The sequence below is a fragment of the Lygodium microphyllum genome, chromosome 15 (genome assembly GCF_053477565.2).
Source record: "Lygodium microphyllum isolate KBCC chromosome 15, Lygodium_microphyllum_v1.1.10, whole genome shotgun sequence".
Taxonomy (NCBI): domain Eukaryota; kingdom Viridiplantae; phylum Streptophyta; class Polypodiopsida; order Schizaeales; family Lygodiaceae; genus Lygodium; species Lygodium microphyllum.
In genome coordinates, this window is record NC_141149.1 from 133248362 (window position 1) to 133320450 (window position 72089).

General features: G+C 42.0%; 1 protein-coding gene across 1 annotated transcript; it reads right to left on the minus strand.

Annotated features, from left to right (window-relative positions):
• Window positions 1-3396: 3396 nt before the first annotated feature.
• On the minus strand, window positions 3397-56312 carry TIC110 (translocon at the inner envelope membrane of chloroplasts 110). The gene is made up of 15 exons (XM_087694796.1): window positions 55605-56312; window positions 55450-55509; window positions 49009-49132; window positions 48764-48832; window positions 48542-48637; window positions 48292-48358; window positions 48147-48211; window positions 14532-14626; window positions 6301-6425; window positions 6098-6198; window positions 5755-5974; window positions 5366-5520; window positions 5154-5279; window positions 4059-5036; window positions 3397-3970 (listed from the first exon to the last, which is right to left on the minus strand). Exons 1-15 carry the CDS (start codon window positions 56141-56143, stop codon window positions 3722-3724), a joined length of 3069 nt encoding a protein of 1022 aa, XP_087550922.1. The 5' UTR covers window positions 56144-56312; the 3' UTR covers window positions 3397-3721.
• Window positions 56313-72089: the final 15777 nt, after the last annotated feature.

Genomic DNA, 72089 nt, shown 5'->3' on the forward strand with positions numbered 1-72089 from the left:
GGCACAATACATTGGTGACCGTGAATATATTCTTGGTTATTTCAAGATTGTACAAAATTGACATTGCAATGTGAACTACTTTTTTCTTCTTCTTTTTTGCTCCACCTTGAGTTTGACACCTAAAAGTTGAATTGTAACTCTATAGTTGTCTACATGGTTTGTGAATGAATCTCTAACATCTATTGAGATCATAAATTATGATTTAGTCCATTCCTCTTCAAAGCCATTTTCTTATTTCCCATTTACCACTTCTAAATACATGCTTGTTCATTAGCATTGAAATTATCTTTAATCCCACTTTGATGTTTTTACTCGATAAATTTGTGTATAACAATTACTTATTTGTATAGCTATTATCCATAATATAAAGAATATACCAATCTTGAGATGACTCTCTCCACATCCCCACTCTCTCCACATCCCCTCTCCACAACATTCCATATCATCATCATTGCATACCAAAAGTACATAATACACCAACGTATTGATACATCTTCCATGCCCCTAGTACTCTAAGTTCAAAGTAGTCATAACCCTTATCGTATCATTAGCATTGCATACCAAAGAGGATGCTTGAAAAGAAAGGTATAACTACATGATCTTGTGATGTTGAAACCACAGTCTCTCTAAAACATCTCTATTGCATCCAACCTCTCTATTGAATCCACTATACTTGTAGAGCACCAGGCTCTCAACCCAACCTCTCTATCGAATCCACTAGTGATGTTGAAACCACACTCTCTCTCCAACCTCTCTATTGAATCCACTACACTTGTAGAACACCAAGCTCTCAAACCAAGATGAGTAAGATGTGTGTCTAGTGTTTTTCTTGCTTTGAATTTTTTTTGCACTTGGGTTTTGTTGCTATGCACAAACTCTTGCTTGTTGAAATTTGCGCTTTTGATCTTCTAAAATTTTGTTTCAACCCTAAGTATCTAAGCTTTGATCATGGTTGTGTTTCGTGCTTTAGCACCCTCGTCCTTGGAAGATCTTGAGCCAAAACAAAAGTTATTGGGATATAAATCCATGCCCATCGCACCCACAAGCTACAAAATTTGGTAAGCTTGGGAAGGTTATGCCCACATAGTTGGCAAGAGCTTGTTGCCAACTCAAGGGCTTAAACTCACCACCCATTTGCATGCCACCACACAAGGAAGGCTTGTTTCTTTGATTGTGGATTGATATTATATCAATATCATAAATCTCACATCATCTGACAACCAACCCAAAATTAGTGTCCGTACAACATGCTTACACAAGTGACCAAAGAGGAGAAACTTTCTAATCAAAACTTAAGTTCACACATCATCCATGATTCCTATTTAGAATGGGCCTACATTAGACTCTCTATGTTACTCAAGCTCGCAAATCCTTACTAGTTTGAAACTTCCTAAAAGGCCAAGAAAAATCTGTGCGCAAATATTTAGAGTTGAATTTTGAAAAAAAAAACAATATAAGCTTCAAAGATTCACTCTATTATGCACGTAAGTTATTGGCATTCCAACCATGTATGGCAGCCTAAATTCCAAATTCTTGAAAACTTACTTTCTTGAAAGAGGTCGATTTCATTAGGACTGAGTAGTCTTTTTTATTGTTGGTATGCATTTGCAATGACAGGCAACTTGAGTTAGCACTACAAATTTAAGAAAAGTCATAGATTAGTTGCAATGTTGGAAGTACATATGCTTACATGATGAAAGTCCTATCGAGAGAACCCTAGGGATGATATGCTTAGCAAGAACCACTTGTCAATGAACAACCTCAACATGTCCAATGGAGATTTCATCCATCTTTGTGAAAAACCTTGTGGCTAAGGAGCCAAATTGGATTTCTTTTCTTATTAAGTAAAAAATATGAGCTTTGAAAGATGCTTCAAGAGATGTGTCCCAAATTTGGACTCACACTCCTATAGAAACCCACACATTGAACCACTTGGGCTACAACGCGTTCTTTTCATCGTATCTTGGCAGTATCTTTCATGTCTATCCAAGCACGAGGGAGAGCTCAAAAGGGGACAATCAATGTCCTCAAAAGTATCAAACAATCACTTTGAGGAAAGCTTTGAGAAATTATACCTCTTAGGTTGAGTTTAACATTGATTCATTAGGCCAATCATTGTGATGCTAAGGGATGACTATATTATTCTACTGTTATGAACACTACATATGACTTTCTTGGAGCTTTATCACGTGCCAACTCCACACAAGCTTGGCCTCAGATTGTATACGATCATAGCCACATATACAATTATGATTATGCATATATATGAAATCATGGCAACTAATTGGCCAGATAAGTTAGGAACCGACTAAGAACGTAAGCCCAATTCCACTGCACTAGCCCGATTATAGATAACATCAACTATATTTTACATTTCATGCTGACAACGTAAAGTGATTGATCTTTGTATCTCTGATTAATGAGGTCAACTTTAAAGCGTACTCATGCCACTTTCTATACTACGACATTATGGATGCCTTGAGTAAAGGAAAAAGATTAGAGAACTTATGAAAGGTTACTGGAAGGGTCAGGCAATAAAAAAATTGACCAATAGTGACAAGAGGTCCGCTGGAAGGAATGCGTCAAAGCGTATCACGGTTTTTTATTGGAGAGGTGGATTGAGGTGATTGTAGTGAAGAATTGATTGGAAACAGAGCACTTTATCTTTGGGCTTGCAAAAAGGATCGAATATGACTCTTGCATGTACTTGCACCAGTTATGCTCCTAGTTGTGAGAGATGGCTTTTCATCACATGCTTCATCCTTGTTGAGTTGTGCTATTATATCCACAAATTTGAGAGTCAATGCTTTAGCACTTCGATGATTCTTTGCGTCATTGTACCTTGTAAGTCACATTTTGTTTATCAAGGGGGTACATGCTAGCTCTAATGCATGCCAACTCCCTTGAATATTGTACATTTGTAGCCCAAGGAATCCTGCTTGGCACTCCCCAAAATCGATTCACCCCTTGCCACACTCTATGCTGAAGGCCCCCCTATTGTGAATGCACTTTGGGGTAACTCTTAGATGATCTTTGTTGAGTTGCTTTACTAACTTGGTGGATGGCGTTCTAGTATACACAAATATGAGAATTACTAAACAGTAGGTCAATCCCACCAAGTTAAGAATCTAGGTGAAAAACAGTAAAAACTAAGGAAAAGCAATTGCCTTCCGAAGCAAAAGAGTTTGCCTACATCATTTATCTTGCAGAGCTGTTAAAGTCCAAGAACTTCAGGCAGAAAGAAGGATAAGTTACAAGGACTTCTGGTAGAAAGAAATATCTTGCTCAGTAGCATTGATGTCCATGGCACGTGGGCATGTACAATTTACATTACAGTACATCGCATTATAAAACTTGATCATACCAGTCTAGCATAAAATTCCTTACAAAATTAAGTAAGCTGAACAAAAGAGAGATCTCAGTTACTAAGCAAAATCATCTTTAGTCCTGTTTGAGATTCAAGAATATAATTTATGAAGACCTAAAGAATCTTGAAGGTACAACCCTCTGCTCTTATATTCTTAACTCCCGCATCCCTAACTACAACTATTGCAGCATTACTCATAATGCCACAGTCAAAAATTAGATTACAACAATGTTAGCCATCCCCATGAAAGCATCTCCCTTGAATAACATGAGATTAGAGAGTTGGGCTCATGTGCCTTAGAGATGGCATTCTCCCTGTAAAAATCAAACAATTTCAGGAGCACTTTGTCAATACTCAGAACTCAAATTCATCCTTCTCCTCTTCAAATGAGAACCTTCCTGCTTCTACCAAATTCTTCAATGTTGAGACTGTATTGTCATCCAGCCCAAGGAGAAATTGCATGCGTGACACCTTGTCTTCAGTCGGAGAACTTTTGTAGAATAGGCAGAAAAGATCTGAAAGTTCCTCTGGCATTGACCAAGACAAGGGTTTTGATGATGGAGAAGCTTTATCACATGCTAGCATGTCATAAAGTGAGGATATCTGCAGAAAAACAGTAAGGTCAAACCCAAACAATCTAAACATTGAGAAGCCCAATCATCAAAATTATAGCTCAAAAAAAAAAACATACCACACCATCTCGATCCTTTTGTCTCAGCAATGATACTGCCTGTATTAATGTGTTACCCAACCTCTCTTTAGCCAAGTCCTGCACCAGTGACTTTGCTTTGCCAACATCTAAACCAAGATCTGAAGGGAACTTCTCATAAACATCCTCTTCATTAAAATCACCAGTGCCAGAGGAAAAGACGCCATCGAGAATCTTTTTGAACAATCTTTGCCGAACATCAGCAGATATCATAGTATCAATTTCCACTCCTGCTTCATGCAATTCTCTAACCTCCTCAATTGTCAGTTTTCCCGATTGTATTGCTGTTTCGATAGCACCCCGCATCTTTGTGTTCACAATACTACTTATGACCTTCTGAGCAGACTCAGATGGTAGTCCAAGCCGCTTTTGGAGCTCATTCAACTGCTGGACCCTTGCTTTTGAAAGTTGACCATCAGCCAGAACCACCTGAGCTTGCTGGCGGAAAGCTTGTTCAGCCAACCCTCTGTGGACCTCTGCCTGCTCCTTTGAGCTGAGACCCAGAAGACTTCCTAACTGTCCAAGCCTCAAGAACTCATTATCATCCTTCTTCACAATAATTTGTGTTCCCATCGGCATGCCAGTGCTCTCACCAGAAATACAGTACAGTAAATAAAGGCGATATAGGTCCAACCTCTCCCGAAGCTCCAAATCATCCTTCAGTGTGATATCAGATTGAGGTTGTCTTCCAAGATCAAGGTCACTTTTTGGCTTGGTCTTTCTTAGTGTTTGAAGCTCTTCCCATTCATCATCATCCTTTTCCTCTGGTTTCTCTACCTGTGTATCGTCCTTTCTCTCTTCACTGGCAGTTTCACCCAAACTTTCACCCTTGATGTCAGCTACTAGCTCCGTAACAACAAGATTATTGAAAATAAGCATTTTCTTCAACTCCCGGGCCGTTTCCACACGACTACCAGCACCTCTAGCACGTTTGACATATGTCACAAGCACAGCTCGTACCTGTATAGAATGAGTCAAAAGAAGCTTGTAAAGAAGATATTTGTTGTGCCTAAACTCTAACTAGTAATGGTATTAAAGCCTATCGTAATAAAATGAGTTTCACATGGAGCAACATACCGCTTTGCTAGCTATACCCATAGCAGCTTCTTTTGTCAATCTCAAGCCCTTCACACCTTTTTGTACAGCAGCTTTCATATCAGCATCATACCCATCAACACCAGCTGCAATAGCATCATCGACAATCTGCCAAGAGAGGATGAGCAGAAAAACCTAAGTCTCAAAAACCTTGCAGACCAACATAGTGCTGGTGGCAAAAGTCCCATGCATACCTTCTCAAAAATTCTGCCACAGATGGTTGCATGAGCAGCATCCACTTTGTCTTGAGGAAGGCAAAACATCACATGTAAGCGGCGAAGGGCCTTGACATCCTCATCATCAAGAACTCCATCTGCAAGGCACTGTTGAAGCTTTTGCCGATAGATATCTGTACCACAAAACATCAGCAGAAACTTTACTCCAAATATCCATTACATGAAACACTTACCAACTGCATATAATTTCGAGATATAAGTAGCTTTTGGCTTATCACTTACTCAAGCTAACTACGAAATTTTCAAGCTCACTCACATAGAGAAAGACTAATAAATGCAGAGAATTAAAGTACTAGTTTATTGAAGTTCAAGCATTATAGTTATAATATGAAATCAGACGGTAAAACCTTCATGAACTTCCATGGCTTTTCCAGGATCAAAATGAAGGCTATCACAAAGACTTTGAAGAAATGCTGCCTTGCTAGGTGCTTTGTCCAGCTCTCCACCAACAGCTGCAGCTTGTGCAAGTCTTTTCCTGTAAACTTTAGTAGTAATCTCTTGCATGATCTCTTCTGCCTCACGATTGCCCAAAGCAAATATGTTTTTCAACTTGCCTAGAGCAGAAACCTGATTACCAAATCAGAAAAAGAATTAGCCTATGGATGGCAATACTTTTTAAACCAGCGGGCTTGACTATTTCTAAAACTACATCCAATAACTGCTCCGTCATGCTAGTCTATAGAGCAGAACCTTATCTTCCTCCAGCTGACCACCAGCAAATGCTTCAGTCAAATATGCACGATAAAGTTGCTTCAAATCGTCCATCTTTCTCTCATCATCAAACTGCCCACCTGAGCATGTGTAAATTGGTCAGGTATAACAATTAAGAAAGCAAAGGGAAACTCAGTAGAACTATAAACACCTGCATACAACATCATGAGTACTAAACTCGCCTAGAATAGATACAGGTCCAACTCCAGCAGGGAGACTTGCTGGATCAGCTTTAGAAGCCACTGTGATAAGAGAATCATTGTAGTCAATAACTCTGTCAAGTTCCTCCACCACTTTCTTTGTATCCCTGCATTTGATTCATGTGCCAACTCAAAAATTGGAGAAAGTACTCATAAAAGTTCACTTTCATCCATAAATATGAGTATGTTTGCATACACCTTACAAGTCACATGAACATTCATATTAAAAAGAGACTTGGCAATCATGTGAGCAACGTAAATGCCACTGTTGGCAACCAAAAACGAACTAGAAAAGGCAATGACAGATAGCCAGAAGGTCTATAGTCTATCACACCAAGAAAAGTCGTGCAAGCATCAAGGATTCCGCCATGCTAGTGTTAAGCGATTACTGAAGTTCCAACTACCAACATAATGTGCAGGCCACATTCCCATGTTTATCTCAGAATGCAGAGCAGGGATAGCAAACATTTTTTTTTTTTTTTTAAATTAAAAACCCCAGCTCTCATCCTCAGCATGTAGGCTTAAGTGCAACCATGTTGCATGTGTGGAATTACACCACAACACCACTCTCTCTAAAATACTTTGAAACATAAGCCATCAAAAGAATATATTCATGTAAATCTATAAAATTCTCTACAGAAAGTTCAAGTTTTGTGTGTGGTGATCTCCTGGCTCTGACCTTTGTACACTTCAGGGCTTAGGACATCTTTTAGATTGGCCATTTTGGGCCTCCATATGATATAGTGAGATTTCATACATGTCTATGCCTACATACAGAAAGCCATGAGCTCGCTACTCTTTGGCCAATTTTGGCATTCATTTGCAGGGTTCCAAACTGAAATGCAAATGCAATGATGGCTGTCAGAGCTCCTCTCTCTCCATCAGACTCTGACCGAACTCACAGGCAGTAGATGACCAGCATGAAGACAAGAAACACTAACAGGTCACAGCCATGGGCCATAAAGTGACCTAGAGCAAATGTACTAGGGACACTTTAGGGTTAGGGCAACTACGTCCTATTTAATGGCTACATCTCTCTACCTCCCTTGTTGGTTCTCACCATCCTAGCAGTCTACCTATCAAGAGAATGAACACTATCCCAGCAGTCTTGTTACCAAGAGAATAAACACACATACTTTCAAAATTCACATTTCACATTTCAAAAACATCAACATGAAGGAAAGCAAAAATGCCCAAGTGTGCGCAGCGAGAATGGAGTGTGTTCAGCAGTAGAGAGTGCAGAGAGAGTAGAGACTTGAGTTGGGTGTGTACCAGTGTGGCACACACAAAGAATGAAAGAATGTATTTATGTTTTAGGGTACGGTACATTTACACCTGCAAGAGTGCGGTCACATGTACAAGTAAAATATATACACGGGAAGTGTAGCGAAGGGCCTTTACACCCAACAACCTCCCACTTAAAGGTCATGAGCAAACATTTAACCAACTCCCACTAGTCGAATGCAATGCTCATGCTGAGCCTTTGCAAGATCTTTTGTGAGAGCATCTGCAGGGTTATCTTGTGTTTTGATCTTAGTCAATGTGACTAAACCATCATCCAGAACTTGTCTGATAAAGTGGTACCGTACATCAATATGTTTAGTACGTGCATGAAACATGGCATTCTTAGCCAGACATATAGCACTCTGGCTATCACATCCAAGTACAGGTGTTTTGGTAGGCAGCCCAAAATCCTTGACCAAGCGACCAAGCCAAACAGTTTCTTTCGAAGCTTCAGTGGTGGCTGAAATATATTCAGCCTCAGTGGTAGAAAGTGCTACTATCTTTTGCAATCTAGAGCACCAAGAAACTGCCCCACCAGTCAAGGTAAATATATACCCACTAGTAGACTTGCGAGTATCCAAGTCACCTGCCATGTCTGCATCACAATAGCCCTGCAGATCTAATGTACCCTTTCCATAGCAAATACATTTTCTTTGTGTGCCCTTAAGGTATCGAAAGATGCATTTCACTGCCTCCCAATGTGCTTTGCCAGGGTTCGACATAAACCTGCTCACAATTCCCACTGCATGAGCAATGTCAGGTCTAGTGGCAACCATAGCATACATGAGTGATCCACAAGCTAAAGCATAAGGAACACCCTTCATAGAGTTGGCTGCCACGTCATCTTTTGGGCAATCAGCTTTGCTAAGCTTAAGGTATGGTGGTAATGGAACACCAAGTGACTTAGCATCTGTCATAGAGAAACGATCAAGCACTTTGTTGATGTACTTTTCTTGTGAGAGAAATAAGAGCTTCTGCTCTCTATCTCTTGTCACACGCATGCCCAAAATATGTTCAGCTGCACCTAAGTCCTTCATGGAAAAGGCTAAATTCAGCTGTCTTTTCAATGCATTAACCTGGCTCTTATGCTTACCAACAATAAGCATATCATCCACATAAAGCACAAGGATAATAAGGCTTCCATCGTTAGCCTTCTTTGTGTATAAGCAGTGATCAACATTGCTTCTTTTAAACCCATGTGAAAGCATGAAGGCATCAAACTTCTTATACCACTGTCTAAGAGCCTGTTTTAAACCATACAAGCTTCTCTTAAGTTTGCACACCAAATGCTCCTTTCCTAGCATAACAAAGCCCTCTGGCTGTTTCATATACAGCTCTTCTTCTAAATCACCATGCAGGAATGCAGTTCTAACATCCATCTGATCAACTTCAAGATCCATAGATGCAACAATAGCAAACAATACCCGAAGAGTGGTCATTTTGACAACAGGTGAAAAAACTTCCTGAAAGTCAATCCCCTCTTTCTGAGTATAACCCTTAGCCACAAGCCTGGCTTTGTATTTGGGTTTGCCATCCACACATTTGATTTTGTAGACCCACTTGTTAGGAATAGCTTTCCTATCTTTGGGCAATGAAACCAAATCCCAAGTATCATTCTGATACAATGACTTCATTTCTTCCTGCATAGCTTGCTCCCACTTTTTCTTTAACTCACATGACAATGCCTCTTTATATGTAAGAGACTCACCCTCATCTGTGAGTAAAATGCAGTCCAAAGAGGGATCAAACCTCTGTATGGGTCTCCTGACACATGTAGACCTTCTCACCCAATGATCTGTGTTATCAGGCAATGGATCTACATCCAAAGGAATGTCAATGACCTCATTATTTGGCTGCTGAACTGCATTTTCAGATTGCTGTAATAAATTTTCAGGCTGCTGTAATTGATTTTCAGCATGCTGATTTGTTGCCCAAACTGATTTTCAGCATCCCTTTGCTGCCCATTTGCATCTGGCTCAATAATGACACGCTGATTATCATAACCAGCATCAAATGGAGCTAAATTTTCAGTGGCTGATGGCTGTTTAAGTGGCTAATCATGCTGAAATTTCACTTTCCTTTTGTCTACATCACTAGATGTGGCATTTTTCAGCAGCTTTGATTCATTAAATACCACATCTCGGCTGCGTAGCACCTTTTTCATGCTTGGAACCCAAACTCTATAACCCATTTCACCATCATCTCCATAACCCATGAAAATGCCTCTGAGGGATTTCATGTCAAGTTTGGTTCTGCTATCAACAAGCACATGTACATAGCATTCGCAGCCAAAGACCCTTAAGTGGTCATATGCAGCAGGTTTGCCAGACCAAACCTCTTCAAGGATGCCACTATCAAGTGCACGATGTGGAGATCGGTTGCAAATATGCACCGCCGTTTTAAGTGCCTCTCCCCAAAACAATTGCGGGAGATTAGTTGTGGACAGCATGCACCGAATCTTCTCACATAAAGTGCGATTCATTCCCTCAGCCACACCATTAGATGACGGATTATAAGGGACTGTAAGCTCTCGTTTAATCCCATTTTCATCACAAAAACTATTAAATTGTTAAGATACGTACTCTCCCCCATTATCTGTTCTTATGTATTTCAGTTTTAAGCCCTTTTGAGTACTAACAAATGCATAAAACCTTTTAAAAGTATCCAATGCCTCACTTTTCTGCTTAAGCAAATAAACACATAGCTTTCTAGAGTGGTCATCAATAAAAGACACAAAATAACGGAAACCACTATGGGTTTTTATTGCATGGTTCATACATTGAAATGGACTAAATCCAAGATACATCCCTTTCTAGAGGCTCCATGAGAGTATGAACTCTTTACATGTTTTCCAAAGACACAGTCATCACAAAAGTCAAGCTTTGAGTTTTTCACATCAACTCTACCAAGTGAAGAAAGTGCATCCAAACCCTTTTGGCTCATGTGTCCAAAACGCTTATGCCATAGCTCCATGTGTGACTGTACTTCTGCAACTGCAACAAACTTTCCAGGAAGTGCCTTGCAATGAAGATAATACAAAGTTTCCTTTTTACCACCTCTAGTGACCAGCATAGATCCTTTTTGTATTTTCCACATTTCACCACCAAAGGTAGTGTAGTAACCCTTGCTATCTAATTGCCCAACAGAAAGCAAGCTCTTCTTAATGCCAGGTACATACCTAACATCATGAAGAATCAATTCCTAGCCATTTTCAAGAGCCAGGTGTATGGTACCCACTCCTTCAATATCACATGCATGATTATTCCCTAGGTAAACTTTCCCAAGATTATCTGCTGCATAAGTAGAAAAACACTCCAGAGATGGAGTTACATGAAATGAGGCACCACTGTTAACAATCCACGATTGTGACAAACCATCATGAGCAGATAACAAGGCATCTATCACATCCCTTTTAGTGATATACATGTCTTCCACTGTCATAGCATGTGGATCTGAAGATGCAACCAGCAACAGCATCTTTATCTTCTTCTATCTCCTCAATGACAACACTAGATACCATATTTGCCTTTTTTGTTTCTTTAGGGGCAGAGCTGCTATCCTTCTCATTCTTTTTGCCTTTTCCATTAGCCTACTTCTTGCGTTCTTGCTCCTTCTTATAGTACCTGCAATCAGGCTTTTTATGTCCTTTGCGTCCACACTGATAGCAAGTGACATGTTGCTGTTTTTCTTTGCTTTTGCTGCGATTTTTATGCTTATTTGCAACATTTGACTTCTTTTCAGTCTGTCCTCTAACATTATAGGCTGATCCACTGTTTTCCCCACTAGACTTGCGTCTAATCTCCTCATTGAGGATAGAACCACGTACACCATCAAATGTCAAGTTGGGGTTGTTGCTCAATAACACAACCAATGCTTCCCATCAATCTGGCAAAGTCATGAGCAAGAAGATAGCCTTTAGCTTCAAAAGCCGGCAAGCCTACATCCTGTAACTAACTCAAAATACCTGTAAATGCAGCCAAATGCTCTGAGGTGGGCTTAGACTCATCAAGCTTTAAGTTGACTAACTTTCGCATGAGATGGACCTGATTAACAGGAGTAGTATTCTCATACGTAGCCTTGAGTTTCTCCCAAACTGCATATGCACTATTGAGTCCCTTGATATCAACCAAGATATCATCAGTAACTGCCATTTTGATGTAAGTAATGGCCTTTTTATTCATTTTAGCCCAATCTTCATCTGACAAAGCAACAGGTTTTTGTTCTGCCAAAGCATCTTCACAATCCTTCAGAAAAAGGATACCCTGCATACGATCTTTCCAAAGATCAAAGCCATTGCCATCAAATTTGTGAATCTCAAAAAGATTCTTTGTGTCAGCAGTGGATGCACTTCCAGCCATTTTTCAGCAATAAATTTCTGCAATAGAATGCTGAATGCAATCAGCCAATAGCAAGGTTGCTGTATATAACAGCAAATACACAAACTTGCACTTCAAAGTGTGCCCAAGAAGCAGATATTTTGCTGTAATTTCAGTCCAAAGGGCTGATTACAGCATATACACAAAGCAAATCGGATACATATGAATACAAGACAGCTCCCACTTCAATAATGCATCACCGTAATGCCCAAATGCAATAACCCGAGTGCTGTATGTGCCACTGTTTCACTGCACAATGAGCATTCAGCAATACATGTACCAAGAGAAGCTGCCTTTTCATAACATTTGATACATCCCAAGTCCAAATTTCTCCCACTTAGCAGTGAATTTGCTGTAATTCCACTGTCAAAGCACAAATCGGCTCAAAATATATCACTAATGTGAAAAGCCCCAAATTTTCTGCAATAAATTTGCCCCAATTGCATTAATACATGTTCCCGAGAGCATAAAACGGGCAAATTCAGCAAAATTTCATAAAATTTTGCAAAAGCCCCAAATTTTCCGGGTCCAAGTGTGCACGAATGTCAACCAATCTGACTTAGCTGGGCAAAATTTCACAAATACAGCAAAAGGCCCAAATTTTATGGGTCCAATGTTGAGAAATTTTAACCAAATTTGGCGAAATCCCCAATTTATACGCGCACAATGTCCGCAATTTTGACGCAGATGTCTGTATTATGCATGAACAGCACTAAATCTGGAAAAGCCCCAAATTTTCTGGCTCAAATCTGTACAAATCTGAGAACTATGCTTGCGCGCGCGAACCGGGGCCTGTTTTAATGTGACAAGTCACAAAAAATTGCAAAAATGATTGTCGTGACCTGTCAACTGATCACGCTGATCAGAAACGAACTGCAGCCTGTCCACGCTGACCACGTCAGCTGTCGCCTGACTGTCGCTGAGCAGATTTGGCTCTCGCCTGTCCACGCTGACCTGTTTCTGACCTGGCGACTGTCTGTCCAGCTGTCGCCTGTGTAAAACGTGACCTGAACACTGTCGCCTGACTGTCCTGAACAGAAACGTGACCTGGAAAGATGACGACCTGACCTGTGCTGACCTGGAATGGCTGCGCCTAACGTCTGGTTACAGACTGAGCAAAAACGAGCCTGCAGCTCTGTCACCTGTTTCGCGCGTGCTCTCGCCTGACCAGCAGAGATGACGACTTGCTGATTTCTCACGAGCGAAGCGTTGGCGATGTCTCGCACAAGCTCCGGGAAGCACGCACACCTTAGCCGAAGCTCTGATACCAGTTTGAAGGAAAGCGAAAATGCCCAAGTGGTGTGCGCAGCGAGAATGGAGTGTGTTCACCAGTAGAGAGTGCAAAGAGAGTAGAGACTTGAGTTGGGTGTGTACCAGTGTGGCACACACACGAAGAATGAAAGAATGTATTTATGTTTTAGGGTACGGTACATTTACACCCGCAAGAGTGCAGTCACATGTACAAGTAAAATATATACACGGAAAGTGTAGCGAAGGGCCTTTACACCCAACACAGCACTGCGCAGTTTTCCCTTTGTGCAAGTAGTAGGATTAACTCAGTTTACATCTCATCAAGGCATGCATCTAACAATTGATGTTTACTTGTGGCGGTTACCCTAAAGGTAAATGACCTAAGATGCAACCTTGTAAGTAAAAGTTGTGATAATCCCGGTGTCATAACATCCAAGAATTTAGAGGACATAGGTTCTTGTAAAGGGGTAGTTTTATTGGCCTAACACATTTCAGGACATCCAAGAGTATGCAACACTGCCCAAAATGCCAGGTCAATTATGGGGAGGGCCTAAACCAACTTGTATGTAAAGGTTGTGATAGTCGCGGTGCTGTAACATCCAAGAATCTAGAGGACATAGGTGCTTCTAAAGGGCTAGTTTTATTGGCCTAACACGTTTAAGGACATCCGCTTAAAATGTCAGGCCAATAATGGGGAGGGCCTAAAGATGGGCAGTTTACTATGACCTTTAGAGATCCGATCAAGCAAGTAGGAGAGCATATTTATGATTTGGTAGTCTACCCAAGACCAAGAAGGATCATGATCTCAATGATTATTGACCAACTAATGAAGAGGGATAATTTTATCCCTACTACAACGGATGGTTAGCAATCATGATTCGAACTTCAAATACAACACTAGGGAAAGCAATTACAGTCCAAATAAGAGTAAAACGTTTCAGAAAGAACAAACGTGAGCATGTAAATATAAAAGATAACTTCATGATTCTATGCAAGCTTCTAGTTCCTTTCTCTAGGATTCACACACAGTGACAAAAGAAGAAAATTGGAGATGCACAGAATGAATGAAGAAACGTGCTACAGAAATGATAGCAAGCTGCCTGACAGAGAAGACAATACACAAGGGAAAAGGTGAAACCATAAATTCAATAAACATGTCAATTATAAAGGTCCAGATGGCATAAGATGCTTCAGAAAAGAGAGGAAACATGGGAACAATCAGACATTTACCCAATGCAGACTATTAACTAGCTACAGGCTAACACCAAACAATTTAACTCAAAAGCTGTAGCAACCAAGTACCTTAGCCTTGTACGAGATTTCAGCATCTCCACAGCAGATAGCAGATGCTCTTCTAATTGCTTTCTCAAATAATCCCTAAGCATGTCTGCTGCAAGCTGCTTCAACAAACAAAAACCACTCATAACAATCCCAGATTACACTTGCAGCCTGTCCAATACCTCAGGCAGAAATCAGAGCCTACAACTTACAATGAAATGATCATGTACATACATTAAGATACACACTCACTCTTATAGACACAAAAACAACACCCCCCAATAGATGCATATACATGTATAAGCATAAGTCTTTGTTTACTTGGTGATTATTTTCTGTATAGGAAACTTTTTAATTGATTCTTTTTCAAAACAGTATTTTCCAGTCATATTGACTCAAGATGGCACAGCTACTACCACCCAAGTGTGAAACCTCTATGTGCTATTTCAGGAAAGATCTCCAAGATCATGCATCAATCACCCACAGATTGCTAAAAGGACATTATTAAAATATGCAGTAGAGATTTCTTCACTTGTAAAAGTCAACCCAGCATAGACAGTTTGGATAGTCCAGAATGCTAATGGCTTGTCCAAGATTCTCTCTCTCTCTCTCTCTCTCTCTCTCTCGCGTCAACTGTCCATGTGGCCATCAAGATTCCTGATTGATCACTTGCCACACATGTCATTATTTGACGTCAATCAGTCCAACCACATTAAATACTCTCACCATATTATTATCTCTACCCTCAGCCTTAGCTGTTGTTCAACTCTTTCTTTAATAAATGGCCCACCAGACGTGTCGCTATCACTAATCCTGACCTGCAGCAGTGAGCCATCTCTCTCTCTCTCTCTCTCTCTCTCTCTCTCTCTCTCTCTCTCTCTCTCAGTCCAGACCCGCCATCCCCCAGCCCTGCAACAGACACACATTGTCCACCCCTGCCTGACCATGGTACTCCAGTTACTGCCTGTGGGGACAGAAAACAGGCAGCAACTAGACTTCAAAGATATGATGGGGTCCCCCTTAAAAAGTAGGGTATCCCCATCATCCAGCAGCCACACAAGAGGGGAGTGAGAAATACTCAGTTATTTGGAGTAGCATCGACAAAGTGGTGGACTTTCATACAAAGAAGGGCATGGAGGCCCTCCGAGATGTATGCAAAATGTATGACCAGGATGTGGGAAATGTCAAAGAGATGATGGCAGCAATGTGCAATGAAGCCATGCAACAAATCAGGGAGGAGATGGCTAGGAAAGTACAAGAATGGAAAAACGAAATTTATGAGGAGATTACACCACACTTCATGAAACGAGCCTTCCTTCTCGGATAGGGTAGTAAAACCTGATCAAGCACTTATATTCAGCGATTAAAAACTCAGCATGAACTGAAATGCACACATTACCTTAACAATCTTGGACAATAGAAACATTTCTTTGACTTTGATTGTTAGTGGACAACGTACAAATTAAGATTCCACAATCTCCTTTGCTGATCCAAAAACCTCTTGCTGTACATACAATCAGCAAGTAATTTGGGCCAATTGCCCCTTCATTTTCACCCAAGACTTGTACAAATAGAACCACCAACTGGCCAAATGTTGCCCCACTTTACAATGGATGGGATGGTATCTAACATCCCTATCAATTCCACGAATTTCAAGTGCTGATTTCAGTGTGTAATGCCTTTTCCTGTTGGCCCGGGTCCCAAGGTGGCTGTCAAACCTGATTTTTGCAAAAATTTAAGATTTACAACAGAAATCCTCCTGATGTCCACTAAATCTAGTTGAGATCTGGTGAGAATGGCTGAGAAATGCTGAGATCTTTTGAGAAATTGCTGCGGAAGCTGAGAGAAAGCCAAGATGAGATAGAAATCTGATTTTCTTCGCAAGAAAACCCTAAAATCTGCATGCTCCCTACTCCAATGTGCATTTAATGCAATCATCTACTGCCAAGCACCTCCAAAATGCTGTCACCTAATCAACAATGCTATTGCTAGCCCCTAGAAGGTGTCTCCTTGCTGTCCCTTGCCTACTAAGGCCCCCAAATGATTGTCTTCTACAACAAATTGTTGTTCTCTAATCAAAAAATGGACTAGCAGATCCTTCTCTCTCTCTTTTTTCGTGAAGGTAATTGAATTGAGTAAATATTTTACATCAGACCATCAGGTCGGCTTAGAACTCTCTCTCTGGAAAATATATACATCAGACCATCCGGTCAGGACTCTCACTAAATCTCTTACATTCTATTTCATCAGACCATCAGGTCCTCCAAGAAGGTGACGAAAGACTATCAAGACTTTAACACAAGAAGAAAATCACATTGCTGGTGTAGAGCAAACAGTAGCCAGCCAGGGGGCAGCAATCTCAGGAAGAATGAGGTCAGCTGATATCATAGAAGAAATCTGCCATAACACCAAACCTCGAATACGGGCCACATGACCATGGATGCCCGAGACCCAATCAAAAATAAAGGCATTTCGAGTATGCCAGATATGCCACAAGGCAGTCCATCTCAGGAACTAGAACAGGCAGGAATAATCAGAATGCAAAGAAGGCATGGAGGGAAGCTTTCCCATAATCCAAGAATGGGCTGATATGCGTAGCTAAGTAGCCGAGAGCCACACGGGAAATAAAACACCAGATCTGTCACGCAACTGGACAAGAGGCAAAAAGATGAAGCAATGTTTCATCACATGTAGTGCAGAATACACGACATCCACCAAAAATCTTCCGAGTACGCAGCACCTCTCCAATTGAAAGACCACCAATCAGCAATCTCCACAAGAAGACTTTTCCCTGATAGGGAACCTTGGACTTCCATAGCTCAAGGACTCTTTCCTGCCACTTCTTTTTGCCATCCCTGATATGCCATAATTTATTCACCTTTGTAGCGATGGCCTCCACCATCTAATGGTAAATCTGGTTAGCAGACCTCTTCTCAAAATCATCCGGTATCACAAACTTCCAGTCACTCCATGGATACAAAGGCTGTAGCACTAGTAACGGAGAGAACCTCTGAAGTTTGACTTGTATGGATGACCAAATATCACCATATCCTCGGGATACCCGAAAATGTTGATGAATACGCCAAAAGAGTAAAGCCGAGACTGCCAAGAATAACACCGTCCAAAACTGTTTGCAACCCCAAACGAGCCATCCGATAAAACTTGAGTCTGTGCAAATCTTTGTCCGGCCAATCTAACGTAAGATCTCCTGCCAAGATGTAATCAAATGAGAAAGGAGAAAAGACTGGGTGATTTTAAGAGGCCTCGAGGAATTAAGCACATGCCACCAGGAGGCACGAATGACCGTGTTACCATGGGAGATGCCAATCTTTTCAATGAAAATTTTTGCAATGTCTGACCAAGGATGACTCTGTACACATAACGCCTACAAAAGGGCCAACCTCAAGGCTTTCATATGCAAATTAACATCCAACAAAGCTGCTCCCCCCATTCGTCTAGGCGTAGTCAAATGCTACCACGAAATCCAAACCTATCCCAAACGGTTCCCCTTCTTTTTCCACAACATGAACCTGATAGGCTGAACAAGTTTCAAAAGGGACTTCTTAGTGCAAGGAAGCAGAGGCAAAAAGAATGATATCATACTGATTATAATACTTTGAGCAACTTTCAATCTGACATGTAAAGGCCAACCTTGAGATTTCCAGTACATGAACATGTCATGAACCCAGGAGCCTATTCAATCCAATAAGGCCTGGGGTGCTACCTCCACACCAATAGGGTATCCCAAGTGTCTAGTGATATTTCCCTTTGAGATCACAATTCCATGCCAGCCCAAGGCCTGAAGATAAGTCTCTATACACGATAGAAGTGTAGATTTCTGAGTATTAACATGAAGGCCAGATGCCAAAGCAAAACGATTCCACGCCACCATTGCCTGATTAACATTAGTGCGATCAGCCTTAAGGAACATGAAAGAATCGTCTGCCAAAGATTGACCCACAAGTTGAGTGCCACTGGGAAGAGACAAGCCAACTATCTCACCTTGATCAATCAGCTTATCCAGCAAGGAGAGCATCGGGTGAGTGACCAAGGCAAACAACAAAGAGCTGAGAGGGCAGCCTTGCCTAAGGGACCGAGATAAGGCAATTTCTTCCGTGATCCCTCCATTAAGAGCAATACAAGCCATAGCTCCCTGACCAATAGTGTCAATAAGAGAAACCATGTGAGGGCCAAATCCCATTGTAGACAATAATTGCCGCAAAAAAGACCAGCTAACATGATCAAATGCCTTCTCAATGTCGAGCTGCAACATAATTACTTGTTGTCCTGAAGCTTTAGCATAGTCAATACGTAGTTGAACATTCAAGATGTTATGCATTATATTGCGGCCTTTAATGAAACCATATTGGTGTGGATGAACCAAGTGCGGAAAAACTTTCTGCAATTTGTTGGCAATGATTTTGGAGAAAATTTTGTATAACAAACCCATAACGGAAATAGGTCTCCATTGTTTCAAAGAGGTTGGGGAGGGAACCTTGGGCAACAACCGAATGATAGTAATCTTCCAATCTAATGGTATAATACCAGAATTCCACACTTGCTGACACAGGTGAGTCAATGGGTCTTTAAGCTGCTGCACATTAGTTGAAAAGAGCTCATTAGGAAGCCCATCCCAACCAGGGCTTTTCCTTCGCGGAAGGTGAGACAGCACTTCTTCCACTTCATCTTCAAAAATATCCGCCTCCATTAAGTCCACCCATTCTGGTTTGACCTGGTTGCTTACCAACTCACAAATATATCGGCGAGCGGCGAGTACAGCATCAGAAAAATTCTCTTGCAGACCCAGCAAGGACTTAAAAAAGTCAACACACATACTAATGATGGAGGCCGGGTCAGTCAGCATAACACCTTGTTCATCCATTAAGCGCACAATATTCTCCTCGGCATATTTCTAGTGCAGGCGAGCAAAGAATTGATGGGATTGACAATTATTATTGTATAAAGCTTCAACTCTGGCCAACAGTTTGTATTTTGCATATTCATGTTCTTCAAGAGAATGAACCCTGCCTTTCAACCATTCAATGCATGTGAGCAGGTCATCATTAGAATCCCCTGATTGACTTAGAGACAAGGAGTGGGGCCAAAAAAGCTTGTCCTTCTCTCTCTCTCTCTTTTTTCTTCGTAAAAGGTAATTGTATTAATTACGAAAAACGTACAAGTTTCTCTCTCTCTCTCTCTCTCTCTCTCTCTCTCTCTCTCTCTCTCTCTCTCTCTCGTAAAAGTTAATTGTATTAATTACACAAAAAAAGGTACAAGTTTACATGATTACAAGATACACGAGGGCCCTAAGCCAACGTGTGTAAAATCCCAGTACTAGGCCACGAAAAAGTTACACAAGTCATGGCAAAGACGCAGAGGAAATTGCTATATACCAGGGAAGCAAGTCCTCCCGAGGGAGCAAGTCTGAGTGCCAAATGAGATCTATCTACCAATGCAAGAGACCTTTAAGCCGAGCAATGTGTCTCGGTACATTAGAGGCCAAATCAAAAAGAAAGGCATTCCGAGTGGTCCAAATGTGCCAGTATCCCCAGTATTTGAAAAAGTGGAATAAGATCTTCATATGCAACTGTGGCGGCGTGGGGTATTTTGGGCGCACAAAAACCCAATCGAAAGGGGTTAGTGAGGACCCCGCCACTGCGCGCCAAACCTGTGACAAGAGCGACTAGATATTCTTGGCGAGCAGGCAAGAAATAAATCGATGTCAGGCCGATTCCACAGTAGTGGTACAGAAGAAACAATTGCCGTTCGAGATTCGACGCTTGGAAAGAGCAGAGGCAAGAGGAAGACCACCAATCATTACCCGCCAAAGAAAGACCTTACATTTGAAAGGTGTCTTATTCAACCAGCCCTCCATCACAGTTGCCTTCCACCAGGACTGAGATTTCTGCAATCCCCATATAGTATTGGCCTTCACACCCAGCCATTGATGATCTTTAATCAGAAGATGATACACCTGATTAGCAAAGGCCTTTTCCAGACTCGACCGGCCTACAAGGTCGCAGTCCTGCCAAGGACGAACCAGGGTAGGAAAGGGTTGCCTGGCCCGAAGCACTGACACAAGCTGTTCCCATAAATCACGGTATCCACGCGAGATTTTGAAAAGTCTCCTGGCAGTACGAAACAACGAGAAGACATTACGACTGGCAAGGGTGGCATCCGCAACTGAAGTCACACCCAACGGGCCATGCAGTTAAATCTTGGTCTGAGCTCATGTTTGTCTACCCATGAAAGTAATCTCCAGACTGCCAACAATTCCAGTTAAAAGGAGTTAGTATGCAAGCAGTCCCCCACTGGATGCCAACGCACCTTTTGGAGCACCACTTGCCAGGAGCTGACCAAATGCAATAACAAAGAGGAGGAGGGACTGGAAAACCGAGAGTCTCCATTAAGGACATGCCACCAGGAGCACCAAAGTCGAGTATTACCATGGCGAAGCCCGCTGTCCTCAAGAAAATAATGGGCTATAATGGTCCACGGGTGATGATCGACACACAGCACGAAAAAGAGACCAACGAAGAGCCAGCATATGAGTTTCAGCATCCAAAATAGCTCCACCACCCAGGCGTTTGGGGGTACATGTATGTGACCATGAAATCCACGAAATACCTACGTGCAATGAATCCTTCTTCCATAACATGAAACAAATGGGGCGAGCGAGAGCCTTCAAAGTAGTAGGAGTCCATGGCAGCAATGGCAAGAAATATATGAGCATTGGCAACATAATTGTCTGAGCCACTTTGAGGCGGACATGGAATGGCCACGCTTGCGACTTCCAATACATAAACTTAGCTGCCAGTTTCTGTGAAATCCACTCCAGTAGTTCCTTTGGTCGAACATCAACCCCCAATGGGTATCCAAGAAGCTTGACAATGGAGCCACGGGAAACAACCTGACCCTGCCAGCCCAACGACTGTAAATCAGACTCCGTGCAACTGAGAATGGTTGATTTGAAGGCATTGATGCGAAGACCAGAAGCATGACCAAAGAGCGTCCAAACATCTAGTGCCTTGCGAATATTTTCCTTGTCCGCACGCAAAATCATAAAGCTACCATCACCCAGAGATTGGCTAATGAAGTGCTGTCCCAAAGAAAGAGACAATCCGGCCAGCTGAGCAGAAGCTGCCATTGAAGCTAACATTGCAAAAACCGGGTGGGTCGCCAGGGCAAAGAAGAGAGGACTCAAAGGGCAACCCTGTCTCACCGAGCGTGCGAGGACAAATGGCTCTCTAACCCCACCATTGAGCATAACGCGCGAAGAAGCCACAGCACTAATGGTATAGATCAATCGGGACATCGGAGTACCAAAACCCATAGCAGACATAAGTTTCTGCAATGAAAGACCAATCTAAATAGTCAAAAGTCTTTTCCAGATCCAATTGAATCAATACCACTTCCTGACTGGAGTGCCTCACATAGTCAATAGCCATTTGCACATTTAAGATATTATGCAGAATGTTGCGGCCCTTAATGAAACCATACTGAAGAGGATGCACAATAGCTGGAAGGTGCTTGTGAAGCCGATTCGCCAGCACTATGGAAAAGATTTTTACATCGAACCCATCAAAGAAATTGGTCTTCAGTGTTGCAACATTGACGGTGAAGGAACCTTTGGAAGCAGTTTGATAAGGCCTTCTTTCCATGAGGAAGGCATGACTCCTGTTTCCCAAACCTGCTGAAACATAGCCGTCAATGGCTCCACCAGTTGGGTGGCCGAGCTCTCAAAGAATTCATTGGTGAGACCATCCCAACCAGGGCTTTTATCCTTAGGCAGGTGTAACAAAACATCCATAACCTCCTCCTCACAAATATCTGCCTCCAAAGTAGCTTGCATATCAAGTGGAATCTACTGGCGGACCAGATCATAGAAGACTGAGCGTGCATGCCTAACCTGGTTAGAAGGCGACGGAGAAAAACCAAAAAGATCCAGAAAATAATTCCTGCACATATTGACAATGGTCTGCGGATCCGTGACCATGTGACCTTTTGAATCCTGGAGTCTAGTCATATTTTCTCGAGCAGGAGAAGCATGCAAGGCGCGAAAGAACTTATGAGTCTGACAAGCACTATCTTGCAATGTGTCAGTCAAGTTGTGCAGCTTGGCCTGCTGATAAGATTTCAACTGAAATACTTGAATAAGATCCGCCAAACGCATCGCCAGTGACAACAGAAATTCATCATCTGGGGTGTCCACCAGCAACGAACAAACCAAAGCCAGTAAGTCCTCCGATGCGTGTCAACGCCGCCAACAAATAGAGGTGTAACCGGCCTGTTCACTGGGAAGGGCGGTAGTGTACAACCAAAATAAATAAATAAATGCTTTCACCCAATTAACAGTCGCCCACTTTACCTGAACTTAAAGACACAGAATCAAGAAGACATACACGAAGCTAGAATGCTCCTGTTGCAACACATACACCCTATTGGCCCCTAAGTCAGGAGCCCCTTGCGGTATTTCTTTATTTTTAAAGAGAGAAAGTACAATGGGCTGTCTTTCACCTATTCTGGATGAAATTTGACAGCATAACAGTACAATTGCTGACCCAAATCAAGTTGACCAAGAGGGAAAACTCTGCCCAAGTCTGAAACTTTTGGTTGGAGTGCAGAATTGACCGTTTCAGTCTGCTGTAATTACTGGTTCAGACCTGTTCTGAGACCTGTTTACAACACATATTGTTCCCTGCACTGTTCTGCCCACTGTAATTACTGGTTCAGACCTGTTCTGATCTGAGACCTGTTTTCAGCTCATATTGTTCCTTGCACTGTCTTGCATCATCTGGGCCAAGTGCCCCTTGATTCTGACATCAATTGGGCTCTGAAATAACCTCTGAACAGTCCAAAAACAGTACTGATTCAGTGCTGTTTCAGACACTTACTTGGTGAGATTACCACCCTCACCTGTCCCTGCTGGGACAACATACAACTGCTCCTGTTCCTGGAGAAAGGAGACTCTTGCCTCATGCAAAAACAGCATATTCCACACAGCTGTACCTGAATCAGAAGAAAGGCCCTTGATTCCGCAGCATAACCATACTGTCAGGGAGAGAGAGAGAGATTAGAGAGCAGGCTCAAGCCTCTGTGCATCATTGACAAGGAAGACCAGCTCTCAAGAGCTCTCCATCTGCAGCAATCCATCTCCCTTTCACAAAATAAGCCCCCCCATGCATTGAAACTCGTTTCTGTGCTGCCCTCTCTCTCTCTTTTGGGAATTTATGCCCAAATTGTGACACATGGCATACATGTAACAATTTTCCTGTTTAAACCTTTCGGTCTAAAATTCTCCATCCTCGGTTCAAAATTTGACCTCCGCACAGACCAAAGGATTAATCCTCGTACAAAAACAAAGATAATGACGCGAACAGATTCTGGGGTCCAAAAATAGCAACTCCCTAAATTTTAGGAGTTGCTTCCATTGCATCCCCACTAGTCTTCTGACCATCTTTGCAGACTATGGCTACATCCAAATCTGTAATGTAGCTCAACTGAAAGTGAATTTCCACTGATGACCCCACATGGACTAATCTCTTGAAGATTTGCCCATCTTCACTTTGGACTAGTCTCTTCTAGGCTAGTTCTTCAACACACTTGTCCATATACACTTTCACAAGTCTCTTCCAGGCTTGTCAATCTACAGTGCCATCAGTCTCTTCCAGACTTGTACTGGACCTTAACTGTCTAGTCTTGACTCACTAGATATTCTTGTCTGTTTCACATACTGGCCATGCAACTCAGGCGTTTAGATTTCAAGAGGGATCCTTCCAAAAAGAAAAACCAAATAAAATATGTAATAAAGAAATCAACAAAAATGTAATAGTTGTCACAGTCTTGTGACAAGAGGCATGATGTATCACATACTGCCGAGCAACCCGTTGCACATTAGAGAGCAGCCATGCAAAGGAAGCCAAGCCCTCAGAGGCAAAGTCCAATAAAAACCTCTCAATCAATTGCTGCATATAGCCCTGAAAGATTGGATGCTTCAAATAAGACGAGTTGAAACGTAAAGGCAGTCTATCCAGCAACTGCATAAAAGGTGCAATAGGTTGTGCAAGCATCTCAAGCTGGAGAGGGAAATGGTCCAACAAGGCATATTGTTGCAAGACTTTCATTTTCAGCATCTCAGGAAGAAAATCATCCCCCTACATGATATACATTCGGTCCAACCGCGATCAGGTAGTTGCATATTGTGCGGAATGAAAAGTAAACCCTGAAGAAGAAGGGTGGAGCCAAGACCAAAGATCTTGCTTAAGTACCTAAAGAGCAAAGGCATTCCACACCCGACTTTCTGGAGCATCCATCACCGAATGCCCTGAAGTGGACTAAGAAGCGTCAACACACATATTGAAATCCCCCACCAAAAAACCCCTTCTGCCTAGTGACATGGAGCTCTGCAAAGTCTTCCAAAGATCCCGTCGAGATATAGGGTCATTCGGAGCATAGAGGCCCAGCAACCATAAGATCTCTCCTTCAAATAAAACTTCGATTACCACAAAGCAGCCCTGTACATCATTTTTAATAAGAACAGACTGGTATTTCTCATGGAGAATCATAAGCACGCCAGAATAGTGCATAGCATGTGTCCCTGCATAAAACAGGCGAACCCCATGGCAATCCACAACTTTTCCTGCTTCACCGTGACTCTTGCGCTCAACCGCACACAAGACATCCCACTGGTTCTCATGCAAGACAGTCCACATGGCATATTGCTTATGACGAGAACAAATGCCTCGCACATTCCACGTGGCTATCTTCATATATCTTCAAAAAAAGAGAATCAGGAACGAGGCACCTGTTGCCTCGATTTCACCTTTTCCGCGAGAACGTCCAAAACACCTTCATCCAGAAAATCAGCTAACACTGCAAAAGAATTCTGACGGCCCGCTTTAGAGATAGATGGAATATCCACTGCCTTGGGAGTGGAACGGGGATAACGACGATCCCAGGGTGTAATCACTTTACCTCCAGTATCAAACGCCAGCTTAGCAGGTGGGCCCTTTGAACCGTCTGCATATACTTTCCTTGTAGACTGATTACGGGGGCCAGAAGGAACCATAGTACGCGCAGCATGCTATGAAGAGAACATTTCCTTCCTGCACATATACGTGCGCACAGAATCCTGTGAAACATTAGGCCCAAAATCCGCCAGGCCTACATCCAACTTTTTACCTTTTTTGGGACGTGCCTCTAGCCAGTCATTGATACGGGAATCCAAAACCAAGACCTGTTGTTTACCTTTATCCAAAACATTAGGTGGCTAGGGGGCCTCCTGTGCCAGAGCATCAAGCACCATGCCATCCATAGGCAGCACAACATGCGCATCATCTGAAGACGGTTGCCTCTCTAGGCATTCGGCCATAAAATGCCCCAATTTCCCACACGAAAAGCAGTGTCCTGCAAATTTGCCCCATTTCAAGCAAAAGTGCAAAGGATGCATGCCAGAGCAATTGAGGCGAAGCCACGCAAGCCTTTTCCGGGCCGTATCCCATAACATACATAAACCGTTTCGATTCATGGCCCTTAGGCTTGGGAGAACCAGCACCGTTCCCACAACTGCCATCGCATCCTTTAACAATGGCCAATAGACCGCAGGACAATTTTCCACTTCAACCCACACCGGACATTCACGTTGAAGCAGGCACTGAAAGTCTGCCATAGGGCGCCATGGCACAACATGGACCAAGCGGCGATCAAAGAACAATGGCAATTTGGACAGGAGCTCAGCCCGATGCTTCTCTGATTTCAGCAGCACCTCATAAAAGCCGCAGGGTCCAAGAAAGATCTCCTCAACACACTCCCCTTGTAATAAATAATGCAGCCACTTGCGAATATGGGAAAGCACTGGGATTCTGCCAGTGAAGAAGAGTATAACCGCACGGTCATAAAACATCGAAAAAGATCGCAAGATAGTTTTCGGGTCCACCGTGGCTTCCAACACTTCATCAGTTCCCGAGTTAGAAAAAGCTTCATAATTATGCTGGACATAATTGCCAAGCAGAGTATTGGCAAATTCCAACAAATGCTCCAAGTCAACCTCCTGCGAATCTACAGAATCAGAGGCAACCTGCGCATCGGAACGTTCCTGCGGACCCATTGTGTCGTCGGAAGTATGCTTGGAGCGTTTGCCCGCAGGCGGCAAGTCAGAACCAGAAGGCATCTCCTCCGTGCAAGGAACCATATCCTCCGGCTCCTCTGTATCAGAATCCGAACCAAGGGCTGCCACCGTCTCATCGATAAACGCCATATCCAAACCAGCCATACTATTGTCCTCTCTCTCTGTCTCTCACTCTCTTGTTCTCGCACTGTCTCATGGTGAAGTTTGCAGTGCAGCCGCCTGCTATACAGACGGTCATAGTCGTTGGACAAGAAAACAGAGCAGATTCGCAAGGTCAGGTCGATCTTGCGCAGGGTCAGGTCGCAGGGTCCAACTGCATGCAGGGAGGCGCAAGGCAGGGCGGCGCGCAGGGCAACGAGGGAAAGCAATCGCAGGCGAAGGAAGGCAGGCGTACGAAGGAAGGGAGTCACAGACGACGACGGGCTTGAACGTGGTGTCCCAAGACGGCGATCTGCGCAACCACAGGCGGAATCCGCAGGGGCAACTGACGTAAACCCTAGACGGGGTCCCGTCTCATCCCCACCAGCATGCTCAACATCGATCCTTCGCAGAGAGCTCTCTCTCTCTCTCTCTCTCTCTCTCTCTCTCTCTCTCTCTCAAGCTATAAACTAACAATGGTTGAGACCAACCAGCCCCCAAAAACATTTTCTTCATTTAACGGGCATTTTTGTCAAGTGGCAACCTTCTAAACCCATTTTTCAACATTATCCAACCATTTAATTCATTTTTAAAATTAAATAGTTCTAAAAATTAACTTCAACCCTTTTGACCCTACCCAATATTAAATGTATCCATCCATAACTAAATTGGCTAGCCCATTTGCAACCTAGAGTGGTCTCAAACCTCTGTTGACTGGCACTAATTAATTAATTAATGCTAGTACCTAGTGTCACTTATTGGCCAAAAAACTATCCTAGGGTCAAAATTGACACTGACTAACCCCTAAGGCCCAACTGGCATAACTTATCATAACTTTTGCCATTAACAACCATTGCATCCTCGAGGTTTTTGGCCTATTACCATGAAATAACTCCCATGTGCATCACATGTACTAAACAACCTTGCACATTTGATTAATAGCTTAATCAAATGTTATCGACAAGATTAAAGCATCTCAAAATTTCATGTCCCCATGACACTTCACCTCTTGGAAGGCAAGCATTGAAGCCTCTCTCTAATAAAGAAATAGGGTGATTAAAGAACTTTGGCATGAGATTACCAACTATCAGAACCAACTTGACCTCCATAAGGACAAGGAAGGGGAAATCACCGAAGAGATACCCAACAAAGTACAAATTGAAATCAATGATATGAAGACATGCATAACAAAGGAGATCAATATATAGGCAACCATAGTGAAACATCCACAAGCTGAAGTAGCTGAAAACTCCAAATGGATCAAGGTAGCAAAGAAGATACCAACAAAAAAGGAAGAGCTCGCGAATGCAACACTTAAGCAAGAAAAGAAGAAAGATTAAAACTCTACATGTCCACATGCCCCCTCTAGAAGACACCAAAAGTATATGTGGAAAAATGGGAGTGGAGGAACCCTCCATTGTGGAAAGCACATGGCACGTAGGGAAGGATCTACATAAGGGCAAGCCCCTTATCCTCAAATTTGCTAGCTTGGAGTCACGACAAGCCTGCCTCTCCAAAAGAAAAGCTCTTAAAAGGAGAAAAAGCCTATATTGAGAATGTTCTCACACCTGTACAAGTAGCCAACCACAAGGAATGCGTACCATAGATTGTCCAGGCCTGCCAAGCGAGCAAAGTAAAATATAGAGACGGACGCATCATTATTAAATATAGGTGCCAATGATAAAACGCGACCTATGAGACATACTTGAACTTTGCAGTGTGGAATTGTAATGGAGCCATGAGGACTTATGTAGAGCTATTTCAAGAGACCTTCACTATAAGGGACATCATATTGTATACCAAGAGACACCAAAGTCCGAGCTTCCACTTGCTAAAGTTGAGAGGCTACAAATAGGCAACATGCCGCACTAAAGCCCAATCACAAGGGGGGATCGAAGGGTTTAGAGTAGTTATACTATACAAGGAGCTACAACAGATATTACAAGTCATGTGGAGAGATGAGGAGGCCCACTTTATGTAGATCCAAATACATACAAATCACCCTATGATATATACATGGTAGCATACTACTTTGCTCTAGCAAATTCTTCAAATGCACCACAATGGGGAGTCATCATATTTACCACTATACAAGGATATTAAGCATTATTCCAATATTGGACATGTCCTGTTAGCTACGAACTTCAATGCTCACATAGCATAGAGACAAGTTCCTTTCTTCAAGAGCAAGGACCACATGTACAAAGACAGACAGAGAGAGAGAGAGAGAGAGAGCAATAGAGGGAATGGGGCTCAATTAGACATCACAAGACATAGCTAAGTGCACAGATTAAAGTGACCACCTCCTTAGCCTTGGGAGACGCACATGGACTAGCCATCCTTAACAGCTTACATAGATGGCCTAGATCAGACACTCTCACATGCTTTACACATAAGTATGTACCTGGACATTTAGATTGCAGCCCGTTTGGAGGGCTTATACAAAGATTAGAAGCAAGTACAGTGGACTATCCATTAGGGCCCTTATCTCTCATTCCCAACATATAGTCCTTCAAAGTGTCCCCTAGTCCACTGGTAGTGGCAACTGACTATGCCTACCTGTTGAGCTTAAACATGCATTACTTGTTGATTAGCCTCTTGAACAGCCCCAAAACACAATAAAAAATGCTCTTTTAGAGTAGAACCCAAAAACGGGGAGCGGTTAGAGAGAGTTCAGTGAAAACCTAAAACGGGGAGAGGTTCAAGAGAGATTAGTGGAAACCCTAATTTTTGGGCCGCCCTTCCACATCTATAAATAGACAAGCTACCACCATTCAGCCTCATTCCGTCTGTGCAAGTTTCTCACTCCACGTGCAGATTTCAGCCCTCAAGATTGCTGCCACTCGTGGCTGTCCAGCCCTCGAGATTGCTGCCACTCCATCCGTGTTTGCTCCTGCTACTGGCACCTTCATCCATGTTGACGTCAGTTGCTAGCAACATCATCATCTGCTACAATCTGATCATCAAATCATCGCCAACCACATCAAACACTGTTTCAGCCTGCTGTTTACAGCAGACTGTGCGCAGTTTCCAGCCTCGGATCGGCGATACACTGCTGCGTTTACCAATTTCCAATCTCCAGACTGCTACGTTTTGGTGACCAGCCTGTTGCCATTCACTATTCAACACTCCTACATTCCGACAGGTGGTCACAGACTTGCGATCCGTCTCCAGTGGATGTCACACTCTAACATTGCTCTGCCCTTGAGCACATTGTACACTCTTACATTCATTTACAGCATTCATTCACTTCAAAGTTGTGTTCTCTCTCTCCCTTCTTCTGTTTGTGTTTGAGTTTTGAGTTTTGCGTTTAGGGTTTGAGTTATGCTCTCTGTGTCTCTTCTGTCTCTTTGTGTTTCTGTCGTGGTCGTACACTCTATGTCTCCTCAGTGCAAACCTAGCAGTTTTCTTCACATGGCATCAGAGCCGGTGCTCTTGTAAAGAGTATCCTACGGATATTGTGGAGAGCTAGTCTCCTACCAGTTTTGCTACCACATTCAGACCGGTTGGTGAGGCTGGCCACCTCTCCAATCATGAAGGACATACAGCATTCGGAACGTCTAGCGACCCATCATCATCTCAGCCAGGTCCGATGTCAAGTTTGTACAATTTTTTTGTGTTGCATGAATCAAAACCCTCGTTTGTTTCTTCTTTTAACGTACAAGATCAAGATGGCTTTGCGTATGTGAACTTCAATAGAGAGGGCTCACGAAGCAAACGAAATTCAAGTACATCTACAGCTTCTGTTTCATTTGAGCATATCACACACTTCTCACTTCCCTCCCATCCCACCCTCTTCTATATCACACCTCTCATCATCTTTCCAAAACCTTGGATTACACTCCACATCTGCATCACACACCCTAGGGGTTGGATCTTCAATCTCCGCTCCTAGCACCTTTTCCTTCTCCGCCCCTTTCTTTACCTCTTTGCACCATGGTACTTCGTTAGGGGGAATGCCACCCTTTAACACAGTACCTCTCACCTTTCAACAAATGATCACCACTCATACGCAGGGGTTTCCATCCTCAGCATATGGTACATCTTCACACTCTCCTTGGGTTACGCCTACGTAGGGATTCTCATCTTCTGCTTCCCATGTTCCCGTTCCACCTCCTTGGGTTCCTCGTGTGGCTACCATGCCCATGCCTAGTCAGCCCATCCCTACCTATGGATCCACCTTGCACACTACCTGCATGCCTAGTGGGCACTCTGGAGCCCATTCCCAAGTGTACTCCACTCCCCCATCCTACCCACACTACACTTTTTCACAGTATCCATCTCTGAGCACTACCACTCCGTTGCAATGGCCAAGAATGTCTTGCCGGATAAGACACGTTTTAACGGGCCAAATTTCACCACTTGGTCTATTTTCATTAAACAAGTGCTTGAGTCTCAGGGTCTTTGGGACCTCGTCATTGGTCTAGAGCCTATATCTGACCGTTGACTAGCTCACCCCGATTACATCCGTCAATGGAGAGCCCACAATGCCACAGCCAATATTAAGCTGATGCAAGGATTGCTTCCTGAGTTTTTGTGACATTAATGTGACATTAAAAGTGATATTTAATGTGACGTTGACATTAAAGTGACATTTAATGTGACATTAAGGTAAATCTAGGGGAACACGCACGAGGATGACCGTCCGGGCTCTTGGGCGCCCGAACGGGGTTAAGGGGAGCCTAGAAAGTAAGAGAGTCCAAGAATAGTAGGACTCACCTAAAGTGGATGGCTGGCAGAGGAAACGGAAAGAGAGAGTGGCCAGCACTTATCTAGGCGAGGTTGGGAGGAAAAACGAATCACTCGTGCTCACAGATTAGGACTGTTTTTCTTTTGGTTTTCGTCGTCATCTTTCATTGGTATCAGAGCCGACAGGTAGTGTCGTGTGGATTTGTGGAGTTCTTCATCGATGGTCTCGTGGTTCGTTTCAGTCGATGAGTTGCCCGCCAGGATACCAGTCGCGTGAGGCTCGCCCGCCATTCATTAATCGACGAAAACCAGTTCCAAGAAGTTATATGTGGTGTGCCGCGTCACGTAAGTGACATTTTGTGAAACGACTGGCGTGAGGCGAAAAGGGGATTCGTCTCTAGTCAACGCCTGCAGAACGACCCAGTGTGAGACAAAAAAGATTCCGTTTCTGGTCAACGCCTGCAGAACGACCCAGCGTGAGACAAAAAAGACTCCGTTTCTGGTCAACGAAAGGCGCAATGTCCAAGGCATCAGCTGCGTCAGCTGTGAGGCGAGGTATGAAGAAGTTGCGCGGCGAAACATAAAGACGACTGTTGTAGTTGTGAGGATAAGTACCAGCATTTGAATCGCCACCGACGGACTGAAATCAGCGAGATTTGTCACACATATAAAAGACATATTGGTGGTCCAAGTGACTGGTCTAGTCCGGAAAATAAGGATTGTTCCTCACTCTTCGAACTTACTAATAAATCCAGCAGCAGCTGCCTTGCCATTAAAACCAGGGAAGTACTTTATTTTATATGCAAATTTCTTATCTTTGCTTTCCAATTCCAGTGTATTAATGGCAGAAAAAGGGAAAGAGAGAGTAATGGAAGGTTCTAGTTCTGGGGACCACCCTATGGTAGATCCCCAAGAACCAGACATGCAAGAAGAACAGTGGGAAGAATTTTTTGCTACACGAGAGCAATTTGATGATCTTACTGCTTGTGTGCAAGCTCAGGGGGTTCAAATGGAATTTTTAACCCAAACACTCACTGAAATAAAATCTCAATTAACTTTATTGTTAGAAAGAGATAAAAATAAGATAGAAACCTCGAGTGTCCCATCTTCATCGAAAGATTTAGATGTGACTATGCGAGATCCTAAGGAACCCCAACCCCACCATAAATTGAGGGATAATCCAATTCTAAAGGATATGAAACCACCTCAATTTCACGGGGAGGAAAAAGATAGGAATAAAGATACAATCTTTAATTTCCTAGTTCTAAAGGATATGAAACCACCTCAATTTCACGGGGAGGAAAAAGATAGGAATAAAGATACAATCTTTAATTTCCTAGTTCTAAAGGATATGAAACCACCTCAATTTCACGGGGAGGAAAAAGATAGGAGTAAAGATACAATACAATCTCTAATTTCCTCCAAAAATGGGAAGATTTACATAAACTTAAAAATACCCCACCACATCTCCAAGCACTGGAGGCTAGTTTAACTTTGGGACCCAAAGCATATAAGTGGTGGCGAACTTTAAAGGAGGCAAATAAAATACCTAAAACTTGGGCTCAATTTGAATCTGTCTTTTTGAAAGAATTCCTTCCTGAAAATGAAATGGAAAGAAATTGGGAAGATTGGGATTATGTCAGACAAAAGGGAAGACCCCTGCTGACATATTTAGAGGAATATCGTGAGATAATCCTCAAATTGGAAGGAATAGATGAATTCCAAAAAACAAGAGGATTCATTAGGGGACTAGACAAAGCCTGTAAAAAGAAAGTAAAAAGGAGTTCACCTAAGACGCTGGAAGAGGCAATTAAATTTGCATTAATTCATGAAGATAGTATGCGTCCAGGTACACTCACTAGTCTCACTGATATGGAGCCCAAGTCTAAGGAATTGGAAACCTCAAAATTTGTGGGCAAATTTAAAAGGAAAATGCCATTCTTTAAGGGTAAAAAGGCCAAAGTTAAGTCCTGATGACTTTGATAAGGCCAAAAAAGAAAAGTTGTGTTTCAATTGTCTATCCCCTAACCATGCTGCTTGGAATTACCCTCAAAAGAAAAAGCGGGAAGACAAAGAAAAGGATAAGGACAAGGGCAAGGGAAAAGAAAAACAAATCCATGTAGTGCAGATCTTAGAATTAAAGGGGCATGAAAAGTACAAATCTTTAGAGGTCTTGCACATGGATGTACAACATAAGTGTTGTATGTCAACTTCTATGTGGCAACCTACTTTTGCGCCACATGATTTACTTAGAGTACATGGATTGATAGCCGAAAAGAGGGTTAGAGTCATGATTGATGACTCTGCTACACATAATTTTATTAATTATGCACTTGTCAAAAAATTGAAACTTCCCCAACAAAAGAGTGGGCATCAATATGTTGTTCGTATAATGCAAGGCCAAGACAATAAAATATGGGGTACAATGGTATCCAATTTGGAAATTGAGATTTAAGGATATAAAGATAAACTTGATTTCCAAATTATGAACATGGAAAGAGCTGATATTGCTCTAGGGAGGGAGTGGCTATAGGGATTGGAACCATCCTTAAAACGTAGTTATCACCATAATACACTGGAATTTGAAAGGGATGGTAAGACTTTTGTCATTCAAGGTGAACATGAAGTATCTGATAATCCTTTGCTGTGTTCTACTGAAGTTCAGAAGCTGATAAAGAAGGAAGTTTGTGAGGTATATATGTTATGGTCTCTTCCTGTACAGAACACTTTTACTTTCTGTAATATAAAGCAACAATTTTCTTATGCTTGTGAGTTGAATGTTAATAATGAATTAAGTAGTTTGTTAGATGATTTTAAAGATGTGTTTCCTTCTGATTTACCAAGTGGCCTTTCACCAGATAGGGGTGATATAAATCACCCAATTGATATAAATAAGGATACACACCCTATTTCTAAACCACCGTATAGGTTAAGTGAAACACAGCACCAAGAAGTTGAAAGACAAATTAAGGATTACCTTGATAAAGGGTTTATTCAACCCAGTAATTCACCTTGGGCTTCACCAATTTTATTGGTAAAGAAAAAAGATGGTTCTATACGACTTTGTGTTGACTATAGAGCACTTAATAAAATAACGGTGAAGAATAAATTTCCTATGCCCAGAATGGAAGATCTTTTTGATCAATTACAAGGGGCAAAATTCTTCAAAAAGATAGATTTAAGATCAGGTTATCACCAAGTGAGAATTAAGGCACAAGATGTTCCTAAGACAACATTCCGTACTAGATACGGGCAGTATGATTTTTTAGTGATGCCTTTTGGCCTCACTAATGCACCAGCTACCTTTATGAAGCTGATGAATAGTGTTTTACGGCCCTATCTAGGACATTTTGTAGTAGTCTTCTTGGATGATATCTTGATCTTTAGTAAATCAAGAGAAGAACATTTGGAACACTTACAATTACTATTCCAACTATTAAGAACACATTCCCTTTATGCGAAGAAAACTAAATGTGAATTCTTTGCACAAGAGGTCAAATATTTGGGGCATATTATCTCGAAAGAGGGAATCAACATGGATCCAGAAAAAGTAAGGGCAATTATTGAATGGCCACCTCCAAGGAACCTGGAAGAGCTGCAGATCTTCCTAGGTTTATCTGGATTTTATCGTAGATTCATTCGAGATTATACCAAAATAGCTGTTCCAATGACAGACCAACTTAAAGGGAAAGGAAAAAGTTTTAATTGGGGAACAGACCAAAATGAAAGTTTTCAAAAACTTAAGGTAGCTATTGCTACAGCTCCAGTATTATTAATTGTGGATCCTAATAAACCGTTTGTGGTTGAAGCTAATGCCAGTGAAAAGGCGACAGGCGCGATCTTATTACAAGAAGGTCGACTAGTTGCTTTTGAAAGCAAGAAATTAGACCGTGCAAAACAGAATTATTCTGTTTATGAGAGGGAGTTGTATGCAATAGTACATGCAATGAAGAAATGGAAGTACTATCTCTACGGTGCCAAACTTTTGATTTTATCGGATCATGAAAGCATTAAGTGGCTTAATGATCAACCGGATTTACATGGGCGTAAAGCTAGATGGGCCGAACTCCTCCAAGAGTTCGACTATGAGATAAGATATAGAAAAGCAAAGTATAATATAGTAGCTGATGCACTCAGCAAAATGCCCATCATTAATGAATTGAGTTTTACTCAGTTCACTTCCAACTTGCTTGAATCTTTGAAAGGGAAATGCCAGGTTGATCCGGCATATTCCAACATATGGGAAGCAATAAAAAATGGGGATCCAAATGAAAGTGTTTCTACTGAGAAAGGAATATCTGACAATGTTCAACAAGGAAATGGAGCATCAGGGGTTGCTCAAACTGGATTCAAGTGGAAGAATTTTACCATTGATAATGGTTATTTACTCTATAATGGTAGGATATGTGTCCCGAAAGATACAGAAATAAGGCGCCAGATACTCTTTGAGTGTCATGATACCCCTAGCGCGGGACATCCAAGAGTTAATAAGACTTATAGTCTTATTAAAAGGCAGTTTTATTGGCCTGGAATGAATAAGGACGTCCTTGACTATGTGGTCAAATGTAATAAATGCCAGGTTAATAAAGCTGAAAGATTGAAAATGGGAGGACTTCTCCATCCACTAGAAATTCCTTCGGGAAAATGGGAGAGTATCTCCATGGACTTTATTGTTGCTTTACCTAGAACACAAAGGGGGCACGACCCTGTGTGGGTGATTGTAGATAGGTTAACCAAAATGGCTAGGTTCAGACCAACTTCAACTGATGTTAAAACACCAGAATTGGCTAGATTGTTCGTAGAGAACATATACCGATTGTATGGCCTTCCGGCAAATATAGTTTCTGATCGGGATAGAAAATTTGATAGCCAATTTTGGCGTGCGGTATTTAGGAAATTGGATACTAAACTTAGCATGAGTACGGCGGATCATCCACAAACGGATGGGCAAACTGAAAGGGTTAACCAAATTCTTGAAGATATGCTTAGGGCATATGTAAGTAAAAGGCAAACTAATTGGGAAAAGTATTTACCGATAGCAGAGTTTGCATATAATAGTGCCAAGCACTCTTCCACTGGATATAGTCCATTTATGTTCATGTATGGGTTTCAGCCCAGAGCTCCTTTTGCAGTAGGACTGCATAAAGAAAAGGTTCAGGCAGCTAAAAACTTTTTGGAGGATATGAACAGTATGTTAAAATTTGCTCAAGAAAATATTAAAAAGGCTCAAAATCGAGCTAGAGCATATGCAGATCCTCACCGAAGAGACATCTCCTTTGAAGAAGGAGAATTGGTCTATCTTAAGGTGCCTGAACAAACTAAAACTATGAAAAATGAACAATGTCCAAAGCTTTCACCAAGGTATTGTGGTCCTTTCATAATACTTAAAAATGTGGGAGAATTAGCTTACAAGCTCCAACTACCTGCTGGTAGTAAAATACATCCAATTTTTCATGCAAGTAAATTAAGGAAGAAGCTGGGTGATTTGGATAATTTAATCCTAAATGATGACATTGAGGAGCTATTCAATGACCAATCTAATCTACATGAACTAGAAAGAATATTAAATGTTCGTAATAGACGAACGAGGAATACTATTTATCAAGAATGTTTGGTTAAGTGGAAAGATTATTCAGAAGAAAGCTCAACATGGGAGCGAGTAAGTACTTTAAAGACAAGGTTTCCCGATTTACAGTTAGACCTTCCAAGTATCGTTTTCGAGGACAAAACCGATTCTTAAGGGGAAGGAAATGTGACATTAAAAGTGATATTTAATGTAACGTTGACATTAAAGTGACATTTAATGTGACATTAAGGAAAATCTAGGGGAAAACGTACGAGGATGACCGTCCGGGCTCTTGGGCACCCGAACGGGGTTAAGGGGAGCCTAGAAAGTAAGAGAGTCCAAGAATAGTAGGACTCACCTAAAATGGACGACTGCAAAGGAAACGGAAAGAGAGAGTGGCCAACACTTATCTAGGCGAGGTTGGGAGGAAAAACGAATCACTCGTGCTCACAGATTAGGACTGTTTTTCTTCTGGTTTTCGTCGTCATCTTTCAGTTTCACTCTCAATTGCAACACTTCCCGCTCGCATCATGGCATTGAAGTCACCTTATCGATCGCTATGCGGCTTGTGATCATATTGGGTGCATCAATCTCGACTTTGAGCTTCAAAAGTTCTCTATTAAGGAAGGGAATGATCTGAAAGTCAAGCTGGCTGAATATAGGCAGTTACTTGCCGAGTTCCCCACTACTGACTCTCCAAAGTCAGATGATGATCAGATTACATTCTTCTTGAATAAGTTGCCCAAAAAATACTTCAATTTCATTCAACACATCATCTCCCAACCTCGATTGCCAACCTTCTACAAGTTTGAGTGCCAGTTTTTGCGTTATGCAAGGCTGCATGATCAAGTCCACAAGAAATTCTCATCACAGGCTTATTCAGAGCAAAGGGGGTTCGTTGCCTCTTCTTTGGGAGTGAAAACCACCAATGGCAAGAACTCGCAAGATGCGAAGGCAAGCCAATCAAAGGGTGACTCCTCTTCCTCAGATGGAACCCAAGAATCTAGACCTATCTCGCAACGACTCCCTAAGAAAAATCGGTTTTGCACGCACTGCTAGAGAGCAGGCCATGTGGACAAGGACTGTCGCTCCAAGGCCCAAGGTCTTCCACCTAAAAAGCCTTTGCAGACCGCTGCGACTGCACAATCGAGTGGGGCTACGCCTTCCACTTCTGCTTCATCTGCTCCTTCAGTACCCGTTGTTGCTACTAGACATGTGGCTCAAGTACAACCTCGGCAACACATCTTTTTCACTACCCCTGAGGGACTGCCTAATTGGTTTGCAAGTTCCGATCCCGTTGCACTTCATGCATCTATCTCACCTTCCTCCCCACCTCGTCAGGCATTCCCTTGGCAAAGCCCTGCTATTGGATGTACGCGATGGTGGCCACCTTCTTAGACTAGCATGTCTCTAGGTCCTTTTCGATACCCTAGGTCAATCTAGATTTCATTTTTTGCACTCTTAGAGTCGGGTCCATAGGATTCATTGTCCTTAGCTTTTCCCTTCTTTTGTCTTCCGCTACATTTACTCACACATACACATTCATTGCATTTATTTTGAGTTAGATTTTCTTTCTATTTTGTTTTGCTTTGGAGCATCTCACCACTAACCTTTGTGTTTGTAGATTCTCATCTCTTTTGCAGGGTTTTGTCTTTCAGTGTAGGGCTAACTTGCAAATTGCTTTGGTCCTACTTGGGCTAGAGACATGGGGATGCGCACTGTTCCTTTCATGGTTTCATCATCCTAGAAGTGCTTGCTCTTCTTCCAGCATGGCAGTTTCCCCTCTCGAGACGGATCGTACAGCATCTCTCTCGATGTTATCATGGTGGTGACTTCTACCTTGCTCTTCTAGCAGGGTGCTTTATCCACTTCCACTTTTTTCATTCCTTGTGGTTCTCAGCACCATATGAAGATCAATATCAAGCTCCTCTTCCTTCTTCGGCTTCTACATCCAGGTTGAGAGGGAGTTCCTACCCTTCTTGGTATTCTACAAGCTTCAGCACTTTGTTTTCGACATCGGCTTTTCCCCCCCTGTTGTACCTTACCCTTTGCATCGCATGATTTCATCATCTTTGCACTAGGGCGCTTGGGCAAGTGAACAATTTCCCCATGAGGGACATTGTCCAAGTGGCACCTGCTGCATGAGCATTCTTTAGCATGTAGCATACTTTGCATCTCATTCTACAGAGCACCACTTGAGCGGACCCTAAGTTGTTTCCACCTACGGTTGTTATTACCACACCACCATCCTCCATCACATAGAAACCTCATCACCTATTTTTTATCATCATCAACACCCTGAGTGGATGGGTTAGCTTGTTCTGTTTTGTGATGTGTTGGGTGTACCCTCCCTACTCCTGTCTTTTGGGTCACTATTACTCAATTGGCCACATCCCATAAAATTTCTCTCACTTATTCAAAAAAAAAAAGGTTCCATGTAGTTTCATATGCCTTTGTAGGGCCTGGTAGGCCACTAGGAAGTCGACATGCACCCTTTGTCTGATGCCCTGTCCTCTCTAGGGTGACTACTTGGATTCCCTTGGTAAGATAACCATCACCTCTATAGTCTTGGTAGGCCATTGAGCAGCCGACGTGCACCCTTTATCCAATGCCCTGGCTGCTTTGGGATGGAACACCTTGGGGTAAACAAACCTCACAGTGGTTGGCCTAACTTTTAGGCTCAGTTTTAGGCTTGAGAGGGGGTGTTGAGCTAAACCAAGCATTACTTGCTGATTAGCCTCTTAAACAGCCCCAAAACACAATAAAAAATGCTCTTTTAGGGTATACCCTAAAATGGAGAGCGGTTCGAGAGAGTTCAGTGGAAACCCTAAAACGGAGAGCAATTAGAGAGAGTTTAGTGGAAACCCTAATTTTTGGGGTGCCCTTCCACATCTATAAATAGACAGGCTCCTACTGCTGGCGCCTTCATCCATGCTGACGTCAGCTTGCTGGCGACATCATCATTTGCTGCAATCTGATCATCCAATCATCGCCAGCCACATCAGACACTGTTTCAGCCTGCTGTTTATAGCAGACTGCGCAGTTTCCAGCCTCCGATCGGCGGTACACTGCTGCGTTTACCAATTTCCAGCCTCCAGACTCCTATGTTTTGGTGACCAGCCTGCTGCCATTCACTATTCAGCACTCCTACACTCCAATTGGTGGTCACAGACTTGGGATCCGTCTCCGGTGGATGTCACACTCCGACATTGCTCTTTCCTTGAGCACATTGTACATTCTTACATTCATTTACAGCATTCATTCACTTCAGAGTTGTGTTCTCTCTCTCCCTTCTTCTGTTTGTGTTTGAGTTTTGAGTTTTGCATTTAGGGTTTGAGTTTTGCCCTCTGTGTCTGGGTCTATCTCTTTGAGTTTCTATCGTGGTCGTACACTCTATATGTCCTCACTGCAAACCCTAGCAATTTTCTTCACACTACCTACAATTTAAAATCGATTGCAAACATGATGTGACCCCCCCCAATAAGCAGCTATCCAATATTCCCAAGATACCACTTCACCAAATTGACAACGAGTGCCTACTCAACCGCTATGTATTTTCCCCACACAAGTCCCCATTCCACCCCTCCAAGCAAGAATGTCCCACAAAATAGCTAATACAACAAGAAGTGCACGGAAACCCATCTTGGTCTCCAACAAGGCGAAGCATGAGGGACATACCCATACAAACAAACACGCTTGATCTTTCATCACCAGTGCAACAAAAGAAGAGGGCTTATTTTATTCACATTGGAGCACAAGTATCAACGATTCTTGGGATACGACAATAAGGAGGCATAGAAGGCATTTTAGGGGCCTCGAGCCCATACACCCATTACCTTCCTAGATACCTGGCATGCATATGCTACCTCACTATTTCAAGTACTTGGGCATCCCCTGCCACTTGGACCCATGTCATCTATCTTCTTCAACACAAGGAGGGTTCGCGATGCCATTGACATACTCTAGAATGGCGGAGCTAAAGACCATGATAGACTAGCAGCAAAGCACCTATCACATGCAAAATATATACTCGCACCTCTTCTAGCCCACCTATTCAGCAGGGCCCTGTGTGAAGACCTCCCTTCCAATTGGTCATATCATACTATAGTACCAATCCTAAAAGTTGGAGACCCCATGGTTCCTATGAACTATAAAACCATCATGGTTGGCAACATACTAACCAAGCTTTATGGATTGATACGAAAGCATGAGCTAAGCAAATAGACAAAGAAGCACCAAAATCGAGCACACATACAAGCAAGGTTTAGGAGGGGATACTCCACCCTTGATCATATCCTTACACTCCGATCCATCAAGGAGACCAAGGTACAAGTGAGGCAAATATATTGTTGCTTCATGGATTTCCGTAAGGCCTTTGACACGGTACCACATGTCATGCTCATGCAAAGACCTAGAGGTCCCAACGAAGATGAGATGGGGGATACTAGCACTATATGAGTCTATCACAAGACAAATCAAAGCACTAGGAGGGTTATCAAAGGAGATTACCAACACTAGTGGAGTGAAACAAGGATGTCCACACTCACCTAATCTTTGCACGCAGTATACATATTTCTCTGCTTGGGTGCTCTTGGTTCATAACCAAACCAGTCGTCGTGTAAGACGCATGAGGAGTAATAGTGGTGGTGAGTTTACCTTCCACAATTTTCCAAGTTTCTATAGGAGCATAGCATCTCTCACCAACTTACCTCTATCAACTCCCTCTCTCAAAATGAAAGTGTAGAGCTTAGAAACCGAACCATTGTGAACATGGTATGCTCCATGCTATTCACAGTAGAGCTCCCTGAGCGCCTTCGGTTTGAGGATCTTAACACTTCGATGTATATCCTCAATTGGTGCCTGACTATGGTTGTTCTAGAGAGGACTCTGTACAAGCATTCTTTGGCTCTTGACCTATAGGTTCTACTTTAGAGTCTTTGGGAGTCATGAATACATGCACACACCTGATGATAAGATAGGAAAGCTTACCTCCCGAGCTAACCTTCTAATTTCTCGGATACTCCTTTGAAGCAAAGGCTTATCATTTATTCGATCCTCAAGCAAACAAGGTAATTGTTAAGAATGATGTAGTTTTTTATGAGAGGGATATTGTATAATCTCTTGCAATAGACTCTAAGCCAATTTCTTAGCATATTTCATCGGAGGTAGTACCTTCTGAGCCGCCTCTGTAGTCTTGGTAGGCCATTAACCAGTCGATATATACCCTTTGTCCAATATAGTGGCTGCTTTGGGGTGAGATGCCTTGGGCAAAAAGAAAAGCAAACAAGCTTGGGCTTACTTGCAGCCCCTTTTTGGTTCTAGTTTTGGAGCTGAGAGAGGATGTTGAGCTAAAGTATCATTAGCTTTCATTAAACAACCCCAAAACTCAACTTAATCAATGAATTTTTGACTATTTATTTTAAATTGGAAGTGGCTTGAGAGAGTTTCAGAGCCCCACATGTAAACCATAATTTGGGAGATCCCAAACTTTCTATAAATAGTCTGCCTACTGTAACCAACCTTTCTTCCCTGGATGGGTAGTAAATCCCTAATTACAACTTAATTACAACAGCAAACAATAAATGCAAATCTGAAAATACAAATTGACTTACTAATCTTGGACAATGCACACCCGATTGGCCCCAAAATTGGCGCCCCTTTCGGTATTTCTTTAGCTTTATTGAAGAAGAAGTTGATTTACAATGGGATTCTCCCAATCCCCTTCGCAACCCAAACTCCCCTTGCTGTCCAAAGTGCCAACAAGTCTTCAATTCATTTTACCCCTTGGTTCGGGCACTCAATTGGCCTTCACCCACTTCATAGACGATGGAAATGCCCCAAATTCAATGGCTAACTAGTCCTCCTCCTAAACTCAGCTGAAATTTACCTTCATCCTTGTTGAATCCAAGTCTTGGAGCTTCCAATTTCTGGCACGCTTCCCAAGGCTACTGCTAAACCCTAATTTCTACTGTAAATTAGGGTTTACAGAAAAGAAATTTGCAATTTCTCAACCTCTAAGGGTCCAAATGCTGAGATCTTCAAAGCAAGGCTGTGAAATGGCTGGGACATGAGAGAGAAAATTGTAGAGAGGGAAAATTCAGAGTTTTGTCGCGAAGAATGACTGAAAATCAATCAAATGCAGCTGCTGCCCTGCCACAACAGCTTGAAGATGCAAAGAACTGAAGAAAATCAGTCATTTACAGCTGTTGCCCTGTCTCAACAGCCTGTAGATGCTGCCTCCTGCTGTTGATTGGTCTTCTCCTGCCCTTGGCAACCTCAGAAGGTCCTCCAATGGCTGCAAATCAGACCAGCAACCTCTCCTCTCTCTCTCTCTCTCTTGCAAGCTCAATTTATAAAAATGCATCTCTCCAACCTCTAAAGACGTTTTTCAATCTTGCATGGCCATTTTTGACAAGTGGCAACCTTCCCAAATGGTTTTTCCAGCATTTTTCATAATTAAATATTACTTTTCAGTCTTTAAATACTGAAAATTAATCTAATAATTATTTTGGTGCCCCGAAAAACAATCTAACTAGCCAATAATTAAATTGGCTAGGCAACTTTCATTCCCGAGTGCCTCTGCACCATCTTTGACCATCAGATTGGTGTTAGGTACCATTAAAACGCCACTTCTCTAGTGTCATCAACTGACACTTATGGCCAAATGGATGACCTAGGACAACAACTGGCACCAAATACCACCAAGTACCTATGCAGCATAACTTATAGCAACTTTTACTTTTAACATCTCGTGATTTCTTCGAGTCCCGGGCTCGTAAATTTACTTTAACCCCAGTTGCACCTCACATGTGCATCATTTACTTAATCATGTGATTAAAAATTAATCCACATGTTAAGTGAGGTTTCAAAAATACATGTCCTCATGACACCTCTCCTCCAACTCAGCCCAATCTCATTTTTGCAGGTTTCAAGTGCTAGAGCTTCACTGCCTGCACCCATTCACACAGTTATCTCAATCGAAGCTACCTCACATTGTCTACATCCATCTAGCGTCTATTTCCAACCTTCCTTCTGCTCTCTTCACCCCCTATTACTGTCACCAACTATCACTTACTCTCTTGGTGATTGCATTTCACCCTTGCGGCTTGTCTATGCTGCATTTATTACTCCAAAGTTCTCTCTCGCTACTAGCGAAATGCTACACAAACACTCTCTCCAACTCATTAGCTCTACCTTGGTCCTCGAGACACGAGAGTTTGAGGTACAGTATTCATTCATTGCATAGTATGTTTGTTGCATTAGCATTATTTTATTCAAATTCATTGCATTAACATTGTATTATTCTCATCCCTTCCAAATTATCCATTGTACTCATTTCTATTTTTTGCATTTAGGGCATAGTGATGAATACTACTCACGTGCTAGATCAAATTGTTAGAGTAGAAATAAGAGCAACAACAATGGTTACAAAGGCCTTATTTTAGTCAGTGACTTACTTACAGAGGAAACTCCCTAGGCATAGATATCCATGATGGGCACTTGGCTTCTCAAGAGAGTTAACAAAGACTGAAGAGAGACGTTGGTATGAAAAGATGTAATGATGTCACGAAAACCTAAAATTTTGCTTACTTTGCTTAACATTTGGATTAAATTTTATTAAATGTTTAAGTATTTGCTGCACATGTGAAGTGCAATTGAGATTATTTCATATTTACAAGCCAAGGACTCGATAAGATCAATGGACGTCTAAGGCAGAAGTTGTCTTAAGTAATGTTACACGAAAACTAGAAGGTGTTTGGTGTCAAAATTTGACCTATAGACATTTTATTTGCCATAAGTATTAGTTGGTGACGCTAGGAATTTGACATTTTATGGTATTAAATGCCAATCCAAGAGCTACAAAAAACTCGAGGAATACTTGGGAGATAAATTGGCCTAGCCAATTTAATTGTTGATTAACTAGACTAATTTTCTAGGTACTAAAATAATTATTAAATTAATTTTCAAGATTTAAAAACTGAAAATTAATTTAATGATGCAAATAATGCTGAAAAATGAGATTAGAAGGCTGCCACTTGGCAAAACTTGTCCATGCAAGTAGAAAAGACATTGAGAGGGGTCATTCTAGTCTTGTGCAACCTAAGAGACAAAGAGAAGACTCCCATAGTTGCTACAATAGTTAACAAGCCATTCGCAACCAACAAGAGACACTCCAAGAGCTGGTGACATGACCTGAAGAGACCACAACACTAGATGAGAGCAATTTGAGGGTAATGTATTTTCTAAATTATTAGATACTTGCTTTGATTCTCGCATGAGATACATTAGGCCCATGCTAGGACATATGAGAATAGGTCCTCGAAAAGGGATAAACCTCTTCTCACATATTCAAAAGATGGAGTTTGCAAAGTGCATGTATCAAGGGAAGTTAATTGCACTAGTTGCATATGACTTATTCGTTGATAGGGCAATCAATCAGGGGTTATGAATAGCATAATTGTAAAAAGAATACATTAAGAATTGTGCATGCAAGTATCAAGTAAATTTTGCATAGAATCGCTCTTTGATCCCAAGGGGAAGAGCAAATATGTGATGGAATTATTATTGCGTCCAGTCTTGTAATGTTTGGGGAAAATACAATTATTTTGTTGGATTGATTGAACAACACCCTAAATGTTTTTTTTGCAATCATCTGATTGTTGCATTGTGATTAGGATAAATATTCAAAGTGCTTGTGTTTGATGGTAAAAGCATAGCAAGGGTCACTAATGACAAGTAGCCATGGGGAATAAAGGAATGTTTTCCTAGAAGATAATATTAGGGCTGATTGCCTTGATTATGCTCGATTCTTAATGGGATCAATTAAGGAAGGGTATTTGGCACGGGTGGATGATCTCCAAGATCGCACCGTGGATTACCCGAAGAGGGCACTACTCGATTCTTAGGCCGAAGGTCGAGTGGTGAAAAGGCCAACCACGGAAAGTGTGTCTCATTCCTAGGTCGCTTGGGGTCAATGGAGCTCTGGACACCCCTTGTCGAGTCCGAAACGAAGTTGTAGACTACCGTGAGCCCAATGTCTAGAGGCGTTGGAAGATCCTATTCTAGATAAAGGATGGAAATTTTGGTGCCATGTGATTTGGACCAGGTACTTCTGTTGGACAGAAGGGATACATAATTCTCCTGTATGGGCTGGAGACAAAGATTAACTTGTTTCAGCCAAACAAACAACATATTCAGTGTGTTCCATCAATGGAGACAGCTTTTATGGCTGTGTAGACATGGGCAAAGGCTGATTTCTTCCATTTCCTCAATGGAAGTCTGAATGTTCTCTCTATTCAACACTCTCTCTCATTCTCCAACCATTTCCCAGCCTTGCTCCAAAGATCTCAACATTCTAATCCAAGGAGGCTAAGAAATTGTATTTATCTCTTCTGTAAACCCTAATTTACAGCAAAAATTAGGGTTTGATAGTAACCTTAGGAAGCATGCCAAAAGATTGAAGCCTCAAGACTTGAATTTTCAAGACTAAGAATTAATTCTCAGTAAGATTCATGCGAGGGACCAGCTAGCATTCAAATTTGGGGCAAATTCCATTTCCCAAGGAAACAGTGAAGGCTAATTAACTGAGCAAATCAAGGGGCAAATCAATTTGAAGACTTGCTGGTCATTATTGACAGCAAGGGGCTCTTAGATTGTAAAGGGGATTGAAGGAATCCCATTGTATTTGAATTCAATTGCAATTAAAGAAATATTGAAAGGGGTGCCAGTTTTGGGGCCAATCAGGTGTCCAATATCCAAGATTGATTGATAAATGTTTGTGTTTCAGCATTACATTAATTATTACTTCTTGTAATTAAGTTATAATCATGTTATTAACACCCTTCCAAGAAAGGAAGGTTGGTCTCAATCATGCTTTGGGATACCTAGGTTACAAATGGATGCACTTCCACCACCAAAGTATAGTTGGCATTGCCAATACCTCAGTCATATATGTCAAATATTATCAAGATTGACGGATTGTCTAGGAGTGCACCCTCAAGTGTCCCTCGGCACAAAGATGGCATAGTATCAACACCCCTTTTTGCACATGTCACAACAGCGATTCATTGTGAAGCTAACATACATGAATATACATCTCTCCAATAGGATACATAGTGCTCTTGGACAAATATGGAACCATCACACTAACTCATGGTTAAGATTGGACAGTGTAGATGCACCTGAAGATGCATGCATTTGCCAATTATGCCACCATGAGGTTGAGGTTGAGGTTGAGTCTAAGGACCACTTTATTTGCAAATGTGTCATATATTATGGATCGAGGGGAGATTTCATTGCTTTTTTCAGGATGAGTTTGGGCCTCTCCACAAGGTGCTAGAATATGAGAATCAAAGGGGCCATTTTTGTAGAAGCTCTAAACATGTAGAGAAACCCTTTCAAGGAGCAAAGGGATAGAATCAACAGCACTAACACCATCTGTGAGTCAAAGGGGTCACAACAAATCAGGAGTCACACTTTGCAGGGCACAATGCCCACCATCGTGCTTCCATTCCCAACATCCTTAGCTTTGACAAATCCAGACCATCATTGTTCACCATTGGAGATGAGTACTCCATCTCAACAAACTCGTCATCTTGGATCAACCCATGACAAATGCCTTTGCCTTGAGGAGAGTACAGAATTATCAGCAATTTCTACTAATCAGATTGGGATCCTACAGCTCACCTAGAGGATCATTGAGAGATCATTTTAAACATGGTAGTAGTCTACACTTGCATCGTTCTGATCATAAGCATAAGAACATATAATTGTTTCCATTGTGATCATTGTTCTCAAGTTGAGACAACATGGTCACATGTGCTCTTTTTTTTGTCCCATAGGCCATTTTGGCTTTTTGGAGACATGAATACGTGAATACATCTTTCTTTCTCTCTCTTTGTGTATGTGCGTGTGTTGATCTATGTGGTGTGCATTGATGTGCATGTTAGTGCAAGAACACGTATGCACATTAGGATATATATACAGATGCACACAGAATATTGGCAATGCTGCAAACCATTGCATCAATATCTAAAGATTACAAACAAATCTACACCTGCCAACACCCATACGTGCAGGCACACAACATTCTCTCTCTCACTCACTCTGAACACCTCACCTCATCAGAGAGCTGCAGCTTCAACTGAGCCTTCCTTAACTCCATTAGCTTATCCAAATCAACCCCTAACAAAAGACAGCATTCACTAGCATCATCATTTTTTGGAATAAACAGAAACCAATTATCAAAAGGTGAACTAACAGACCAGATCCAATACTGCTTAATTGAGCTTGGAACAGCCTTTGAGCGTTGTCTCGCATTGCAATTTCCACCTTGAGAGAGAATAAAAGAGCACAAGTCAACACCCTGCAAAAACTCTAACAAAACATGGCATGCAGCTAGACAACTGCTCCAAATTAAGGTCAAGACATCAAAACAGATTACCCTGTATGTCATTCATGGGGCACATGTACCATGTACTTTAAGAATGGCCAGTATAGAGCACTATACAATACCTGAGCATCCGTCAAGTTGAAGACACGTTTCCAAGGAAGTAGGTACTTTGCACCCCCAAAGACCAAATTTGAGACATAGACCAGCTTCTGAAAAGTCTGCAGAATAACTCAAACTTAATTAACATTCTGACCAACACATATATACTAGAGCAACTCAGATTCAGCATCAATGCTAAAATCTAAAAGCTGTCTTGAATTTCTCAACAAAAGTGTCATGAATACCTGACGCTCTTGAACAGCTGTCTCCTTATCTCCAGTTTCCAATCTTTGTCTGAATATGCGTCTTCCAATCTGCAATCAAGCACACAATCAAGCCTCAACCAGAAAATGCTAGCTCACCATGGCACAATCAGAACAGGCTTCTCGACACATCTGAACATAGACTGCAGAAACATCGTACTTCAATGTGCACAGTTGTAGTACATGAATCTTCATAGTTCTAGAAACAGGCTGCAAGAACCTCGTACTTCAATATGTACAGCTGCAGCATCGGGGTCCTCGAGGCCTAACGCATTCTTGAAAGAAAGAATGGTCTCCACTTCATCTCCTTTTAAGTCTTCATTACCAGGAGGTATGACACCAGTCACGAACCTATAAATCAAACAAAAGGAAAAACAACTAAAGCTAATAACTGAATCGAAAGCTATTAAGAACGAATATATGTAAATAAAAAAGACAATTCAAAAGCCTAGAAACTTCAACTTGCACACTAAAGCTAGCCTGATTATGTCGCCTAGAAGCACTGTACATGATTTCCACATGCTGGTTAAGGACTCAAATCCACGATCGGCTTTCAGACAAAGTAGTGCTCAACCTGTTACCTCAAAGAAGTTCATGTAATCATGAAAAGTGAGGTTCTTGGCTATTTCAAAAGCAGCTCTAGCATGTTGCCTGGAAAACTGTTGATTGTCACAGTGGGAAGCTGAGCAGTCACCACAGCAACATTCTCAGTTGCTGTAGATGTCGCCCTATACGTGGAAGATAGAGGAATAAAACAATACTTTTGGCTACTCACACGAATGGTGCCAAATCCCAAGGCATTACCAAGTGTTGATCTCACTTGCCCAATCGGAATCTACAATGTGACCACCCCCCACACCATACATAAGCCCATACAATCAATGCCTTAACATTCTGAAACCTGAAGTGTGGGGTTCCATGCACATGGAGGGGGCCTCAACATGAATAAGCTGAGGATGGAACTAACATGGGTGAGTTTGATCAAGTGTGAACAAAGCTTGATCAGTTAGTTCCTAGCTGTGTTCACACTAGCCAAGTTGAAGTGCATTCCAGTTTGAACCACATGGCAGGCTGGTGGCAGTTTTATGCAGGTCAGCCAAGACTTTTCACACAAGCAACATGTGGGACTGCGTTTTTGCCATGACAGCAGCTGGTGGCCAGTTTTCGGTGTGCTCGACAATTTATAGTTGTCGCCTACCACTTGTCCTCTCATTCATCATCTGACACCTCTGATCTCCTGTCCACAGCCTGCTATGCCAGCTTCTCTTTGCTTGGTCCAATGCCCTCATTGACACATACCAGCGGCATGCAAGTGCTGATCATGCAGCCTTGTATTCAGCTTTGTTTCTCAAATTGGTAGAGGTTTGCTCTGTTTGTTCTCTAGGTTCATCTTGTCTCTCTCTTCCCTTCTCTCTCCATGTTCGTGATTCTCTTCCACTGCACACTCTACCGCAATATATTCTTTGTACGAGCTGGCTTTGATGCCACATAAAGAAGTATGGCAAACACAAAGAAACACAAAAACTACAACAACTCATAGGACACAATCTACACAATGCTGGATGAGAATATGGATGATACAAACACAAGGTCTCAAACCTCCACGTCTCAAGGATTGGGCAAAGGTGACTAATAATGGTATTAGAGTGTGTCATACTCATGACAGATCCCGAAATGCAGCAGCAACAATCCCCCAGGTTGGACGATCATGTCGATGGCAAGCTGCAAGAGAGGGAAAAATATTCAATCTCTAGGATGTCCACAATGTCCAAGAAAATGGGCAACAACTACAAACCGCAGGACAAGCAGCCAAAGTATGCAGTCTTGCTGATACAGATGATGATGTCAGCAGGTCATGAGAAGCAAAATGATATTGGCAAATCACCTGCAGCCATAATGATGACATGAAGTAGGATGACCTGCAGCAACAGCAAAACACAATAGATGACCTCCAATATGCAGCTTGTTTGCAGTCAAGACAATGAAGACAGGACTCCACAACTAATGGAGACTCCATGACAGGCTGAAGAATGAACTCCACCCATGGTTATGTCCTTTAGACAGGCAACAAGCTAGTTATCAACATTAATTGCTGTTTGGGGCTGTTTAGAGGAGAATCGAATGGGGATTAATCCGCTTAACTTTTGAATTAGTGCAAATCCTAACTTAAGTGGCTCAACAAGGCAACCTCCTAACTGCACAGCAATGAAAGCTAACTGGGCAGCTGCTGCAGCAACAGCCCACCACTCCAAAACACAAGACAAAGGCCAGTTGATGAACAGGGCAGAAGAGTGATGATTGAGAGCGATTGAAGTGTTCAAAATAAATAGCTATGGATGGATGCCCATTACATGTCCTCTTATAGGGGATTTTTTGGCATTTGTCTTATTGTGCAAAAGTAAAGGCTTTTAACATAAATACAGCTTTTTGGAGCTGTTTTTAAGGAGTAAACTTAGGCATTAACGCATGGCAATTTGATGTTAATGCATGCTTTAATTTGGGTGGCTCAACAGTATTCCATATTCATCTTAGGTGTATCACGAATATCTAGAATCCTCTCACAATTGCCTATCAAAGAGCTGCACCATTTCATCCGCTAAAACAAAATTATCCATACCACCTAGTTTCCTTTTAAAGCTCACCTACATGAAACACTAAATGTATCATACTTGCAATAGGTAATTGGAGTTTGTAAGCCGGATCTCCATCATTATGAAGCATTACTCCAATATCCTATTGCATCGAGAGCGCTAGGCCAAAACATACATATTAGCATAATGTTAGAGATCACAGCCTGATCAGGAGCAGCAGGGCAGGTACAGTCGGACAGGAGCAGCAGGTGCAGTCGGACAGGAGCAGCAGTGTGCAGTCGGACTGCCACGTGGCAGTCCGACCTGTTCAGGCAGTCGGCTGCATTAAATGCAGCCGACAGGCTGTTTCTGGCGCCCTGTTTTCGCCCAATTCTCTGGCTATAAATAGCCGACTTCTCCAGCAGTCTCCCACACTTCTCTGCTCGCAGATTACAGACCGGTGGCACGCGCAGATTCCGTCTCTGTTCGCAGATTTCAGACAGGAGACAGTGCAGACTGCGGCGGACTTCGAGGTGAACAGCAGGTTGCATCGTCGAGGTGGAGACACGCAGTCCAGCGCACTGCACCCGTGTATATATCTGCATATCTTTGTATTCAGCACACTTTATACAGCAGATCTTCATCTTCCACTGTCTCTTTCTCTCTCCTCTCTCTGCGTTCTCTCTCTCTCTGTCCTACGCTTCCGCACCACTGCACTCTGACACATAAATGGATTGTACCTAGTGCAAAAGTGCTCAGCATAATTATATGTGAATTGAAATTAAGTACTCTCCTAACTAATTTATCATCTACTTATATACACATGTACCATATCCTCTAGGACTTGGTTAATCCTATGAGTTTGCCCATGGTCCTCCCACAATAATGCTACACTTAGTGTTGAACCTCTTGACCAAAGCTCTCCACAAGTGACTATTAAAGTTTCTATCCCACTCTAAAATGATATTTATTAGAAGGCCATATAACTAGTATAAGTTCTCTATAGAATCTAGCCAATTCTAGACTTTTAACATTACATGTGGTTGGAATAAACCTACTTATCTTGATTAACCTAACTACAAAATTACCCAACATAAAGTTGTGTTCCCTTTGTGTCCTAGGTAGTCCCACAATAAAATCGATGGAAACACTCTCTTCATTTTCCAAAAGAATGTCAAATGGATGGACATTTATCACAACTTATATCTTTCACCTTTATTAACATGTTTTTTATTGCATCCTACTTCATAGTCCACGACCTTGTACATTCCAAACCAAGAAAGTTGCCTCTTAACAAGACTATATGTGTTGTTAATTCCTAGGTATCCCACACTGGGACTATCATGGAACTCATAGAGCACACACTACTATAGTTTCTACTCCTTTGGGACACACGCTCCACCTTTGTAGAATAAATAACCATTATCTATGGCAAAATTTCAACACTTGAATCCATCTTGAGCATCCATTGATAATAGATATTCCTTCTTCATTAAAGGCTTGTACAATTGCATCACCAGTGGTCCTCATTGAATCTTTATTAAAGCAATCAAATAAGAGCTTGTATGAGGTATGGCTCCCAAAATGCACACATGAACCCACACTCCCAATCCACAAAGTCGCCTATCCTATCCTTCTTCACTCGGTCTCAATCTACCTCAAGCAACCTTCATCACAACCAAGCCACAAAGAATCTAGCTCACCTCAAATCTAATGGACATTTCACTAGAGGTCAAGGCTTCCAGACAGCCCCAAAAAGATTTATTTATGAAAAAGGTATTATATTTATTCAACAGAAGAAATACCCAAAACTCCCCTATAAAAGGACATGTTGTGGGCATTCATCCATCTCTCGTTGTGATCATTATCTTGGATTTCTCCTCTATTTGATCATTCCTTCTCATCGGCCATCTCTCTCCAACTATCCATGCACCTAGAGGAGCCCCTCCCCTATTACCCAATTTGTTGGTTGTTGCCATACTATCTGGAGGTCATTACCAACTTTTGTCCTCTCTCGATCTATTGGTCTATTGCGTCATCACCTCCTCGTAAAATGTTGCATTTTGTTCCCACTACGAGCGACCTACTAGCATCATTATTTTCTCCCCCATCTCCTAAGTGTCGAGAAAATATCGTGTTTTGCTCCTTAGAGTCATCATCAACATCTTGCTAATGGGATGACTACGCTTCGTTCCCATATCATTCCTCCGACTATCCAAAATCTTCACTAACGTCTTGTTGCTCGAAGGACTATTTTGCTCCCTCTACTCCTTCCACAAGCCATTGCTATCAATCTCCATTCTTAACCATCATGACATTGAAGTCACCTTAAGACATTCCAACATTGATGCCTCCTTGGCACTCCTCAAGTCCAATCCTAGGTTCATGGAGAGCTTAGGCCTTTGTGTCATTACTTTAATTCATCAATCCTTCATTCATTCTTTGAATTTTTGAGCTCATTCACTACTAGTATTGGTCATACACACTCTATCGGTCTACTATAAATCCTAGGGAGTAATGAGACCACTTACAACACAAATCCCTGCACTTCATTATAGTGCAACATTAAGGAGAGAATTCTATTAATCTACTACAGTCTACAAACCCTTGGGAGTGACAAGACCACTTGCAACACAAATTCCTACATTTCATTCTGCTGCAACATTTGGGAGAGAGCCCTATCTCCCAATCCCACCCAACCCTCTATTTGCAACAACACAAGTGTTGCAGCTTCCTCCCCCCAAGTCACAACACTGTCCATTGGCTATTGCAGCAAGCCTGGTCACTCCAGCAAAGCATGTTATCTCGACCATTGCTTCCTACCCCACTGAAGTATATGCACCTCCTTGCACCACCCCTTGAGCCAAGAGGCTGTTTTAGGCGACACATCTCATTCAATCAATTGATTCCTCGTGCCAAGATGAGAAAACTTGCTGTTGCCCAACGTCCAATGCAAGCTTTCTTCAAGTTCTCCATAGCTGAGATCCACAAGTTTTGAAGCAAACAAAGGAGAAGAGGTAGTGAACTCATAAGTCATGGCTCCTGAATGAGAGAGATGAAGAGCTGCAAATAACCTAATAAGCTTTCAAATGCATCAACTAATTTAAAACCCCCACAAGATGCACTCAATAACAAAGGGGCTGCTTAAGTAATTCCAACGTCTAGACTACTGAATTTCACATTAAGTTTGATTCCTAGCCCCTCCCTTCTACTACATGGTCCTGGCTTTGTCCACCCCATGCCCAATGTCATATCCCTCACTTCTTGCACACTAGTAACCATACCCACAACTAGGGGCTCCAGAGTCAGCATTCTGATTAGAAGTATTGTGTGTAACTCTTGAGTTCTTTCCAATTCTAGTGACAAATGCCACAATCAACTTGTTGGCACTCACCTTGTCGAGACTCCATAAGCATCAAACCATCGTTGTTTAGCTTGTACCCATTGCCTTTAGGGCCTTTGGTACACACACAATTAACTAATCTAATGTGACCAAAAGCCAATGCAACTCCCAAGGTTTCAACAAAGTTAATAAGTTTAAGCAATCTAGTCTCTAGAAGAGGTCTGTCGTAAGTATTCACACTAGTGGTGGAAGTGCATGGAAATATAATTTTCCTTATTTAAAAGCAACCAACCAAAAAAGTTAATGCACACTTTTGTTGAATTAAATTTTGCCACATGTAAAATGACACATATTCCATCAGTCATTTTTTTCTTCTGGGGGTGTGAGGCTGGTAGAAGTTGTGGTGGATCTGGAAGAAAACCAGCTTTTAGTTTTCAAATGAAAAGGACACACATTGGATGACAGCCCTCCGCTTTTTTCTTCTGCCACCTCATGTGAACCCAACCTAATTGAAACAAGATTTATCCCAGACAAGACAGAAAAACCCACTAATATTTACACAAGCAGTGAGAATATGTTGGACCAAAGCCTTGATCTATAAATTGTTCTACACAGGCATCTCCACTGCATTGGAGTCCATCCACACATTCTATGGCATAACCCTTCCGAGGCCAAAGTTATTCCGATTATTCCTATATGTTATTGGGCTTGATCGTTGCAATTACTGCTTTTAGAGTGTTTCTCGGCTTACGAACCTGTCATACAGATCCCTGAGCTCTGCATTGAGAGGGCCGTCTTGCTTGCTTACACCGTACCTGTCAAAACAAGACACAGCCGGGTCAAAACTTTACCCCACAAGACCCCGTAGAAGAGTTTCAATAGCATTCCAAGGCTTCCTATAATGTCATACTTATTCACTATTGCATCCACTTCCTCACGCTTGAGCAGCTTCGGATCGTCCAACTTCACTACAGCATTGTGCAATTGAATGGCAGCAATTGTGGGGGCCGATGAATTGAGGATATAAGCAGTGGCAGAGCCAGCCGCGCCGAGGGCTAGAGCGCCTCCAATGGCAGCAGTACGGGTGCCCTTGGTGCTGGCTCCGAGGGCATACCCTGCAGCCAAGGCGCCTGCAACGATGGCGACGCAGGTGGCATAACGGGCAGAGGCCGGCAGGCCCTGGACAACCTGGTGAACGCCAGAGAGCTGCTTCTCACCGCCGAAGATGCTGCTACTGCTGGTGCCATTGCTGGTGGTAGTGCTGCTGAGGGACAGGGGATCACTGTTGTCAGAGGCGGCGACGCAGGAGGTGGTGAGGAGGGGCAATCGTCTGGGGGGGCCAGGGGGAAAACGGGGGCGGATGGGGATGGGTGTGAGGGAAACGAAGCCTGAGGAGGGGGAGAGGAGGGGGGTGCTCGTGGTAGGATTCAGGGCAGGTGTGGGAAACATGGCTATGGTGGCTGTGAGGCCCAAAGTAGGGGAAGGGGCTTTTGGGGAGGTTTGTGAGAATCTCAGCAGAGAAGGTGTGCCTGCAAATCCTCCCGCTTGTGAGAAACAAAATGACCCGAATACGCATGTTCCTTAAGTCGCCGCCCCCCTGGGCATGATTCTCGATCTTATCCTCACTTCCAAAGTCCTTTCAAAATGGGGCAATGAGCACCTTCGTCTCTTCTACTTCCTAAAGCTAGGATAGCCCATGATACGGACTTTGGGCTCCCATGTTTGAGAGCATGTGTGGGAAACATGGCTATGGTCGTGTGAGGATCCAAGGTGGGGAGGCGAAGCCAAAGGAGGAAGAGAGCAAGTGTGGGAAACATGGTTATGGTGGTTGTGAGGCCCAATGTGGGGGAGGGGCTTTAGGGGAGGTTTCTACGAGTGTAAACAGAGAAGGTGTGCTCCCACAACTCGTTCTTGTGAGAAACCAAAAAACCCTACTACTTTTTCCTCTAGTCCCCCCCCCCCCCCCCCCCCCCTTTATGATTCTCATCTTATCCACACTCCCAATGTCCTTAGAGAATGTGCAATGGGCATGTTCATTTATTTTGCTTCCAAAAGTTGGGATAGCCCATCAATAGATACACTTAGCTAGAGATTCTATTCCGTTTGTCCATACTCCTGACAAGGAGTTAGATGGACAATGCTCATTACCAAGCAAGTAACAACATCGAAATACCATTTTGGAGTAATCATTTGCACAACATCCTTTCTTGATAAGGATGCTCCATACATTGAATTTCTATTGTGAAACAAGAATTAGATATATGTCACCAAAGATAAATGGATGTAAGCGTAGATGTATATTGGCACTTGAAATATGAAAATTATGTGGAGCTTGCATTTCTCACTTTGAAGGGTACAATCTTGTGTTAAAGGGGGGGGAAACACACTTAACTAGATGTGATTGATTCGTCAAGTTGTTGCCCATTGACATGCAAAGTCACTTGAGGCTTTCATAAGTTCTAGAAAGTAGGGCCAAGTATTTCACATCTCTTGTACATACATAAATTACAAGTACAATAAAAGTAGAACTTTTAATTAGCCAGTTAAGCTCACTTGATTAGTAAACAAGCAAACCTTCCATTGGGATATTGAGGAATCAAATCCAAAAATCCATGGATGGGCAAGGTTTAGATGTGTGGACAAGGGCTTTGGTCAAAGAGGAATCAATCTTTTACTTTGGGCAAGGGTAATTCCACCATCAACCAATTAGCACACACAATGAGGCCATGGGGACTGAAGTGTGTTCGAAGGTGTGTGGAGTTAGCTTTAAAGTGAGACACTTTTTGCACCTATATACACATGTCCATGTGATGACTATATCTCACACGAGGAATCATAGCAACTACTAGTGAAAGAACAAATTAGAGTGAAAGTGTTTGCTTATTGGACACGCTACTTAGCAGCACATGAGGAGCCTGAAGGACTTTTGACACAACCTATTCACTAAGGTTTCTCTTGGTTTGGTGCATGCAGCCTTGCTAAGTAGCTATAGGGATTCTCAACACTTTCCTTCTCACATAGTAAAGTGTCTTATAAGCATGTGCACCCTGAGACACCACGGCTACAATCTCTCTTACTTAAGTGCTAAGGGCTCAAATCTTGGGCCTAAAGTGCACTTCGAACCCCACTAGAGATTAGCACAATCATTAGCTTCTATCAAAGATTACAAGACATAAAATTCATTCACCTCAATTTATGCATTCAAATGAGAATAGATGGATGCTACACATTGCAACTAATGTCATTATGGTGTTTATTATGTGAATAAATTTCGAAGTACAATTCATGTACACTTCTACATCCTGATTCTTGAGGCATTGCAAAGGTCCCACAAAATTGCTTTGAATGTCTTTACTATGACCATCATTTGAGGTGTCGAAAAAAAAAGGATATAGCTGTGGCACAATGGATTGCAGGGGCATATTAGACATCATGGGTAACCATTCCTTCATTGCCCCCCTTACACTAATAAATACTAAATCTATTATAAAGCAAAGTATCAACTAACACTTATATTAGGTTACCACCTATCACTTTTAGGAACTTCCATTATTGCATGTAAATCTCGCATCTCTTTGTGACACTTGTTCGTATGTCTTTCTATGTCTAAAATTTTGGAGTTCCTTTGCTACATGCATGCTTGAACATGTGTGTCCAATTGGCCTCTAAAAAGTTAAAAGAGTACTTCAAAAAAGTAACCTCGATGCAAGGTGCATCAATTGTTCACAATTTGGATCATATGCTTTACTCTAGCAAGATCTTCTCATATGTCTAGTCTTATTCGTCGATTCTACACTTTGCCAATCTACACATCCAATTGATGCACTTGAAACATGAAGGGCCTTACCTAAGTTCTATATTCATTAAACAAGTGCGTTGCATTAAAACCCAAGGCTAAACACTTATTTCCATTAGTAATGTAACAAATCATTCTTCTTAGCAATTGCTTTTAGCTCATTTTTATGTGGATCCTTGTACAACACTTAGCTATGACATATGGAAACAAGGCTCAAAGAACGTGTTTTTTGAGTTGAGATTATTAAGGTTGTGAATGCTCCACTACACAAGGAGTGCTTATTTTAAGTAATATCACATGCAACTCATAAGTGACATGTGATCTTGGTATGAGTGGCTACTTCATAAGTGTCATGTGAGATCATTGGTGTAGGTGGTTGATCACATAAGCATTCATATATCCTACAATATTTTGTCGCTTGACTTACCTAGCTTTCACGTTGAATTCAAAGGTGATGATGCAAAACACGTTGCAATATGACAATTTCACAATTGTGCAACCACAAAAAGGCACTACAAATCGAACACTACAATCTTTGCATATACATTTTCTTCCACCACAAAAACTCCCATTTCTTGGCAAGGCAAATTTATTAACATGAATACCAATGGCAAGGATCGTTTCCATGCTATGGCAAAAGTATAAAATATTAGGTTGAAAGAAGTGAAAAAGGGGGAATGCACCTCTTTAAATTCTATGTATTTTGTATATATACAAATGCGTGCATATACATATATGTGTGTTTAATAAATACACATGCATGGAGTCGTATTGTCATATGTAATAGTAGTCATTTTTACATTTCCAATGGTACACACATTAACTAAGTAAATGAAGTTTGAATGATATTATAAGATGAGGCTGTGTTAACTAATTGAAATATGTGTAACAAGTTGCCTTGAAAGTTTGGCTATGTTATGATGCTTGATATCTTCCTTAGGTTGCCTAACTATTCTACATGTCGTAAGAGTTCTAATTGTGTAGTGTGCCGCTATAAGGATTCCATGTGGTTGATTTTTAATTATAAATGGAGTAAAGCTAGAATGCTTGATGCAAAACAAACTTTGTCTTCCAAAGCTTTAGGTACTCCCATGCAATTTATAGTGCAACAAAGAAATTTGTTTTGTCAATCTCATTATTGTTTCATGTTAGATTTGTAAGCCTTGTTGTGTCAAGACTATAACTTAAGTCTTCCTAGATATAGTCTCCTAAACATTACTCTATGTTTTTTAATTTGTCACAATGTCTAATCTCTTATAGTCAATAATGCTTTGCAAGTACACAAGTAAGGCAAAAATAAATTGAGGAAGCTCTTGGTTGCATAATTGTAGCTTTAGTCTTAGTTGAAATTTGAGCTCCAAAAAAAAGGAATATATTCTATAATTAAAATTTCATACTTTTGGAAAGTTAAGAAACATGGCAAGTTTCTATTTTATCAAAAGTCTCTCATAAATGATTTTCCATACATTGATCTCAAGAAAAAGTGTAAACTTCCACAGTACCTTTGATCTTGCTTCTCTTGGGCCTCTTTATGTTGAATATCAAATTCTCATTGCCATTCTCCCTTTAAGAGTTACAATCACAATAACACATCTGTCATATAGATATTTGACCTCCAAGATTTCAAATAGAGCACACCATTATCTCATGTGTATGTGTGTGCGCATGGATGTGTATCTATATGATTCTCACGCTTACGAGAAGAGTTCAAAAACTCTAGAACTTGCATTAGGTCTAGCGAGTAATTCATGAATAGGTCATCCCGATAATGCATATCATGAATAATGGGAAATTTGTGTTTAACATAGTATACTAACATGTAAGTGTGATAGACCACACTACATGTGATGTTAAAAGCCAATGAAGTGATTCTATAACATAACAACTCCTTGCCACTATTTGAGGATGTGTTGAAACGAGTCACATATGTGACATTGTATATCTCAAATATTTTTTAAGTTGCAAGCTAGTGCGGCTAATCTACTTGACCAAAAAATACAAACCCTGCTTCAAAATGGGATCTTTTGCTTATATTATTATGTCATTCAATTGAAAATGTCCCCCAAAACCTTTCAAACTATTAATGGTTGTTGCAATATTGCAAGGCCCCAATAGAAAACCTACAAAGCACAAAATAGATAGGTTTTTACTATTTTGAAGTAATTGGATTGCCTTACTCATATATGCCTAGAAACAATTCAATATTCAATAAACCTCTCATGGAAATAAAAATCCAAATAATACAAATACACTACACATTGTCCAAAAGACCCATATAAATAGACGAAGAACAATCCTTTTGTGCCTCACTAGAGAGTGTGCACAAACTCCAAATACATGTACATACCACAGTAAATTAGAATGGATTAGCTAATAATGAAAATTAGTCACATACATACTAATCAGTGTCGACAACCAAAAAACACAACTATTTGCATCAACTTATTGCTCAAGATAGGACCATCATCCCCTTGAGAGCATGCCTACACCTCACATGGGCTAATAGATGCCTCTTGGCAACATGAATAGAAAGGAGATCATTGGAGCACGCATTAAGGAGGATCATAGAGACTAGTAACTTGTCCTTCGACCCATACAAAGTACAATGGTGAAGTTTGATGCAATAACAAGTTCTTTGTTTGCTCTCTTGGGCTTTCTTTCTTTCTTACTTGCATGTTTGGGATAAGATCAAGTGGGAGAGAAGAGAGCAATATTGTAGGATTGGAGCAACCTAGGTGAGAGATAGGCATAGGCAAGAGTGTGGAGAACCACGTGAAGGAGTAAGTGGTTTTTCTAGCCCCTTCATCAAGCTTTCATGCACCGACATTTTGGTTCCATTTCCAAGACAATGATATTTCCAAACCTTCCACTTTTAGCAATTGGGGTCCCATCTAAGGCCATCTCATACACAACTAAGTGCTTAAGGGCCTAGAAGCCCAATAGCATAAGCCCTCATGAAAACTTGAGCTTCTTTCATCTTAATTGGCATGGTTTTTGCTGAGAGTTTAAGCATTGAGCAGCCAAAAATGCACTCCAATTGGGAAACAGCTTGCCTATGTGTTTGATAGCATAAGCAACTTGTAAAAAGCATAGTTTGAAGTTTTGCATCCTTCAATACTTGCCAAAATCTTGCTTCAAGTAAAAGTCATTATTTTTCCCTCAAGTGTAGATAAAGGTTTTCCACTGAGTGAAGGTAAAACCCAACATGGAGCATAAAACATCTTAAATGTGAAGCATGTCTAGCCTTACCCCAAAATCGTGCTTTAGCAATATATTTACCTCGAGTGGAGATTAAGGTTTTACCTATTTTGGCTTGTCGTGATTTAAAAGTAAAGTGCAGGGCTTCTTACAATCCATATGTTATCCACCTTCATTCCTTTGGAATGTGATGACATACAAGCCTACGGATCTCCATCCCTTACTATTGTCTTATTGATTCCATAAGGAGGCACCAATTTCTTCCCTTAGGCATTGCTAAGCCGCACCACAAAAACAAATAACCACTATGAGATATGCAAGAAACGATATTGATAACATTTTCAAAACAACTACCCTCCTGCACCCACCTCTTTATCCATTACATTTTCTTCATTAATATGCCAATGTCTATGGAGCATCCTAAATACCAAAATATTTACCCTAGACCATTGATTGTGAATCCCAACTACATTTGTAAAGGCTTTAGCTCCCTCTAGCTTAGGTAATCCAATTGTTTTTCTAATCATTAATCGCATAAATGAAGAGTTCAAATAACCGATTGTACACCCCATTAAGGTCATTCATGGAACTCTTTTTGATTTCAAATATGTTCGAGTTATCGTTTGCAAAAAATTAGAAACAACTAAATTCTCTTCATTGAGGGTAATCCTTTAAAATATGTATTGTGGAACCTTCATATTTACATTCTATAGTAGTGGGTGTGTTATAAGAGCAAAAAAGTAGCAAGACAATTGATAAGACTTTCTAAAGAAAAAGGGTTTAAAAATAAACCATTGAAATAAACAAGTGTTATAAAGAGAATAGTGCTTGAGTCATTTTCAAGCTCTTTTCCAAAGCCTACAATATTAATGACTCTAGTAATAATACTAGCCAAGCATATCCTAGGCCTTATCATAAGAGATAATGCTTACGAGGGCAAAGTCTAGCTTTAGGTTGAGGATGTGGTAACCTTCCCATCAAGAATTCAATCCAATAGGCCATTGCTTTGGACATAACATTATATTAAGCAACAATTAACACTGTTAATGCTCTCAAGTGAGACATCTTCTTCCATCAAGTGACTCAGTAATAAGGTTGATCAACCCCTTGTTGAACTCACTAGGGAATGCACCATCAAGTATGAAATTGTTAAATTGATTGCATATGTTTTTGGAACATACCTTCCATAGTGCCTAAAATACCTCAATCATAAACCATTTGGACCTTATGATTTGCCCCTTTTCATTTCACATACTATAATTCCTCTATTGAGAAAAGCCTCTCTAAAGTTAGCACTTCTTCCTTACTCATCATTAGCTTCTCCATCTCCCAAAACTTTACTAGCTTTTGGTCACAACCTTGAGGAATAGGTGGAGTACTCCCAAAAATAACCAAGAGATGCTCAAATTAGGCTTTAATGACCTCCACATCATCTCTAGTTGTATTAACTTCCTTATCCTTTATCATAGGTATGAATCATCTCTAGCATTTTAGCTTTTAGTGAGTTGAAGAAGTAGCTCATGGGGGCATCACTAACTAACATCCATTTCCTTGTTTTTGATGTGTATGACCTCTTGCTAGAGCCACATCATCTACATCCATAGTACATATAATATTTTCCATCAAGCATCCTTTAGCCTAGGTGCCATGAGCAATGCACCATTTGATATTCCATTTGTCCCACATCAAGTTAAGGGTCATGAAAAAAGAATATGCAAGAGAAGGATCACATGCATCAACTAAAAAGTGAGAGACAATGTAGGTTTGATTCAAAAAACCTTCAATTGGACAAACCAATGATCAAGTATCTAGTCCGCCACTATAGGCAAGTAGCACCATGCCAAATTAAAGTGGGAACCATGAAAAAGAGGTAGGATCTATATGACACTATTATTGGACTGTGAAACTTTGATTGTTTGTTGTTGGGGTAAAGGCTAGTGGTCAAAGGCCCCCTTGTACGAGTACACATTGTATAGCCATAAACAAGTGAAGATACTTAAGAATAAAGGTGCTCTAGACCTACCAAAAACCTCTCTCTCTCTCTCTCTCTCTCTCTCTCTCTCTCTCTCTCTCTCTCTCTCTCTCTCTCTCTCTCTCTCTCTTGCATTAACTTTGCATCCCACCATCACTTGCTCTGAATTGATATCAGAGTGGTATGTGTGGGAGCTCATCATTAGAACAAGAAGTGCAAGGATTTAAGCTTAGTTGTCACGACAAGGATTCAGCTTCACTATGACATTCATGCTTACTGCTAAGGCTAGAAGAGCTACTAATCTCATTATTGAGCTCTCCATTTAAATCAAACATGTGTTCCGATTTTGGGAGCTATCAAGACTTAGTTTGGGGGTTGCCATAGCTTGATTCAAAAACATTTTGAAAGCCAATGGTGCATGTCTAGATTTAAGGCAAAATAGTTTGTTTTTAGAATGCTCATGAAGAGGTTTTGGTTTATGTGTCCCATGTATGCTAGCACTAGGGTAGCTTAATCTAGAAGCACGGGGTCAGCTTAGCAAGAGGTCAACTTACTAGAAACTCAAGGTCTACTTATACTTGAAAGCTCATTTTCATTTGAGAGAGAGAGAGAGAGAGAGAGAGAGAGAGAGAGAGAGAGAGAGAGAGAGAGAGAGAGAGAGAGAGAGAGAGAGAGAGAGAGAATATGTTTTACTTGTTGGATCCTAGAGTACTCATTGATTGATGATTGAGGATGCTTTGGAGCTGACTAACTCTAGAAAAGTCTTGCTTTGGTTTCCCATGATTTGATGTTGCTTGCTACAAAGAGGCAGCCTTGTTCATTCAAAGAAGTCTTTTGTAGTCTCCTCTATCTAAGGCTTCAAACTCTTAATTAAGCCACCCTTGTTCAAAATTGGCTTAGTCATGAACTAGTTTGGAACAAATTGGTTCACTCAAACTATCTTCACACTAGAAAAGAGTTGGAGTGTTGCTTTCACACTAGAGACTCACAAACTAGTTATTTGAGAAGCTTCATTAACACTACAAAAATTTGGATTTGATTATTTTGTGAACTAGTTGTGGAAATTATTTTTCACATTTTTTGCAAACCCAATTTGGTTACTTTGTAGAACTAGTTCAATAGTGTTGCATCCACACAACAATGATGAAATAGGATATATTGGAGACATAAAGGGCTATTCATATACAATCGTTTTAGGGGAAATTTTATGCATGAAAAATAACCAAACATTTCCAAATAACTTGTAGAAAATTCCTATGCATTAGGAAGTGCTTGGACATCTTTTCGACATTAGATTTGGGTTATTTTGTTGTTACATTAGTCTTGGTGTGTGGCCTTACAATGACATTCGAGTTATAACCATATTTGTCTTCTTGGATTTGCAATTGAGAGCATGCTGACTTATTGTTTCACACAAATGGTAATGATTATCACTTCTTCTTCTACTTTTGAAAATGCATCGTTTAACATTGTGAATTTGGATGGGACAAGTTTTTCGTACTGGAAAGAGTACATTTACAATGTATTGATAAAAGGAGGTAGATTAAGCCAATGAGATTGGTTGGTATACAACTTGAGGACACATGTAGTAGCCCATCCATAGTAGCTACTACTCCTACGCTCATCCAAGAGACTCAACCACCACTTCATGGGCAACTGCCACCATCTGTCACCAAGCCTTCTAGCCCCATCAAACCCCAGCCACCTGTCTGCAGGCCTTAAACCCTCCTACGAGAGGAAATCATTCTTAACTCTGGCCGCAAACCTAGCCGAAGACACAGGAGATGATGTTATTGCTTGTCTTAGATGCTTAGATGCCACGTTCATGTCGCTAGCTCTAAGTTATGACCGCTTGGACTTAGGCCTATTGCAAGAGCCTTTAGCACAACTGAAGTTCACACGATGCCTTGTTCTAGGGAAACATTCGAATTCGCATTTGTCAAAACACCCCACTCAGCTACCGAGTTGCTATGCATTGAGATATCAAGAGAACAAGCCATCAAACAATGCCTCATTACATCCTACTATAAGCGTGTGACTTCTTCCATCACTGATAAAGAAGTCGAGGAGTTGAAAGCATTAGTTGACACCAACTCCCCATTTTTACAAAGCTGGTACACTCTACGATTGTAGTGGGAACTTGAAGGATGTCAAATCATGACCAATGCTGAGCAGCGCTGCGCAATCAAGACATCGAAGTATGACCCAACCTATATCGCACCTACCTCATATAGAGTGTTAAGCACTCTTTGTGACCGACCCATGGAAGAGCACATCAAAGGACACCCATATCTTGATCGTCTCTTGACCAAAGAAGAGCTACACATCACTAGCCTTGTAGATTCCGATGATTTCCTAATAGATGTCCTCACTTATATCACACAGGTAAGTACCCGACCCTTCGATCTGGACCGCAAGTCTTAGCTCGAGTATAACCCAAAATTCTATACTTGTTTCATGCACAAGTAACCCTTATATCTGAATGTTGAATGCCCTTGACCTCCTAACCTTCAATCCTAGGAAGGATTCTTCTCAATCTGGATGGGGAGGGGGTAAGGTGAATCAAATTAAAACCAATCAAGATCAAGAAAACGCATAAACACATAAGAAACCGGTGATGTAGGAGGAATGTCACAAAAGCTTTGAAATAAAAGGCAAAAAGTCGGAAGGGAAGAATCTATGTTGGATCTTAATGCTTTCATTTAACAAATATAAAGTCTTTCTTTTCAGCAAATTATTATTTTTAAAAGCACTAATGGGAATTATGGTTCATGATAGGAACGAAAGATGTCGCAACAAGACCGTGCCCACCGAGTCCCCTTCACAGAAGAGGAGAGGACCAAGTACGGCATCTCCTTGGCAAGTCGTGCCTACAACCAACTAAAATTTCAAACCATCCATAACATCGAGGAAGTAGTGGCCAAGGAGAAAGCAGCCAAGAGGATCGTAGAGTAGTGCAACCTCACTAAGTACCTTGGGAAGTTTGCACAAGAGCCTGACCACACAAAGTATATGGAATTCCTCAAAACTTACAACCCAAATCAGGAATGTGGGACTGTAATAGTGGGAAGGGGGGAGAAGGCCAAACAGGTATAGGTACCCTTGAACCCAGCCTTGGTGGAGAAGGCACTGGGGTTAGAGCCTAAGGTGAAGAAGAAGCAGAAAAGAGACATCTATGCCTTGCTTAAGATGAAGAGGGAAGAGGTGCTAACCAATCATGGCATTAACATCTAGGATATCCTTGATGCTGAAGCCCGCATGCAGGCAAAACTGGTGCATGCACTGTCCTCCAGCCAGCACTACAATTCCCTCATGCACCGGATCAGCGTGCCTATGCTAGAAAACGTGGCATCTTGCACCCTAGATGAGGTTGACTGGAATGGCTATGTGCACAAGACCATAGACCAGGTAGCAAAAGCACTAGCCTTGGGAAGCAAGCCAGCAGGCGGGGAATCCCCAGCCTCCAAAAGCACTGAGAGGAAGAAAGCCTCATCCAAAACCACTTTCATCGGCTATGGAAGTGTTTTGACTGCCCTCATCCAAGAGGCAATAAAAGAGGCACATGATGCAGAGGAAGGAGAAGGAGAAACACCTGACAGATCACCCTCGTATGAGGACCAAGAGTTGTCTAGCAAACAGGACCAAAAGTGACAAAGAAGGGGGAGAATAGAAGGAACAATCAAGCAAAAAGCAAGCAAAGAAACCTAAGAAGAGGACGACACAAAAGAAGAAGCAGGATGAAGGCTGCAAAAAAGAGGAGGAGGACTTAGAGAGAGCAAAAAGGAAATCCCTCAAAGAGGTAGAAGAGAGGGAGAAGAAGAAGAAACAGGAAGCAGAAAAGTCGAAGGAAGAAGCCAAGAAAGCCAAGAAGGTGTCAAAACAGGAGGCCGAAGAGAGGAAGAAGAAAGAAAAAGAAGAAGTAGATAAATTGGAGGAAGAACCTAGGAAAGCAGAAGAAGAGAGGGAGAGAAGGGCTGCCGAGGAAGAGGAGGAGCTGAGAAGGAAGGAGGAGGAAGACATGGCCGAAGCCACACGTCGGTCTATAGAGCAACAAAGCAGGGCAAATGACGTAGGAGCTCTAAGCCCACCCAGGGAGGAGGGGCCAGGCTCAAGCACTCAGGTGCCGGAGATCATACCACCAGCCATCACTGAAGGTAAGGGTAAAGCCCCCATCCATCCTATCCCGACCCTCCTAGTGCCTACCACCAAAGTAGCCTCCCTCACCCCAAGCATCCCCACTAATGTCGATGTGTCAAACTTTGTGGCCTGGATGCAATATTTCATCAATAAAGAATTAGCCCAAGAAGGGAAGAGCATGGAAACCACGACCACATGGCAAAAGAGGCCGATCACAAATGTCAAATCTAGACAAGATTCAAAACACTAGAAAGTGGAGGCCTCAACCACTCTAATCCACACGACGATGACACCACCAGCTAAATATGACGAATATGTTGCTGAATTGCTCTCTCAACTAGAGAAAGCTAAAGAGGAGAGGAAGATAGTTGTGGCCGAGTTAGCTGCAGAAAAAGAGTCAATAGCTACTTTTCAGCTTGAAAAGACCCAACAGATAGCCATGTAACAAAAGGAGATCTTTGATCTCAAACAGGAGCTGAAGGCTAAGGATGACAGGGAGGAAAGCTAGAGGTCGCGGCTAGAAGATGAGAATTAGGAGTTGGTAAAAATGGAGAGGGAGTATAAACTCTTGATCATGCAACATGAAGAGCTAATCGCAAGGACTGATCACATGGAATGAGGCATGGAGGAGTTTGCCGCCAAAGAAGAGGAAAGGAAGCAAGAGGAAGAACAACATCATAAGGAGATGGAGACCATGACTGAGAAGCTAAACTTAGAACAAAAAAGAGCAAGAGAGAATGAGCAAATAATTGAAAGGCCAGGATCAAAGACTCATAGCTCTGATGCAAAGACAGGGGGAAGGCATGGAGGAAATGAAGAAGAGAGCCGAAGAATGGGCGAGACAGAATGAACGGAGGATGAAGACCTTGGCGCGTCACCTAGCTCTCGTGGAAAAAGAGAAAATCCTTGCAAAGAACAGAGTAGAGCAGAGGCCGCCCAAGTAGCCTTCAACACTCAACACAAAGCCTTCTTGAATACACTAATGGATATCACCCACTCAGAGGAAGGGCAGTCCCTCCGGGTGGCAAAGAAGAAACTAAGCATAGCCCGCATGGCCCTGCAAGCAGGACTACATATGCCACCCCAACCCGATGTCGTGGAACTAAGCCTTGATGATCAACGAAAGTACTTATTGATGGCCGGCCTAACCCCCTAAGAGGTTGATGCACTGGGTTTTGAAGAGGAAACACAGCAAGCAGACCGACAGAGGGATAAAGCTGAACTCCAAATTGATATGGGCAGATTTAAAGAAGAGGTGATCCCACAACCCCCTCGCCACATTCCCAAGAGCAACCATCAATTAACACATCTACGGAAAGACAAGCCGCCCTCAGGGAAAGGAGAAAGAAACTGGTGGAAGAAACTAAGAAACAAATGAGAGCCAAGCCGATCGTGCAACCATCCGCACCCCTACCACCATGCCCTGATGACCTCTCAGCAGGTTTCCACGCTGAATTAATAGTTTGGCAGTGATAGGAAAGGGACAAAAAACCCTTCTCCTTTAGCTTCCTTCTACCCAACAGCTTGAGGAGAGTCATGCCACTTAAAGTAGTGGAGGAAGTGATTGTGATTGGAAGCCGACAAGGCCAGCAATAGCTAGAAGAGAGAGAAAAGAATCCCACTCTCTGGGGAACCAAAGAGGCAGGATTTTGGCAGAATAAGATCTTTGAAGTGCTACATTCTGTACAAGGCTATAACTGCCAGCCCATGTGGAGGAGATAGGTGTGTGACATTAGCATGTCACCTGGATGGCCTTTTGCAACACCTTACCCTATGAGAGAAACGACCCTACATTTATGGTGCACCCTCGTAGGGTAGGAGTGGATTTTGACACTACCCTCCATGGACGCTATGACTTCCCCATTATCTATAATCCTAAATGTGCCTCTTTTGAACAAGCTCTCACCTTTACCTTTGAAAGCCTAGACATTTCCATGACCCGCTTCCTCGTCGACTTTTTCTCTTGCCTTGATCTAGCCTTCATAACCACCTGTAACTACCTTAGGCTTCTTAAACTCTTACTTAAGCAAGACCCTACCCCACAAGAACATGGCCTTCCATCCCTCTTTTTGATCCTAATGCCATCGATAGCTGCGCTATGATGCACTTGATGATGAGAGCTAGCCTTCTACCTTCTTTTTGCCTAGCTCTTCTTGAATATATGAATGCTAGCTAGTTCACTTGATGTAACTACCCCTTCCTTTCCACCACTTCACTCCATGTTCACATGAATCTCAAGGGATACATGCAAAGTTGGCAATTTTTTAGCAAATCTATCCGGCCCCCTTCTCCATCTCTCTGACGATGAAAGCTAGAAACTAGCTGTCATCCTGGCTTAATAAAATTTTATTTTTAAAAAGAAGAGAAAAAGAAAAAGAAAAGAAAAGAAAAATAAAAGAAAGAAAGGAAGGCAAGAAAACACATCACAAAAAGAAAAAGACATAGAAAGAAAGGCTCACATGAAAACACAACCAGGCCCACACAGGACACAATCACTGCACCTAGGGGTCCTCAAGTTAGGCATGTCCAGTGGCTTCAGTCGGCCAACTCCGCTCCTAACCCCCTAGCCCCTTTTTGACCCCCCACTTCATGCTTAGGGCACATCAAGGGCAAGACATACCTAGCGAGGTAACACTCGCCTGTGGTTAGGCCTGTCACCCTACGCTACACACACCGCACCTCCCTACCTCACGAACAGGGTCCTCAAGTGAGGGACATCACCCAAGCTTTCCTGTGGTTAGACCCAGCTCCCCATTCCACCAACACGAGCACAATGCACCACATAGTAAGGTAGACACTCCCCTTAGATAGAGCACTGGACTTTCTCCTTTCACGTACTACAAAATGAGACAAACCACCAACTTCAGAGGCCCCATCATCCACTTGACATCTGATTGGCTTCTCCGTCAACCATCATTGCCAAAGCTTCCAAAGCATTTGAGTCCACATGTGGCCCTACCATCACCTGACAAATAACTTGTCAACCGTCTATCCTTTCCCAACAAACAGCTAGAAGTACCATGGGACTGGCACCCATCTCACAGGGGGGTAATGTTAACCTCAATTCGAGATGGCAAAAAAATGAAGGAAAAAGCAGAAAAATGATGGAAAAAGAGCAAAGGCGTAGAGGTGGCCCCTAAAGCTAAGCTGAGGCAAAAAGCGCAATTTTAAATGAAAGGTGCCTCAAAAAACTCTAAAAACTCGTAAAAGAATAGATGGATATAGGCTTAGGGTATGAAGCAAGAAGAGGGAATTAGAAAAAGGGACCTTGCCACAATGGCCGATCATGTAAAAAGGGATGGGTGCCCATGGGATTTTAGGGTTTTGTATATAAAGTTGAAAAGTGAATGAGAAGCTCATTCTTTGGTGTGGTGCTAACAAGAGTCCTCTCTTCTTCTCTACTTCTCTTCACCTTGCTTGTGTGTGGGATCTTGAGAGAGGGAGTGTGAGAGTGTGAGGGAGTGAGTGAGTGTGTGGGAGTGAGGGATCAAGAGGGTGAAGCTCTTCACCATCTTCTCTTCTCTCTTCTCTTCTCTTCTCTTTTCTCGCGCGCACGACTATGGTGGATGGAGTTTGGAGATGGAAGAGGCTTGAGAATGCTTGAGCTAGCATCTAGGATCGTGGAGCTACCGACGTGTGCGAGAGGGGAGGCAACTCATTTCAGCATCAAGGTAAGCTCACTACACCTCGAGAGGATCAACGGTGTGTCGGCTAGGTGAGAGAAAGCCATGAGAGCTCGCTTGAAATGCTTGAAACAATAAGCGGTCCGTGGGTCTTAGCAGTTAAGCGTGAGCTCCCACTACAACAACCAATAGCCCATACCCGCAAACAAAGGCCCTAGAACCTCAATGGGCCAATCTAGCCAACAAGGACAAAAAGGCCACACCACAAAAATATGTATATGTTGCATTCGAACTGCATCTAGTCAACTGCGAGGATGACTAGACATGACAGTCTTGACGATACATGCACCTTGAACGACACTACACAAACAACCCAAGACATCAGTAGAGAATCCACATCTAGTTATGCAGTTGGGGACTCAAAGGTATGTATCAGAAGGCTTGAATTTATAAGCCAAGACCCGAAAGATGAAGACATAGTACCGCATGCTTATCTTAGGGTCAAACTCACCACAAAAAGAAAGCATGGTGTCGATGCTCTCATTGATGAAGGAGCTAATTTTAATATCTTGACCTATGAAGCATGGACCCTACTAGGCCAACCAGAACTCACACCAACTAATGCAACTGTTAGTCCTTACAAGGGACACCCACAAGCACTTATAGGGA

Bases quoted from the DNA above. Each gene is read 5' to 3' on its own strand.
- TIC110 (XM_087694796.1), bottom strand. From the start codon at position 56,143: ATGTTTCCCACACCTGCCCTGAATCCTACCACGAGCACCCCCCTCCTC. The intron at 14,627-48,146 runs GTGAGGTGTTCA...TTGTTGAAGCAG, and splicing joins AGCTGCAGCTCTCTGATGAG to CTTGCAGCAGACATGCTTAG. The intron at 5,975-6,097 runs GTTCTGCTCTAT...TTTGGTAATCAG, and splicing joins GTCAGCTGGAGGAAGATAAG to GTTTCTGCTCTAGGCAAGTT.